A 60,948-nucleotide genomic window follows, 5' to 3' on the forward strand; every position below is an offset into this window, starting at 1 on the left:
CAGGAGACAGCCCTGCAGCAGTTGCTGGAAAAATTCCTGGCGGCTGAAGGTGGCCATTGCGAACCCCCACGGATGGATGGACAGATGGATAGACCTGTCAAAGTGGGGACACACAGGGAGCCAGGATGTCCATGGGGCAGACCATGCTCAAGGGATGAACTTGAACACTCAGATTTCAGTTTGGGGCTGTCCATCCGGAGACATGGTCCTGGGGGGCTGGGGGAGGGTGTGAATGTCAGGTACATCCGACAGAGCCACCAACTGTGTGTGTGTGAATGGGCGTCCAGGGTGAACACACACAGCCCATGACCTGTAGTGAATGAAGGACCCGTGTCTCTTGTATGCTGTGAACAGTCCGGGTCCGATGTAATTGAATGGTGTATATTCTAGGCCCACATATCAAATGGGGGCCCCCCCGGGGTTCCAAGGTAAAGTCACTCTGTGTGGAGGGCAAAGAGGGAGATCCTGTGACACTTGGGGGCCGTGTGCATCTCTTCTTCTATGGATGTGGGGGGTGTCCTGTATCCCCCGCGCGCCCCATCTCACCCCCACCTGGCCTCTTGTAGCCGCCAACAAAGCTCTGCCCAGGCCCGGGAGCTGCAGGGAGGTGAAGTTGGCAGTCAGGGATGTAGCAATTGGAGCAGTGGGAAAGGTGATGGAGAGGGGGCCCCAGGACACGCGCTGCAGACCCGCGCGGAGAGGCCGGCTCAGGATGGGAGCAGGGCAGCCGCACGCGCACTGCTGGCGACTTACCTGGCAGGAAGGAAGCTGCGGTCCTGGGGGCCGGGGACGCACCGCCACCGCCACCGTCGCCGCCTCCTCCGGGCAGCCTCCCCCGCAGGCCGCAAGGCCGGGACCAGCTGCGGCTCCCTGGGCGGCGCGGAGAGCGGGCCCTTTAAATCCCGGGGAGGCCCGGCCGGCCAGCTCGGCCAATGAGAGGGCAGGAGAGGGGCGGGGACGGAGGAGGAGGGGAGCCGGAGGAGCGAGGGAAGGAGGAGCGGGAGGTTGAGAGGAGCGGGGCGCGGGAGGACGTCGGCGCGCGGAACGTTCGCGCCCGCACCTATCCGGCCTCTTGGGGCTGTTCCAGCCCCTTGAAGGTTCGCGTCGGGAGGTCTTCTGGCGGCCCGGAAACAAACTTTCCAATCGTCAAATTCCTAATCCTTCAAGAAGCTGAGACGCGGAGGGATGGGGGAGGGAGAAGGCAAGCCCGCTCCCGAGACCCGGCCCAACTGCCCACCCGCGCAAGTCTTCTGGCCACTTTTGTCCCCCCTCTACCCCCGTTTCACAGATGGGAGAATAAATCGAGATCACTCCTTCCCTAACCGGTGAGGGAACTAAAGGAATCTCCAGCCCTACCCACCCTCAGAGACGGGTCGGAAGCATAATTACTGTGTCACCTAGGAGCACGAATTAGGCGCCTGTGCTTCCCCTAGGGATTCCTCGTGAGCACTTGCCTTGTCGTTGAGACTGATATGCCCGCATAACTCCCTACTGGACTCACTCCTGCCCTGAGGGTGACCCCAGCAACTAATAGTGAGGGTTCCCTGTGCACTAGGAGGCTAGTACAGAGCATCAATCCGGGAGCATGTTTAAAAAGCGCTTACGGTGCCCCCAACAATGATTTCTTTTGGGTTCCATCTGCACCAACATGGAGGAGTTAGGCAGCACCTGGTGTATACCTCCCTAACCCTGCAGTGTCTGGACTCTCCACTCTGTCCCTAGGCTGATGAGGGGTTTATAATGACAAAGGGGGCATTTTCTGGGCGCTTACTGCAAGTTTAGCAGAAGTTGGAAGAGAGAAGGAACCCCAGGTCAAGCTGGATCCCACCGTGACCCGAATAATTTAAGGAAAACAGGGTCTAATCAGATTGATGAAACACACTGGGCTTCAAACAAAAGAATGGGATTACCTGTTCTTTCCTTGGAAATCTCAATGGCAGTTGAAGAGAAATGGATGCTTCATCTCTTTAAAAAAATGTTAACAGGGATTCCTGGGTGGCTCAGTCGTTAAGCTGCTGCCTTTGGTGCAGGTCATGATCCCGGGGTGCTGGATCAAGTCCCCCATTGGGCTCCTTGCTCCCCAGGGAGCCTGCTTGTGCGCGCGCTCTCTCTCTCTCTGGCAAATAAATAAAAAAAAAATATTTTTAAAAAATGTTAAGGTGGGGCCGCCTGGGTGGCTCAGTTGGTTAAGTGTCTGCCTTCAGCTCAAGTCAGAATCCCCGGGGTCCTGGGATGGAGCCCCATATCAGGGAGCCTGCTTCTCCCTCTCCCACTCCCCCTGCTTGTGCTGTCTGTCTGTCTCTCTCTGTCAAATAAATAAATAAGATCTTTAAAAAAATTAGAACGACAATTAGATACCATTCCACATCTACTAGATGTGGTGTTTCATATTTTTATCACTGGAGCTTTGTAGAGGGTGGGGGTATCTGTCAAATGTTTTAGCCTTTGTGGTCACTCCAGATTATGGTTTCTGGGCATTTTAAATGGTCTCCCTGTAATTAAAGAGATGCAAATTAAGGCAATGAGATCGCATTTTTCACTTATTAGATTGGCAAAAAAATGCTTAGTCTCTGTATTAGTCTCTGTCTCAGTCTCTGTCTCTGCCTCTATCTCTTTTTAATCTCTGTATTTTTTCTAAACTATTTTATATATATATATATATTTTAAAGATTTTATTTATTTATTTGACAGAGAGAGATCACAAGTAGACGGAGAGGCAGGCAGAGAGAGAGAGAGAGGGAAGCAGGCTCCCTGCCGAGCAGAGAGCTGGATTCAGGACTCGATCCCAGGACCCTGAGATCATAACCCGAGCCAAAGGCAGCAGCTCAACCCACTGAGCCACCCAGGCACCCTATTTTATATATATTTTTAAGATTTCATTTATTTGTCAGGGAGAGAGCGGGAGAGAGAGCGAGCGCACAAGCAGGGGGAGCGGCTGGCTGAGGGAGAAGCAGGCTGCCCACTAAGCAAGAAGGCCCATGTGGAACTCGATCCCAGCACCCTTGGGATCATGACCTGAGCCAAAGGCAGACATATAACTGATCAAACCACCCAGGCATCCCTTTTCTAAACTATCTGATACTAGTTGCAGTTTTGATACCCTTTCAACTGAATATTTACTAAGAACCAGGACATTTTCTTCCATTCTTACCAGCGGAGTCTGAATGTTCCAGTTTATCCACATCCTTACCAACACTTTGTTATTTGACTTTTTGATTATAGTTGTCATAGGCAGTGTATCAATAATGTCCTTTTTAAAAAAATATTTTATTTATTTATTTGACAGAGATCACAAGTAGGCAGAGAGGCAGGCGGCGGGGGGTGGGGTGTGTGGGGGTGGGTGGGAGGCAGGCGGCGGGGGGTGGGGTGGGGTGTGGGGGGGTGGGTGGGAAGCAGGCTCCCCGCCAAGCAGAGAGCTCTTTGTGGGGCTCGATCCTGGGAGAACGTTGAGACCACGACCTGAGCCGAAGGCAGAGGCTTAACCCACTGAGCCACCCAGATGCCCCAATAATGTCCTTTTTAAAAAGATTTTATTTATTTATTTGAGAGAGAGTGAGAGGGAGATGAGGGAGCGCACAGAGGGAGAAGCAGGCTTTCTACTGAGCAGGGAGCCCCATGCGGGCTCGATCCCAGGACTCTGGGATCAGGACCTGAGCCAAAGGCAGACATTAACCGACTGAGCCACTCAGGAGCCCCAGTAATGTCCTTTTTTTTTTAAGATTTTATTTATTTATTTGACAGACAGAGATCACAAGTAGACAGAGGCAGGCAGAGAGAGAGAGGAGGAAGCAGGCTCCCTGCTGAGCAGAAGGCCTGATGCGGGCTCCATCCCAGAACTCTGGGATCATGACCTGAGCCGAAGGCAGAGGCTTTAACCCACTGAGCCACCCAGGCGCCCCAGTAATGTCCTTTAAAAAAAAAAAAAAGTATAGTTGACATACAATGTTACAGTTAATCTCAGGTGTACACACAGTGATTGGACTATTCTTTAAGTGTAGTTATCATCCGTCACCATGCAATGTTATTACATTACTATTGACTATATCCCCTATACCATACCTTTCATCCCTGTGACTTATTTATTTTATAGCTGGAAGTTTGTACCTCTTCATCCCCTTCACCTATTTCACCGGTGTCCTTTTATAGTTAAAGGAAATCCCAGGTCACAAGATACATTCTGTTATCTGGTCTTTTTAATCTCTTTCAATCTGGAACAATGTCTCGGTCTTCTCTTAACTTGCATGATCTTAATGTTTTTGCAGAGCATGGGGCAGGCAGTTCCTTGGAAGAATGTCCTTCAATTTGGGTTTATCTGATGTTTCCTCAGGATTTGATTTGCATTATGCATTTTTGGCAGGAATTCCACAGAAGTGACTGTATTCTCAGCATATCTGGAAGCTCAAAGTATTGGTTAATGGCAAAATGGTTGGTGTTAGCTTTGATCATTTGATTAAGGTGGTGCCTTCCAGGTTTCTCCACTGTAAAGGTACTATTTCCCCTTTGTAATTAAATGAGTATCTTGTGGGGCGCCTGGGTGGCTCAGTCGGTTAAGCGGCTGCCTTCAGCTCAGGTTGTGATCCCAGAATCCTGGGCTTGAATCCCGAATTGGGCTCCCCACTCAGTGGGAAGTCGGCTTCTCCCTCTCACTCTGCTGCTCCCCCTGCTTGTACTCTCTCACTCACCCTCTCCGTCTCTTAAATAAATAAATAAAATCTTAAAATAAATAAATGAGTATCTTATATGAAAGACCTAAATGTGAGACAGGAATCCATCAAAATCCAAGAGGAGAACAGAGGCAGCAACATCTGTGACCTCAACTGCAGCAACTTCTAGCTAAACGCAACTCCAAAAGCCAGGGAAACAAAGGCATAAATGAACTACTGGGACTTCATCAAGATAAAAAGGTTTTGCAAAGGAAGCAGTCAACAAAACCAAAAGACAACCAACAGAATGGGAGAAGATATTTGCAAATGTCTTATCAGATAAAGGGCTCCTATCCAAAATCTATAAAGAACTTATCAAACTCAACACCCAAAAAACGAATAATCCAATCAAGAAATGGGCGGAAGACAGGAACAGACATTTCTCCAAAGAAGACGTACAAACAGGGACACCTGAGTCAGTCAGTTAAGCCTCTGCCTTTGGCTCAGGTCATGATCCCAGAGTCCTGGGATAGAGTCCCACATTGGTCCGTCTGCTCAGCGGGGAGCCTGCTTCCTCCTCTCTCTCTACTGCCTCTCTACCTACTTGGGATCTCTCTCTGTCTGTCAAATAAATAAATAAATAAATAAATAAATAAAGAAAGAAAGAAGACGTACAAACAGCCAGCAGACACTTGAAAAACTGCTCCACATCACCTGGTATCAGGGAAACACAAATCGAAACCACAATAAGATACCACCTCACACCGGTCAGAATGGCTAAAATTAACAAGTCAGGAAACAACAGATGTTGGCGAGGATGCAGAAAAAGGGGAACCCTCTTACACTGTTGGCAGTCACTGTGGAAAACAGTATGGAGATTCCTCAAAAACTTAAAAATAGAGCTACCCTATGACCCAGGAATTGCACTACTAGGTATTTGCCCCAAAGATACAAACACAGTGATTTGAAGAGGCACCTGCACCCCAGTGTTTATAGCAGCAATGTCCACAATAGCCAAACTATGAAAAGAGCCCAGATGTCCATTGACAGGTGAATGGATAAAAAAGATGTGGGGGTGCCTGGGTGGCTCAGTCAGTTAAGCAGCTGTCTTTGGTTCAGGTCATAATTCAGGGTCCTGGGATCCAGCCCTTCTTCTTCTTCTCCTTCTCCCTCTCTCCCCAGCTTTGTACTCTTGCTCTCTCAAATAAATAAATAAAATCTTAAAAAAAAGAAGATGTGATACACACACACACACACACATACACACACACAGAATATTACTCAGCCATCAAAAAATGAATTCTTGCCATTTGCAACAACATGGATGGGACTAGAGGGGATTATGCTAAATGAAATAAGTTAGAGAAAGACAAGTATCATATGATTTCACTCATATGTGGAATTTATGAAACAAAATAGAAAGGGGTGCCTGGGTGACTTAGTTGGTTAAGTGTCTGCCTTTGGCTCTGGTCATGATCCCGGGGTCCTGGGATCAAGCCCCACATCAGGCTCTCTGCTCAGTGGGAGACTGCTTCTCCTCCTCTCTCTGCCTTTCTCCCCAGCTTGTACTCTTTCTCTTTCAAATAAATAAAATCTTAAAAAAGGAAACAAAATAGAGGATCATAGGGGAAGGTAGGGAAAAATAAAACAAGATGAAATCAGAGAGGGAGACAAACTTTAAGAGACTCAACTCTAGGAAACAAACAGGGTTGCTGGAGGGGAGGAGTTTTGGGGGATGAGGTAACTGCGTGATGGACATTAAGGAGGGCATGGGATGTAATGAACACTGGGTGTTATATAAGATTGATGAATCACTGAACTCTATTTCTGAAATGAATAATACACTACATGTTAATTTAAAAATTAAAAAAATAATGAAGAACATTAAAAATGAGTATTTTGTAGGGACATACTTTGAGATTAGGTAACTCTTCTACCATTCCTCAAATTTTCACTTACTAATTTATTTTTTTTTATTATTTAAGATTTTATTTATTTATTTGACAGAGAGAGACACAGTGAGAGAGGGAACACAACCAGGGGAGTGGGAGAGGGAGAAGCAGGCTTCCCTCTGAGTGGGGAACCTGATGGGGGACTCTATTCCAGGACTCTGGGATCATGACCTGAGCCAAAGGCAGACACTTAAGGACTGAACCACCCAGGCATCCCTCCACGAACTAATTTAGCATCCCTTGGTGATTCTTACCTGAAACAATTACCACTAAGATGATGGCCAAATGATGATTTTCTCTTACATGTATAGCTGGGATTTTATGGTAAGGAAGAATTTTCTCTTCCTCCCCATGTCTTTATTTATTCATTTGTTTATTTGTATTAGTATGGGACCCACGGGTTCTTCTTTTAATTTAAAGGTTAAAGTCCGTTCCTATCTTTATAAAAGTAGCTTAATTCAGATATAATTTATAGACTATAAAACTCATCCATGTTAGTTGTACAATGCAATGGTAGTTACTATATTTAGAAACTTGTGCAAAGATCACCACAACCTATTTTTAGGACATTTCAGTCATCCCAAAAAGAAACTTTGTGCCCACACGGAGCCTGATGTGGGGCTCAATCCCACAACCCAGAGATCACGACCTGAGCCAAAACCAAGAGCTGGATGCTCAACGGACTGTGCCACCCAGGTGCCCCAGAAGTTTTTAATGTTGACATAGCCAAATTGCTTATTTTATCTTTCATTGCCTGTGTTTTTGGTATCATATCCAAGAAATCATTACCAAACCCAATGTCATGTTTTCTTCTAAGAAGGCCTTTATATCAATTTTGAGTTAATTTTTGCATATGGTGTGAGGTACGATTCCACCTTCATTTTTTTGCATGTAGGTATCCAGTTTGTCCAGCACCATTTGCTGAAAAGAACTCTCATTATTTATTTTAATGCTCAAACTGTTCTAGATTTGGCCACTGAGAGTCTCCTCCACTTGGTTCCTGTGTCCTTTTGACATATCTCCATCATTTAAAAAAAATATTGTATTTATTTATGAGAGAGAGAACACAAGCAGGGGGAGGAGCAGGCAGAGGGAGAAGCAGGCTTCCTGCTGAGCAAGGAGCCCAACACGGGACTAGATCCCAGGACCCTGGGATTGTGACCTGAACCAAAGGCTGACGCTTAACTGACTGGGCCATACAGGTGTCCCATCTCCATCATTTTTTAGTACATCTTTCCTTTAGATCACATCAGGATGTTTCAGGCTCATCTTGTATGTTCACAGTCATGGCCCTGGGGTCAGCCATTTCCCTCCAAGAAGCCTTGTTTCTCCTTTTAATGGAGAATGGCATTTAGGAAATCAAGATCTGGGCACTAGAAGCAGTCATTGCTTCTAACAGTGTTTCTGATTCTAGGCCCTCTCAAAGCACAAAGGTAAGATATAAATATAGATGCATATATGTAGTAAATCCATATACACATATGTAAGTCCATACATGCATCTATCTTTCTGCTTATATATTAAAATCTATGAGTTCCTACTGACATCTACAATACCAATCCAACACCACAATGTTCATCCTAGACTTTTCCTTTTCTGTATTTTTAACTCCCTTCTCCAGCAGTGAGAATCCTGATTCTCCTTATCCACAAGAATTTACTTATCTCAATTCCAAGATACACATTCAGTAGTTTCAGATTCACTAACTGATATTATTGTGGAAAACAAGTCTACCAACTAGGGGTCAATACTTGTCACAGTCCCTTCTGTCTTTAGCCTGGATACCATGTTTAAAAGTTACCCTGGGTAGTTCTTCCTGCTCTCCTTCTGTGAGGCTGTGTTTGAAATACAGTCAAGGTTATTTGTTTCTGTTTGTATTCCTTCTTTAGGGTCCTCCCCATCCCTGTTCATTTTACTTATTTATTTATTTTAATTTTTTAAAAGAGTTATTTATTTATTTGGGGGAAGGAGGGACAGAGGGAGAGAGAGTCTCAAGCAGACTCTGGGCTGAGGGCGGACCCACCATGGGGTTCAGTCTCATGACCCTGAGATCACGACCTGAGCCAAAACCAAGAGTTGGATGCTTAACCAACTGTGCCACCCAGGTGCCCCTAATTTATTTATTTATTTATTTAAAGATGTTATTTATTTATTTGACAGAGAGAGAGAGGGAACACAAGCCGGGGGAGTGAGAGAAGGAAAAGAAGGCTTCCCACTGGGCAGGGAGCCCAATGCGGGGCTTAATCCCGGGACCCTGGGATCATGACCTGAGCCGAAGGCAGAGGCTTAATGACTGAGCCACCCAGGCACCCCTAATTTTATTTCTTTTCTTTTTATTTTTTTTAAGATTTTATTTATTTATTTGACAGACAGAGACCACAAGTAGGCAGAGAAGCAGGCAGAGAGAGAGGAGGAAGCAGGCTCCCCGCTGAGCAGAGAGCCCGATGAGGGGCTTGATCCCAGGACCCTGAGATCATGACCTGAGCCGAAGGCAGAGGCTTTAACCCACTGAGCCACCCAGGTGCCCCATATTTCTTTCTTTTTTTTTTTTTTTAAAGATTTTGTTTTTTATTTATTTGACAGCCAGAGATCACAAGTAGGCAGAGAGGCAGGCAGAGAGAGGGGAAAGGAAGCAGGCTCCCTGCTGAGCAGAGAGCCCGATGTGGGACTCGATCCCAGAACCCTGGGATCATGACCTGAGCCGAAGGCAGTGGCTTAACCCACTGAGCCACCCAGGTGCCCCCATATTTCTTTTTTTAAGTATGTAAAACATTAATGTGGTTTCCAAAGTCAGAACTATACCTACAAGTATACTCAGAGAGGTATCCCTTCTTCATTCTATTCTTTCTCACCAGGTCCCTCCTAGCCCCTCTAGGCAATCAACTTTAACAGTTTATCCTTCCTATGTTTCTTTCTGTAAAGATATGCAAATATACGTGTTTCCTTAAATCCTCTAGTTTCTTACAATGAAGGGTTGCATACAGTAGATACTCTTCCCTTTTAAAAAAAATTTATTTATTTATTTATAACTAAGCTCTATACCCAATGTGAGGCTTTGAATTCATGACCCTGAGACCAAGAATCCCATGTTTTGGGACGCCTGGGTGGCTCAGTTGTTTAAGCAGTTGCCTTCGGCTCAGGTCATGATCCCAGGGTCCTGGGATCGAGCCCCGCATTGTGCCCCTTGCTCAGCAGAGAGCCTGCTTCTCCCTCTCCCTCTGCCTGCCCTTCTGACTACTTGTGCTCTCTATCTTTGTGTCAAAGAATAAATAAAATCTTTAAAAAAAAAAAAAGGATCCCACGTTCTACAGACTGAACCAGCCACACGCCCCACTTTTCTTTCTTTCTTTTACTTTTCTCTTTTTTTTTAACTGAAGCATAGTTGACATGCAATTTTATATTAGTTTCAGGTGTACAACATACCTGACAATGCTTTTTTTAAAAGATTATTTATTTATTTATTTATTTGACAGAGATCACAAGTAGGCAGAGAGGCAGGCAGGGCGGGGCGGGGTGGGGGAGCAGGCTCCCCGCTGAGCAGAGAGCCCAGTGCAGGCTGATCCCAGGACCCTGAGATCAGGACCTGAGCTGAAGGTGGAGGCTTAACCCACTGAGCCACCCAGGCGTCCCCATACCTGACAATTCTATACATTGTGCAACGCTCACCACAATGAGTGAACACAACATCTGTCACCTTACAAAGTTAGTACAATATTATTGACTATGTTCCCTACACTGCACTTTTCATCCTTGTGACTTCTTTATTTCATAACTGGAAGTTTGTACCTCTTAATCCCTTTCACCTATTTCACCCATCTCCCACCCCCCAACCCCTCGGGCAACCACCACTTTGTTCTTTGTATTTATGACTCTATTTCTGTGTTTGTTTGTTTACTCTGTTTTTCATATTCCACGTATAAGTGAAATCATATAGTATTTGTCTTTTTCTGTGGGACACATTTCACTTAGCATGATACCCTCTAGGTCCAGATGCTTCTGTGCACTTTCCTTTTTTCACTTAACATATGTCCTGGAATCACTCCTCATCAGTTCATAGCATTGATCTTTCTAGAGCTGTGTAGGACTCTGCTGAGTGAATGAATGAATGAATGGGCCACAGTATCTTTGAGTACACTGCCTATGTATAGGAACTGATATTGTTGCCAGTATTTTGCGGTTCTTAATCGTGCTTCAGTGCCTATATATTTTCACAGTGTTGGAGATGTATCTTCGGGGCAAATTTTGGGAAGTGGATTGTTGGGGCAAAAGAGAAACAAGTATGTATTTCCCTCCATTTGGGTTGTAAAAAGGACATTTAAAAAAGCACAGAGAATGGACCCCTGGGTGGCTCAGTTGGTTAAGCATCTGCCTTTGGCTCAGGTCACCATCCCTGGATCCTGGGATCAAGCCCCACATCTGGCTCCCTGCTCAGTGGGGAGTGTGCTTCTCCATTTGCCTACCTCTCTCACTCTCTGACAAATAAAAATACAAGTCTTTAAAAAAGCACAGAGAAGAGGGGCACCTGGGTGGCTCAGTCAGTTAAGCGTCCAACTCTTGGTATCATCTCAGGACATGATCTCATGGTCGTGGGATTGGGCCCCAAATTGGGCTCTGGCTCCGTGTGGAGTCAGCTTCAGATTCTCATTCCCTTCCTTTCTACCCCTCCCCCTGCTAGCTCATTCTCTCTCTCTCTCAAATAAATAAATAAAATCTTAAAAAAAAAACACAGAGAAGAAAAGGTACTACTCACAAGAGAAACCAAACAGACTTTCTTGCTGCCATTCAATAGTCTATGTTGGTTTTAAGACTGAGGGATTGAACTTCTCAAAAAAGTGGCTTTTCCAGAGTGATTTAATTTCAGCAACATTGTTGAAGCCTCTGTGGGTGGCTATGCCCTTCCCCACACAGTGTGATGCTGTCACAGAAGCCACCCATTTCACAGAGGCGACCACTGAGGTCACATGTGGTAAGCCATCAGTGAACAGGTATCTTCGATCCAAAGTCTGACTGGACTATAGGTGATTTTAGAGATTAAGCATTTGTTTCTTTGGGAGATCCCAGAAAAATCTGATCAAAGCTCTCACCTTACAAACACACCCAGGAAGAGGGGGAAAAAACCCACATGCAGGAGCTGACCTCGCACTCACAGCCAGCCTTGGGTGTCCTCCTGTTGAACATGAACAATTTCCCAGAACGTTGGCCTCAGAGAAGGCCACTCCGCAACCACAACCAGTCAAGACAAAAAACGAGACTGCTCCATAATCACATCTGAACACAGACAGAACACGAGCACTGTCCAAGCCACAGAAGTGACCAGATAGTTCCCCTCACCTGGCTAATAGGCTGCTTCTTCACCAGTTTATTTAAAAAAAAAAAGATTTATTTATGTATTTGAGAGAGTAAGAGAGCGCATGCGCATGTGAGTGCAGGCTGGGGGGTCAGTGAGGGGCAGAGGGATAGAGATACTCAAGCAGACTCCCAAAGCCTGCACTGGAGCTCCGTCTGTCAACCCTGAGATCATGACCTGAGCTGAAACCAAGAGTTGGATGCTAAACCAACTGGGCCACTCAGGCTCCTCTTTACCAGTTTCAACTTTAGCCTCACTCTAGTCTTCTCTCTTTCTAGATAAGATTTATGAAGATACCCAATCAAAAGGACGCCTATGTGGCTCAGTCGGTTAAGCATCTGCCTTCGGCTCAGGTCATGATACCAGTATCCTGGGATCGAGTCCTATATCAGGGTCCCTGCTCAGCGGGGAGCCTGCTTCTTCCTCTGGCTCCGCTCCCCCTGTTTGTACTCTCTTTCTTGTAAGTAAATAAAATCTTAAAAAAAAAAAAGGATTATCGAACATAGAACGCCCTTCTTCCAATCCAGAGCAAAGCACTGCTTCCTCAATCCTGCCACCAAATCACCTAACACCAGCCCGAATCCTAGAAGAATCCTCTCTAACACCTAAGACTGAGACACCCCCTCGTTGCCCACAGTGTGCTCTGTCTCTTATTGCAACAAGCAAGCAACCCAACTTGTTGAACCACAGATGTATTCCTTGGGGGGTCTTTGGTTGGCAGGCTTTCGTGGCAGTTACGGAGTTTGCTGCAAGTTCAAGACCTCTTGGGAAACTCTAGTGCACACATTCCTAATTAAGTGGCCTTGAGCCTAGAGCATCAGTAATGCCATTTAACAGATGGAAAAATTGAGGTCTAGACAGACAGTGACTTCCTCAAAGCCCCACCCTGGGCCGGTAGCTGGGTGGAAACTGACAACCATGATGGCTGACCCCAAGGTGAGGTCTGTCCAGCAGACACAGGGCCTATCCCCCAGCCCATTCTGGCCTAGCCAAGCTCCAACATGTGGTCCCCCGTGCCTGGGCCGCAGAACTCTCGGCAGGACACACACGTGCTCATCTCTGAAGCATGGCTTCTTTTCCTCTTTGCCTTATTTTCTTTCTGTAGAGCAGTAAGATTCCAGGTTGAGGCGAGGGATATGGGAACCCCCACACCTGAGTTGCCCTCAAGAGGTTCAGGCAGTGAGGCCTCAGCCCAAAGAGGCTCCATCTTCTGTGTCCCAGTGTTGGGTCCCTCACAGAACCTGTCATCAGGAGCGCGCCTAATTCCTGTCTCTGTTTCCCTTTGCACACACCTTCCCACCTGTGCCCATGCCATGCCCCCGCTCAGGGTGCCCTCTGCTTCTCATCCTTGAGCTCTGGCAATTTCCCTTCAAGATCCAGCTTGGTGGGGTGCCTGGGTGGCTCAGTCCGTTAAGCATCTGCCTTTGGCTCAGGTCATGATCCCAGGGTCCTGGGATCGAGTCCCACATCAGGCTCCCTGTCCAGCGGGAAGCTTGCTTCTCCCTCTTCCTCTGCCACTCCCCCTGCTCCTATGCTCTGTCTCTCTCTTGTTCTCTCTCACTCTTGCTCTCTCAAATAAATAAAATCTTTTAAAAAAAAAAAAGATCCAGCTCAGTATTACCTCTGAGGTGGGAGCTGTTGGCTTTCCCCGCTCCTGCCTCTGTGACTCCCACCCCCTGACAGACCCTCTCTTCAAAAGCCTCATCACGCAGAAATGCCTGTTAATTCTCCCACAAGGCAGGACCCACCCCTCTGTCCGGTCTGGAACCCTAGCACCTGGGCTGGGCCAGGCTGGGCTTCCGGGCCACGTCCAGCAAGTGCTGACTCCAGAACTTCATCAAAGTAGGTTAAGTGAGGGAGGGGTGGTTGCTGCTGGCAGTCTGTGAGTACTCGGGATGGGGCCCCCAAATCCATCTCTGGATTGGGGGGTCACTGACGCTCCTCCCCACCCTTCAGCCTATTGCCCTCACCTTCCTGCACCCCACCACCTGCAAGCTTCCTTCCAGAGCCAGCTAAGGCCTCTCTGCAGCGCATGTCCCCTGCCCCAGGTCCCTCTGGCACCCCAAGATTGGACTGCACCAACCTCACATCAAGCCGTTAAAGCTGTGGGCCTTTCCTGGCTGGGCCTGAACCCTGGAAGTCTATCTGCTGCACGGGGTTTTGCTCAGCCCTGGGGCCGCGTTCCCTGCCAAGGGTGTCATCCCGGGGGCACATCCTCCCCTGTCCTGGCAGGCGCTCCCTGTGGAAGACAGCGCCATCCAGCAGAAGCTGTGATGCCTGGGGCTTCTAAGAGGCCTAGGATGGGTCTTTTAGATAAAACTTCAGCTATCCTGGGGGGAAAACCAGGAGCTGCTTCCCTCAAGGAAATTCTTCAAGCCCCAGCTGGGGGAGGCCTCTACCTTCTGGTTAGGGACGCTCAGCAACACAGCTACCCTGGCCACTGCGTTCCGACCCCTTCGCATCCCCATGCCTCTTGCAAGTCCCCCAGCTCTGTGGAGTGTGGGGTCCACTGGAAGGCTCATGCCTAATGCCTCAGACTGTCCTGGGTCCCTGGAGCATGAACCCAGAGCATGTGGCATGGACCAGAGGTTTTTTTTTTTTTTTTTTTTAAGATTGTATTTATTTACTTGTCAGTGAAAGAGAGAGGGCGTGCACAAGCAGGGGGAGCAGCAGGCAGAGGGAGAAGCGCGTCCCCGCTGATCAAGGAGCCCAGTGCGGAGCTAGATCCCCGCACCCTGGGCTCATGACTGAAGCTGAAGGCAGACATTTAAACCACTGAGCACCCAGGTTTCCCAGGATCAGAGTTCTTAATTGCATCTGCAGACCAAACAGCCATCTGTGCATCTATCCGTCCCTCTGTCAGGCCATTCCAGGGATCGTTCCCTTAACGGCCTCCTTCCTGAGGTTTGGAGTCTTTTGTTTCTTTGAATTGTGGGTTGGCAGGCATGTCTCATCGAGACCTGGAGCAAGAGCGGGCCAGCCACTCCCAGGTCTCTGGCCACATTCTCTGCAGGCTGGCTCTTTGGCATGGATGTCGCCCCTGGCTTCCCCTGGGGGCCGGAAATTAAAGGTCCCTGCTCAGCTCTCCCATGTCAGCTTCTGCCTCTCAGCCCTCCATCCACCCTATGTTTCAAACACACTCAGCTCTCTTACACCTCCCAGAATCCACCCGTGTTCTTCCCACTTCTCGGAATGCCCTTCCTCCTCCTCCTCCTCCTCCTCTCTCTGAACACCCACGGCTCCATCAACATTCAGCTAAAATGTCATTGTCACGATTTAAATGCTCCTCGGGATTTCCACAGCATTGATCGGAGACTCCAGAAGTGAGATATGCCTAAGGATGTCTCTCCAGCTACACTGGGAGGCTTAAAAGGAGGGGGAGAGGACATGATTCATCTCCGTGTTCCCAATACATGGCCCAAGACGGAGCCACAGCTGTCACTGGTTATTATGCAGGTGGACAGATGCGTGGATGGTTGGGTAGGTGTATGGGTGGGTGGGTGGATGGGCAGATGAATGGAAAGAAGAACGGGTAGGTGGGTCACTGGTGGGTGGCTATATGCGTGCAAGGCTAGATGAGTGGCTGGGCAACGGGTGAGGGGGTGGACGGATGGAAGAGTAGACCGTGGCTGTTTCAATGTTCTAACCCGTCCTACCTGCTTCTTGGAACCTCCCGCTCTGGCCCTCCCATATAGAACTCATCTGTAATCATCCAGAACCCACCTTCTCCCTTTTGAGAAAGCGCCTTCCTCCATGTTAGAAATTGATGCCTGATGAAACACACCTATCTAACAGCTCCTTCAAAGGAAGGAGGCAGAAGAGCCCAGAACTCTGAACTGCCTGGGAGTACCATCCATCTTGGATGGAGACATAAGATGGGAAGGAGGTTTCTCTTTTCTCCCAGGCCACCTTTCTGCGGCTTTGTCCCCTGCATCCTTGGAGATCCCCCCACAAGAGATCTCTCCTGTTCTTTGGCTACTACACTGCCCTAAATTCTACCGTAAGACCGAATCCTTTCCTGTGCTTTGGACGGGCTCTGCCACAAAACACTGTGGAAGATGTTGACATTTGGCTATAAACGACCTTTTCATCTGTCACAGGACACAGAATTTCTGGTGAGATGAGATGGCTTTCCTGCATAGATCCGAGGATCTAAAAAGCTGGGCAGAGAGGGACCAAGGCCTCCAGGGATCCCATTTAAGGTTTTGGTGGTGGCCTGTGGCCACAGGCAGGCATTCTTTTTTTTTTTTTTTTAAGATTTTATTTTATTTATTTGACAGAGAGAGTAAGAGAACACAAGCAGGGGGAGCAGAGGGGGGTGAGAAGCAAACTCCCCGCTGAGCAGGGATCCCAATGCTGGGCTAGATCCCAGGACCCTGGGATCATGACCTGAGCGAAAGGCAGATGCCTAACCATCTGAGCCACCCAGGCGCGGGGCATTCTTTCGGTCAAACTCAGCACTACTTCACTCTTCCACTAAATAGCCCCCACATCATGTCTTTGGACAATACCCCCTCACCCCACTCCCAGCGGTGTGGTTCTTAATGGGGTTAATTCCCTCTGGCCCCACCCTGCCCAAAGCTCTGGGAGTAGACCCGGGACTAGCCTGGTCAGAGCAATCTGTCCTCCCCTCCCGGCTGCCGAGTCAGGGAGGGGCGTATGACCCCTGCCGGACCATGACTAAAGCTGGGACTTTAGGGAATGAAGTCTCTCGGTCCTGCTCAGGTGGAGGCCCGGTGACCACCATAAGAGGGGAGCCCACTGAGGACGAAGCTAGCAAACACAGAACCCACCCACTCCCCTGGGAGGGAGAGCCAGCGTGCATGCCCCGCGCCCCACCCCCTCGTCCAGGTCTCTTCACTTGAGTAAGTCCCTTTGCCTTCGGCTGATTTGGCTTGTGTCTCTGACACAACCCAGATCCCTGAAGAATACCTCCACCTTGGACCCCCTCAGGCCACTGAGTCTGTCCCCTGGCCTCTGTTTAAGTTCCCCTGGCAGACTCAGGAGTGGCCTGAACCAAATTTTCCTCCTCACTAGCCAAGAAACTTGGCCACCTGGGCTCGCAGCCAACTCTCCCAATCAACCTGCTGGGCGACTTCCTGTGGCGTGCGTAGGAGGGCCTCTCCCTTTCTTGTCTGCTCTGCTTTGTCAACTGGAAAGCAAGTCCCAGCCTGGGAGAGCCTCGGCTTCTTGCTATTATGCTCTTGGCGACCTTCCGTTTCTCTCTTAGCGGCGGGTGCCTAGGTCCTCAGCGAGGCCCCGCTCCAACGTGCCCATTGCACAGATGGAGAAACCAAGGTGACTTGCCCCAGGGCGCCCCACCGTTGACTGGCAGGTATTCCCCTTTCCTTGCTCTCTTCCCCTCTGTGTCCTCCGGTCCCGGGATCTCCTTGGGCAGTGGCATGGGGGGGGCCAGTGAGAGCCAACCGGGCGTGTCCTTGCTGGCCAGGGCTCTGACTCACTGATCCACCCACCCAGGGAGCCCTTACTGGGGATCTGAGCCAAGGATGGGGGGAGCGAGGTCCTGCTAGGCCAGAATCTGGAAGGCCGTCTCAAAGCATCTTTTAGAAAATGTCTACCCCTGGAAGTTGTGCCAAGCCCACGACACCGAATGCCTGACCATGGAGACTTACCCAGCAACTGACTTTGCATCAGACAATTCTGAAGCTCCCTATCTCCACAGTGCTAGAAGGCAGGAACCATAATTACCTGCATTTTATCGATAAGGAAGCTGAAGGCCCTTAGTCTAAACAACCCACCCAAGAATAAAGCATCCCCCCCTGGGGGTTATCACCAGCACAACAGCCCAGAATGGCAAGGGTGGGGGGAGCATTTCAGTACCTGTGTCCTCAATAAACCCACCCAAACGGCCTGGGGTTGGAGAGCTGGCTTGGTCTTAGATCTGCATCAGGGCCCAACACAGAGGGTGGGAAACAATGGGCTGGGGGCAGGGAGAGGCCCTCACCCCAGAGGGTCATTCCACATCCCCACAGCAAGGGATGTGTCACAGTCCCGTTCCACACCCTAGGGGAAGCACGCCCCACCCCCACCCCCACTCAGGGAGCGGGGCAGAGCTCAGAATGGCTTGGATCCAGCTCTGTCTCCCAGCTCTCACCCCCTCACCCCCTCAAGGGTCACTTCAGGCAAGTGCCTCCCCCGCCCCCACCGCCTCGGTGACCTCATCTGTGCTAGGAGCTGTTAGATGCAATGAAAGGAGAGTTTCCCAAATGGTAATATCGTGACTCAGGCAAATATAAAGTCAACCCATGTCAAAGATTTTAGGCGGGTCTTCCATGAAGGGGACAACTGGGGAGAAGTTACCCCCAGCTCAAAGGAGAGTCTGTGAAACAGACATATATAGGCTACCGGGGACAAGGGAGTGAGTTTGCGGTCCCTATGCTTCCCCCTGGTGGGTTAGGGTGGGGTGGGGTGGGGGCCCCAGGGCTGGTGGCATAGGTGAAATTTGCCAAGAGATGCTTTTAGTATAGAACCTGTCGTTATACTGGGACTCATCTTTTCTTGAGGGCTGCTGTCAGCGGTGATTCGGCAGGACAAAACCATTTGCATGTTTACGAGCAGATACTATCGGCTGGCACATGTCAACTCCTGTCTTTATAGAGTTTTGCAATGGCCCAGTCAGAGACAAGGTTGCTGCCCCCCGTAGATCAGATAAACCACAAAGGTCTGCTCACTGACACCAGCTTTCCGCTGAAAGGACGCCTGGGAATAATTCTGTCCATTGAAAAGCCTTTCGAGGTTTTTCCTGACAACCGAAGGGGCTGGACCAGACAAAGGCTGAAATGCTTTCCAGCTCAGCGGCATCCCAGGGTGAAGGCCTTTCTAGCCCCGGGGAGTGGCGTTCCCATTTGGGACACTGCCTTTAAAGCCCTGGACACTGAGGGGTGCCACTAGCTCACCTAGTGCCTTTGTGAACCTCAGACAAGGACGCTCCTAGCTCTGGATGGACCTAGGCCCAAGCGGGGACCCAGGGATGCAAAAGGAGCCCAGGCTGCGTTTCAGTCCCCACTTTCCTCCTTGACCAGGTGTCTTTTTCCTGCATAACTGCTCACCGTGCCCTGCTGCCATCTGACATTCCCCGGTGACCCCCTGGAGGGTCTAGAAGAAAGCCGTGGGCTTGCGGTTGAGATGGGAGCAAAGAAAGGTCCTGACACCACGCCCAAGGGGCTTTTCATAGGGGAAGCTGGCAGGGCTGGGGGGCTGACACTGGAAAGGCGGAAAGGGAAAGTGTGGGGGTATGTAGGCCTCCCCTGATAGATTCGGGTGGGCTGGTGGGGAACCAGCACTAGTGGCTTAGGCAGGGACGCCTTCCTAGCCCAGGGGTGCAGCACCTCCTGGCCTGGCCTCCCTGCTGCTTCCCCAGCCTTGACCTTGGGGGCAGAGCGTAAGAACTCAGAGAGGACAGAGGGGTAGGATGGTAGTCCAGTCCTGGGAAGCGCCTGCCTGCTCACTGTCCGTGGGCTACTCTTTCAGGCTAAATTCTTCCCTGGGCCTGGGCTGCAGACAGGCAAGCTATTTGGCAGTGAAGAATACTGAGGTTCAGAAAGGGCAGGTGGCTTACCCTAGGCTCCAGGGGCCGTGGAACCCTTACCTGCTTCCTAAGTGTAAGCTGCTTCTTGCAGGGAATAAAAGACAGCTCCCCCCACCTGCCAATCCTCCTTCATCCCTGGGCCCCTCCTAGGCCCGGGCACTTGGTTTTCAAGCCACCTGAGAGCCAGGAGCAGCTTCCCGCCTAAACAAATAATGCCATTCCACTCCCAGGCCGTAGCCTGACTGTTTCCCGTGCTTTGACTTCTCTCTCCCTACTCCCAACCCCGAACATCCAGGCCCTCCCCATTGCCATGGGCGCTGCTTTTCCTGCACCTTCCTACCCCATCCTCTAGGAAGCCTTATCTGAGTCTCTTTTCCCTGCTCTGAGCGGCTTCCTGGTGCTTCTCTTTCCTACCTGGTGGCTTATAAGCATTGACCATCTTTCCCGGAGTCTGGCGTCTGGTCACCTTGTCTCTGGGTTGCCACAGAGCCCAGCATAGCGCTTTACTTGGGAGCATGGGGCGGAACGAAGGAAGGGGCATTTTCCAAGCTCCAAGTTTTTTTGTATTTGTTTTTTAAAGATTTTATTTATTTGACACAGAGAGAGAGAGAGAGAGAGAGAGAGAGAGAGAGAGAGAGAGAGTACAAGCAGGGGGAGACACAGGCAGAGGAAGAGGGAGAAGCAGGCTCCCGACCACGTGGGCTCCATCCCAGGACCCTGGGCTCCTGACCTGAGCCAAAGGCAGATGCTTAACAGACTGAGCCACCCAGGCGCCCCCAAGTGACCAGGTTTAGGAAAAGCAAAATGATGCTGAAGTTCATTCCCCTGGCTCCACCAAAAACTGGATTCTCATAGAAAGCACATTCCTTGGTTTCCCTTACAATCCCCGCCAGGTGTAGGCAGAAGTGAAGCTGCAGACCCACCCTCCCCACATGGTCACGTGTGGATGCACAGACGGCATACATGGGCCCACAGATAGCGCGCTCCAAGCCATAGGCACATCTGAACACGTGAGCGTACACACACACGAGCCCCTAGGGATCCACATACACACATGCCCCCAGCCAAACCTATGGCTGCACCTGGAACCTTGCATACACACACACACACACAACACACACACACATACACATTTATACAGGGTCCATGTGCACAACACCCCAGGCCCAGGCCCGTGGACAAATACACACCCATGCACACACCTGTTTATGGGCACCCAGGGGTACACATATATAGATGCCCAGGCCTGAGCCCATGAACACACCAGCACTCGTGCACGCACCTATTCACAGGTGCCCAGAGGCACACGTGCACAGACATCACGGTCCAGGCTCCTAGATACTTATGGTATCCTTGCACATACATGTGCACTGATGAACACCAAAGGATACATGAGCACGGACACCCAGACCCAGGTCAACAAAAATACATGGAGTGGCACCACGCACATACCGATGCACAGGCTTCCAGGGGTCCGTGTGTATCCACCTCCACTCCCATCCCGGTGTGCACATCTGTTCACTCACACTTGCACATGCTTGGGCACCCGGGGAGTATACGTGCACAGAGCCTCAACACATAAGCCTGGGCCAGTGGGCTCTCCCGCACCTGTGTGCTCAGACACAGTGGTGCACAGGCACCCTGGGCTGCACACATACACACCCAGACACAAACACTCAGACTTGTGACTGCGGCCACAGGGGTCTGAGCTGGAATCTCACACATGAGCACACCTTCATGAGTCTGCACGATTACTTTTCACAAACACCCTCGCCGGGGTCCAGGCCCCTTTGCGCCTGCTGGGCTACCCTGCACCCGAGCATCTCCAGGAGAATGCACACTTGGACTTGCGTAGCACACGTACACCTCTGCATCCAACCTAGCAAAGCTGGACCACACACACATACTACATATGCATGCACGTAGGAATGCATCATAAATATGCACACGCAGGCAAAAGCACAGCACATAACTTTGCACACACTGAGATGCACACGCATGCACACCCATGGCCACGCAGGCATGCACACACCCAATTACCCTTTGAGCCTCTCATCCACCACCCCTGCCTGGCTGGTAATTGCTCCCAGATCCTGCATCTGGCAGAAGTTTCACACGAGATGTGGGCTGTGACCCATGAGTCACTCCAGCTTTCCCCAGCCCCTGTCATCATCTAGAGAGACACAGACATCCGTTCCTTCCCCAGGGCTGCCATCAGGCCTGGGATTACACCATTACAGCTCCTCCCCTGAAGCAAAGCATCGACAGCCTGAAAACGGCATATGTGTTCCGTGGGGGAACAGTCTGGCATGAACCAGGCGTGGGTGGGCTTTCAAGGCAGACTTGGGGCAGTTCTGAAATCTCCCAAACAATTCTTACTCATATTGTGGTGTGGACACAGCTCCCGGAAGCTGACTGCTGGGAGTGTGGTGGACTGCACCACGGGGGTGGGGGATGGGGTTCCCCGGGGCTGCGTGGCCCCTCTCTCAGCTGCAGTGCACCTTCACCTGGACAAGGAGGATGCACCAAATTTTTCTTCTTTCGATGACCCCTGCTGCCTTCACCTGTGGCCAAGATGAGTCTCCTGAAGTCGGATCTGAAACTGACAAGCAATGCGTTGGTTTCCTTGGGCTGCCATCACAACAGACATTTATAACCTCACAGTCTGGAGGCTGAAAGTCCAAGATCAAGGTGCCATAGGGGTTGGTGTCTGATAAAGTTCTCTTTGTGGCTCACAGATGGGCACCTTATTGCTGTGGGCCACCTTGGCCTTTCCCCTGTCCACGCATGGGCAGAAAGAATGCGCTGGTATCTCTCCCACTTCCTTCATAGGGACACCTGTCCTATAAGATGAGGGCCTACCCTGATGACCTCATTTAATCTTTATTACCACTTTAAAGGGCTTATCTCTTTTATTTGGGTCCCAACATATGATTTTTTTTGATAGAGGGGACACAATTCAGGTCCTAATAGTCAACAAAACACTACCTAGTCGGACCATGGCCCCTCCTTTTCTTCGAGTGCATTCCTGACACAGGTCTGTGCAGAAACCACATGGAGAGGAGGCATAACAAGAGGAACGATCACTGCCCTCCTTTTTTGAAAAAGTTTTTATTTTATTATTTTTAAGATTTATTTATTTACTTGAGAGAGAGAGAGAGACAGGGAGAGCGAGCAGAGGGAGATGGAGATAGTCGGGAGTTCAACACAGGGCTCAATCCCAGGACCTTAGATTATGACTGGAGCCAAAATCTAGAGTCAGACACTTAACGGACTGAGCCACCCAGGCATCCAAATAAAATCTTTTCTTTTTTTTTTTTTAATAAAGAAAGAAAGCTACTTGAGTTGTTTTCAGTTTAGAGTGATTACAGCTAAAGCTCCTATAAATATTAGCGTACGGTCTTTTGTGTGGTCATACATTTTCATTTCTCTTGGATAAATGACATCTAGGAGTGGGATTGCTGGATCACGTGGCAAATGTATATTTCGCTTTTTGAGAAACTGCCAAGCTGTTTTGCGAAGCGACTCTATCATTGAACATTTGCAGCAGCATTGTTATAAGACTTCCGTCCTTCCCTAAGATGTAGTATGGTCAATCTTTTTCAGTTTAGTCAAATAAGTGTACGACGGTATCTCACTATGGTTTTATTTTTTAACTTTTTATTTTTTATTTTTTTTTAAAGATTTTATTTATTTATTTGACAGAGAGAAATCACAAGTAGGCAGAGAGGCAGGCAGAGAGAGAGGAGGAAGCAGGCTCCCTGCTGAGCAGAAAGCCCGATGCGGGGCTTGAACCCAGGACCTGGGATCATGACCTGAGCCGAAGGCAGTGGCTTAACCCACTGAGCCACCCAGGCGCCCCTAACTTTTTATTTTTTAAAAGATTTTATTTATTTGAGAGAGAGAGAGAAGAGAGAGCACAAGCAGGGGGGAAAGGGAGAAGAAGGCTCTCCGCTGAGCAGGGAGCTCGATGTGGGGCTCGATTCCAGGACCCTGGGCTCATGACCTGAGCCAAAGGCAGACGCTTAACCGACTGAGCCACCCAGGTGCCCCTCGTTGTTGTTTTATTTCACATTTCCCTAATGGCTAATGATGTAGGGCATCTTTTCACATGTTAATGCCATCTGTATTTCCTCTCTGGTTTCAGGGTCTGGTCAAATCTTTGGACGTTTGAAAAATTGGGTTGTTGGTTTTTTTATTGAATGGTGGGAATTCCTTTTTTTATTATTATTTTTTTTAAAGATTTTATTTATTTATTTATTTGACAGAGAGAGATCACAAGTAGACGGAGAGGAAGGCAGAGAGAGAGAGAGAGAGGGAAGCAGGCCTCTCGCTGAGCAGAGAGCCCGATGCGGGACCCGATCCCAGGACCCCGAGATCATGACCCGAGCCGAAGGCAGCGGCCCAACCCACTGAGCCACCCAGGCGCCCCTCCTTTTTTTATTATATATTTTTTAAATTGAAGTAGAGTTGACACACAGTGAGACATTAATTTCAGGTAGACAGTGTAGTGATAGTGTTATTCCGTGCTCACCACCAGTGAGCTACCGTCCATCACCATACGCTGCTATTATAATACCACTGTCTATACTCCCGATGCTGTGTCTCTCATCCCTGTAACTTATTCATTCTATAACTGGAAGCCTGTACCTCCCATTCCCCTTCACCCATTTTGCCCATCCTCCCACTGCTACCCTTGGGGCAACCAACAAGTTTGTTTTCTGCTTCTGCTTTCTGTTTGTTTGTTCATTTGTTTTAAGTTTCCATATGTAAGTGAAATCATGTGGTATTTGTCTTTCTCTGTCTGACTTATTTCACTTAGCACAATACCCTCTAGGTCCAGCCATATTGTTACAGATAGCAAGCTCTCATTCTTCTCTTGGCTGCCCAGTAGTCCATATGTACTACATCTTCTTTATCCATTAATCTATGGAGGGACATGTGGGTTGCTTCCCTGTCTTGGCTATTGTAAATAATGCTGCGGTAAACATAGGGAGTGCATATATCTTTTCAAAGTTGGGTTTTTGTTTTCTTTGGGGAATCACTAGAATGTATGGTATTTCTAGTTTTAATTTTTAAAAAAGATTTAATTTATTTATTTGACAGAAAGAGACAGCAAGAGAGGGAATACAAGCCGGGGGAGTGGGAGAGGGAGAAGCAGGCTTCCCGCTGAGCAGGGAGCCCAACGCAGGGCTAGGTCCCAGGATACTGGGATCATGACCTGAGCCAAAGGCTGATGCTTAATGACTGAGCCACCCAGGTGCCCCTCTAGCTTTAATTTCTTTTTTAAATTTTTATTTATTTATTTGAGAGAGAGAGAGAGTGAGAGAGAGCATGAGAGGGGAGAAGGTCAGAAAGAGAAGCAGACTCCCTATGGAGCTAGGGGCCCGATGCGGGACTCGATTCTAAGACTCTGGGATCATGACCTGAGCCGAAGGCAGACACTTAACCAACTGAGCCACCCAGGCGCCCTCTAGCTTTAATTTTTTGAGGAAACTCCATACTGTTTTCCACAGTGGTTGCACTGATTTACAGAATTGTGGGAATTCTTTATATATTCTGAATACTGATCCTTTGTCAAATAATGCATTTTTTAAAAGATTTTATTTATTTATTTGATAGACAGCGATCACAAGCAGGCATAGAGGCAAGCAGAGAGAGAGAGGGGGAAGCAGGCTCCCAGCTGAGCAGAGAGCCCAACTTGGGGCTCTAACCCAGGACCCTGGGATCATGACCCAAACTGTAGGCAGAGGCTTTAACCCACTGAGCCACCCAGGCGCCCCAAAATAATGCATTTTGAAATTCTCCCCATCTGTAGTTTATCCTTTCACCTTTTTTTGAAGATTTTATTTATTTATTTGAGAAGAGTGCATGCACAATCAGAGGGAGCGGCAGAGGGAGAGGGAGAGAAGAGGGAGAAGCAGGCTCCCTGCTCAATGTGGGGCTTAATCCCAGGACTCTGGGATCATGACCTGAGCCGAAGGCAGACACCCAACCAACTGAGCCATTCAGGCACCCCTCCTTTCACTTTTTAAAAAACTATTTATTTATGAGAGAGAGAGAGAGAGAGAGCGAGAGAACTATCAGGGGGAGGGGCAGAGGGAGAGAAGCAGACTCTCTGCTGAGTGTGGACCCCCAACACAGGGATCCTCTCACAACCCTGAGATCATGACCTGAGCTGAAATCAAGAGTCAGACATGAGGTGCCTGGGTGGCTCAAGTCTGTTAAGTGTATGCCTTTGGCTTGGGTCCTGATCTCAGGGTCCCGGGATTGAGCCCCGCATTGGGCTCCTTACTTAGCAGGAGCCCTGCTTCTCCCTCTCCCTCTGCCTTCTGCTCCCCCTGCTTGTGCTCTCTTTCACTCTGTCAAATAAATAAATAAAATCTTAAAAAAAAAAAAACCCTACGAGAGTCAGACGCTTAACTGACTGAGCCACCCAGGCACCCCTATCCTTTCACTTTTGCATTATACTTTTATATCTATTATTTTATGTCATTTATTCTTTTGTTAAATATTTACTAAGAACCTCCTATGTGCCAGGAACTGCTCTGGGTACTAAAAACACGGGAGGAAACACAACGGACACAGACACCTGCTTCCAGGGACCTCTCACACTCGGTATTGTTCAATAGACAGTGGAAAACACTAAATTAACGTATTGGTTATTCCATGTGTCCTGCAGTCCATTCGCCCTCCTTCCCTGTCCGGCTCTGTGTCCAGAAGGCTGACTGTGTGAAGGTCATCAGCTGGCCTACAAGAAGCAGTTTGAGGCACCTGGACAGTGTGAGGACAGAAAACGCCAGGTGTTTAGTGGCCAGGGCTGGGCTCCAGCTTCCCCTGGGTTTCAGGAACCCTGTTTCCTTTCCTGCCCTTTCAAGCCTAGGAATGGGGACAGCAACCCCCCCCCCCCGCCCGAAGCTAGTCCTGGGGTAGCTCAGAAGCGTTCTCGGTTTACTGAACCCTCCCTGTGTCTCTGTAATTGTCCCTTCATTAAGGTCTCTTCAAAATTCCACCTGTGTGTGCCCTGTGTACCTTGCCTGCCTGGCGGCCCCGCTCAGGGCTGACTCAACAAAGAAACGTATTATTAGGAAGTGTGAAATGCTACGAAGGAAACAAGGCAGGATGCAGGGGTAGAGAGGGAGGGGTGCTGTCTTGGGTAGTCAGGGAAGGCTGCTTGAGATGATGGTTAAGCAGAGAAAAGAAGAAAGTGAAGAGGGCAGCTATGTAACCATAAACTTCAATTTATCTTGGAAAGGGTGTTCAAGCAGGGGCGGCAACAACAGATGCAAAGGTCCTGAGGTGGAATAATGCTTGGTGTATTTGAGGAACATCAAGGTGGCTGGTGTGGTTGGAGAGAATTGGTGAGTAGAGACCCTGGAAAGAGAGGCAGGGCAGGGATTATCATACTCATTGGCCAAAGGAGGAAACCTGGGACCCACGGAAAGGCAGAGCTGGCCTAAGGTCCCACACTGAGGGCATCTTCACTCAATCCCCATGGTTTCCTAACCCCACTATATACCCCAGAGAAAGAGCACAGTCTCTTGGGGAAACCTGTCAAGTGATTATAGTATTGACCTCTGGGGCCACTGCCCCCCACAGATCAGCCTCATCTCTAATCGGATTCAAGGGCCTCAGTCTGTTCTCACAGCAGCAGCCAGAGGATTCTGTCACAATCCAAGTCAGCCCTCAGCCTTCCTCTGCTCTGATCTCTGCCGTGGTTCCATTTCTCAGAGAAAAAGCCAAAGTCCTTCTTGTGGCCTGCAAAGCCCTACCGGACCAGGCCCTTGTCACCTCTCTGACTTCACCTCCTGCCAAAGGCCCCCTCGCTCATTCTGCTCCCACCATACTGGTCTCCTCACTGTCCCACCTCAGGGCCTTTGCACTGGCTTTCCCCTTTGTCTGGATCACTCTTCCTCCAGCCATAACTCCTTCTGGGGTCACACTGATTTGTGTATGGATCCTCCCAGGGTCACACAGTCTGGGGTGTGGACCCTCCTGGGATCAAACAGTTGGGGGTGTAGACACTCAGGAAGTCATTAGATTTGGGTGGAAGTAATCCCAAGGACTTACTGATTAGGGGTGGGCCTTTGAGGATCCCAGAGATGAGTTTTGGACACCTCTGGGGTCACACAGTAGGATGTGGAGTTTTTAGGGCTCACGCAGACTGGGGTGTGGACATGGTTGAGGTCACATGGAAGGAGGTGTGGCCAGTCTGAAGTATCGTGGACTGACATGTGTCCTACGGATGGTATGTGGACACTTTTGGTGTCACACAGGCTGGTGTATAGACAACACTGGGGTCACACAGACTGGAGTTTGAACACTTCTTGGATCACCTCGTCTGGGATATGGGCACTCCTGGGGCCCCACGGACTGTGACCTGGTACCAGCCTCAGTCACAAATTCTGGGGTCTGGACACACCTGGGGTCACAGACTAGGCCAAGACCATTGCTGAAGATGCACGGGGAAGTAGATGCTGGTCAAATGGCTGTGGCACGGATACTCCTGGATCATCACGGGCCCCCCCATGGACACCCATATGGTCGACCAACTTGTGGTGTGGACTCTGCTGGGATCACACCAACCAGAGCAGAGATGCCTCTCGAGACACAGAGATGTGGGGAGTGGGTGGCCCCGTGTTCACTCTCCTCTGGTCACACTGAATGGGAGCTCCTCTCCCCTGTGGCCGCAGATACTGGGGTGTGGTTTCTTTGGTCACACAGACTGAGCCGTTGTCACTTGCGGACTCACGCTGACTGTGGGGACGCTCCTGGGGTCCCGTGGACTGGGCCGTGGAGGTTTCCTGTAGTCAGACACTGGGATGTGGATGCAGCCAGGACTCATCTGCAGCCTAGAGACAAGGAAGAGAATGTGTTTGTACTGGAGTGTAGACACTCCCTTGCTCACATTGTCGGGGGTGTAGACACTCCCAGAATCCTACAGAATGGAGTTTGGCTACCCCTAGGGTCACACGGTCTGGGAAATGGACCCTCCCATGGCCACGCAGGCAATAGAGTGAATAAACGTGAGGCCACAGAGACTGAGGTGTGGAAACTCCCTGAGAGTTGCAGACCAGGCAGTGACACCCCAGTGGTCAGAGCTCAGGGCATGGAGACTTCTTTGCTCATACAGCCTAGGGTGTAAAAACCCTGGGAATCACACAGCTAAAGGCATGCCACTCTGGGGACACAAAAACTGGGTGGTGGCTTCTCTTGTGGTCACACAGAAAGTTGATCATCCTGGGATTGCACAAACGGGCTATTGTGTGGAGACTTCTGGAGAAAGAGGCTGGCTGTGGGCCCTCCTGGGGTTACACAGACTGGGGTGTGGACACTTCCGGCATTTCAAGGTCTGAGGAATGATCACTCCTAGGGGACACTGACTGGGGGAGGTGGAAAGCTAATGGTGACAGACTGGGGCGTGAACAGTTCTGCACTAACACAGTTGAGGGGTGTGTTCCCGAGGACAGACGCGGGGGGTCTGGAGATTCCTGGGGTCACACAGAGTGGGGGGACACTCCTGTGGTGACAAAGGCTGACATGTGGCCATTGGTGAGGCCGCAGGAGTGTGGGCACTGCCTCAGGCTAACATTCTCGGTGGTGGGCACTTCCTGTGGTCAAACAGGCTAGAGTTTTCACGACTCTGTGGTGACAAGCTTTGCGGTCTATATACTGAGAGGCTCACAGAGACTGTTTTTGAACACTCCAGGTGTCACAGACTGGAGTGAGTATACTCCTGTGGTGACGTGAACTGTGTTGTAGACAACCCCTGGGGTGACCAGGACTGAGGTGTGATAACCCCTGAGATCACACAGACGGGTGAAGGGACACCCATTGTGTCACGCAGTCTAAGGAACTGACAAACCAGTGGTCAAATTGAAAGGGGCGTGTATGCTTTAGGGACAACACAGCCTGGGTTATGGAAAAGCCTAGGGTCACAGCCTGGAAAATAAACTGCCATCACAGACTGGTGTGGAAATGCTCAGATTAAGGTAAATGCTCAGCTGGGGACACATGGTTCGGGGTACGCATGCCTCTATGGACACACTGACATTGGTGTGGAAAATTCTGGGGTCATCTAGAGGGGTATGGATGCTCCTGGAGTTGCAAGACTAGGGTATCCACACTCAGGGCCAGACAGGGTGCTCCCGTCATCGGAGACTGAGCCTGGGTTAGGCTGGTCCTTCCTGGGCCACCCATTTGGGGGTGTGGACATCACTGGGTCACACGGTCTGGGGATTGGGCACCTACCTGCTCCCCTCGCAGGGACTTGTGTGTATGTCGGATATCATACACACCCTACTGATGGGGGTGGGCACAGTTAGGGACACGAAGCCTGAGATGCGGATTCTTGCTGGGTCCCAAAGTCTGGTGTGTTTATACCCCTGGAAAATTAGGTGGCTATTCCTAGGGCCTCAGACTGTAGTGTGGACAGCTTGAATTCGCATAGTGATGGGTGTGGCTACCCTCGTGGTCACATAGGCCTTTGTGGGGATCCTCCCATTATATATTTCTGAGGTTGCACTGTTTGGGCGAGAAGACTCCTGGTTTAACGTTTTGTAGTGTGCAACCCCCAGCATCGGGCATCATAGACTCAGTACAGACACTTCTAGGTTCACAGGGTTAGATGCAGAAACATCTAGGTCACCAGCTGGGATGTGGGTAATCCTGAGGTCACTGAACGGAGGTGTAGACAGAAAATGTGTCTCTAAAGATACAGGAGGGACACCTGGGTGGCTCAGTTCGTTAAGTGTCTGCCTTTGGCTCAGGTCATGATCCCAGGGTCCTGGGATCCAGCCCTGCATTGGGCCCCCTGCTCAGCATGGAGCCTGCTTCTCCGCCTGCTGCTCCCCCTGCTTGTGCTCTCTCTCAAAGTGAATAAATAAAATCTTTAATTAAAAAAAGGTACAAATGTCGAGTTATAAATAAGTTCAGGGCTGTAATGTACTGCATAGTGACTATGATGATCAATATCGTATATTTGAAAGGTTCTAAGAGAGTAGATCTTAGGGCGCCTAGGTGGCTCAGTCAGTTGGGTGTCCGTCTTTGGCTTGGGTCACGGTCTCCGGGTCTCAGGATTGAGCTCTGCATCAGGCTCCCAGCTCAGCAGGGAGTCTGCTTCTTCCTCTGCCCCTCCCCACACCCCTACCCCCCTACTCTTTCTCTCTCAAATGGATAAAATCTTAAAAAAAGAGAGTAGATCTTAAAAGTTCCCATAACAAGAAAAAAGTTTTAACTGAGGTGAATTAGGTCGTATACTTTAAAATTTATAAAAAGTTAAAGGTCTTATGTTAGTGACAAATATTACTATATATATTAAAGTGAACCAACACTGGGATACAGTAATATACGGACTTCTTTATTAGTACATCCAATTATAAGGTCTTCCATAATTCAAAGTAGTGACAAATGTAAACAGCATTTCAAGATCGGTGGGAGGCTAGCGGGCACTGCTCTTACTACTGAGGTTTGTTGCCAGCATTCGTATTGGGGGGTAATGCTAAATTTCAGTTCTACCAGTGAAATTTCAGTTCTCTTAGTGAAAACAAAGGTGTAATATTTCCCTCCATCAGGTTCACAGATACCCCTGATTTCTATCCAGGTTAATAACTCCTGTTTTGGGGGTAAACTCTGGACATAATCAGGACACCTCTGGAAAGACAGAGAGAGGAGGCAAGGCCTCACTCAAGAATCCCCTCTTGCAGTGTAGACAGGCATTCTGTGCTGTTGCTTTCCTTGCCGTGCTCCTGGTGGTTGCTGCATCACTCGGGGCCTGGGTGTTCGGGACCCGCTGATGAGACAGCTGAAAACCAGTTCACCAATGCAGGTTCTCAATTTTCCTGACAGCAAACAGCTTCCGAGATATACGACTGCCAGCTACCTAAAATCAAGGACAAGGAAGGTTTTTTATTTTTATTTTTAAAAAATTTTTAAAAGATTTTATTTGACAGACAGAGATCACAAGTAGGCAGAGGGGCAGGCAGAGAGAGAGGTGGAGAAGCAGGCTCCCTGCTGAGCAGAGAACCCGATGCAAGGTTCGATCCCAGGACCCTGAGATCATGACCTGAGCCAAAGGCAGAGGCTTTAACCCACTGAGCCACCCAGGCGCCCCAGGAAAATTAAAAAAAAAAAAAAAACCACATTTCCCCACTTTCTTTTACGTGATCACTGTTCGCTCAGGTACTGACATTTTTAAAAAAAATATTTTATTGGGGCGCCTGGGTGGCTCAGTGGGTTAAGCCGCTGCCTTCGGCTCAGGTTATGATCCCAGAGTCCTGGGATCGAGTCCCGCGTCGGGCTCGCTGCTCAGCAGGAAGCCTGCTTCCCTTCCTCTCTCTCTGCCTGCCTCTGCCTACTTGTGATCTCTCTCTGTCAAATAAATAAATAAAATCTTAAAAAAAAATATTTTATTTATTTCAGAGAAAGAGAGAGAGAGAAAGAGAAAGAGAGAGAGTGAGCGAGCGAGCACAAGCAGGGGGAGTAGCAGAGGCAGAGAAAGAAGCAGGCTCCCCACTGAGCAGGGAGCCCGATGTGGAGCTCGGTCATGACCAGAGCCGAAGGCAGGCGCTTAACCGACTGAGCCACCCACGCACCCCAGTACTAACACTTTTGTGACTTTTCTCCCCTACTTCTATTGTGAACTGTAACATACAGAAAAACACACAACACTTATATGTTTTATTTATGTTAAGGAGTGACAAGGTGTTATTTTTTAACAACTGTAGGATGTTCATTCTCGTTGCTGTGTAATTCTCCACTGCGAATATACCAGGATTTAATGATCCATTCTGCAGTGAACTGATGTGTGGGCTCTATCCAGTCTGGGGTACAAACAGTGCCGAGGAGGAATTCTAGTACATATTTCTTAGGAGTGGAACTGGCATGCGTGCAGCTTTACACAATGCCTACCAATTTCCCACAGTGGCCACACCAGTTTCTGCAGCCATCAGTGTACAGTGGGGTTCCTATTGCTGTACACCCTTCCGGACACGTATACTGCCCATCATCTTAGTGTCAGCCTGCGTTTCCCTGAGAAGCAGCTTTTCATGTGCCTGGTAGCCATTCTCTTATTTTCTTTTCCCTACTGATTTATAGGAGCTTTTTAATATCAAGGATACTATATATAGGGACTGCAAATAATCTTTTCCCATTGTGATTCGCCGTTTCATTTTTTAAAGAGGTATCGTTTTTACTTCTTTTTTTTTAAATGGAGGACTTGGTCTAAAAACCCTGGTAAGCCATTGTCAGAAAGGGACCACCTTCTCTGATGTGACTTCCTGAGGATGAAAAGTCCTTTAGCACAGACAGGCTGAGCCCGCTCTGCTCTAGGCAAACTGGCCCCTCGCGGCCCCCTCACACACCAGGCACGGTTCTGCCTCAGGGGCTTTGCATTTGCTATTCCCTCTGCATGGAATGCTCTTCCGCTAGATGAACACACGCATGTCCTCCCTCATCTCCTTCACGTCTTTGCTCAAACATTACCTCAGTAAGCCCTTCCTTGAGAACCCTTTTGAAAACTGCAACCTGCCGCCTCTGGAATTCCTGATTCTCTTTACCCGATTTTTAAAAAAGATTTTATTATTTATTTATTTATTTGACAGAGAGTGAGCGAGCGAGAGAGCACAAGCAGGGGGAGCAGCAGGCAGAGGGAGAGAGAGAAGCAGGCTCCCAGATGAGCAGAGAGCCCGATGTGGGACTCGATCCCAGGACCCTGGGATCATGACCTGAGTCGAAGGCAGCGGCTTAACCAACTGAGCCACCCAGGCGCCTTCTCTTTACCCTATTTTATTAAAAAAATGTTCATATCCCTCATTACCTTTATATATATATATATATATATACACACACGTGTTATAATCCAAGCTATACATGGTGAAATGCAAGCTATAAATGTGTATGTGTGTGGTCTATCTGTGGATGCTATGTGTAGAAACTCCTGCATTCACAAGCTGTTTGTTTCTTACCTCTTTCTCAGCCTAGAAAGGGCCAGGATATTTGACTGCTTTGCTCCCTGCTCTATCTCCCAACCTAGAACAATGCCCAGCACACAGTACGTGCTTAATAAACATTTACTGAGGTGCGCCTGGGTGGCTCAGTGAGTTAAAGCCTCTGCCTTCGGCTCAGGTCATGATCCCAGGGTCCTGGGATTGGGTCCCATATCAGGCTCTCTGCTCAGTGGGAAGCTTGATTCCTCCTCTCTCTCTCTCTGCCTGCCTCTCTGCTTACTTGTGATCTCTCATTGTCAAATAAATAAATAAAATCTTAAAAAAATGTTTATTACTGAGTGCCTCAATACATAAAATGCTTCAAGCAGGTCCTGGCACATGACATCAGGTACTTAGTATTGGTTGGCTAACTGAAATCCTATCAGTTGATGTAAAAATTTCAAAGGTGGAATTTTTCTGAGCTTTTCCTTAAAGGTGCTCTTTACTCAAACTGTTAGATAAAAAGGCAATTTACCTGAATGTATTAAGGTGAACAATTCATTTCATTGTCTTCCACCTACCCAAGAAAAAGAAAAATGACTCAGATACTTGCCGAAGCTTTTCCATTCATTATACTTGGTCTTACCCATTGAGTTTTATAGCTACTGGGAGGCAGAGAGGAGTGTCTGGGCCCCAGAAACCTTGTGATATGGGAGCAGAAAGAGGTACACTGAGAGGGGTTCAGGTGGGCTCCGAGAGAGGGCACCATGGGCCCTGGGCCACACGTTTCCAGACCTCAGAGGCCAGCAGGGTGCGGCGTTGTGGAAGAGCCAGGGGCTGGGACAACGTTTCCACTGTGCTGATGGGGCAGTCCTGGGGACGGATCTCCTTGGCCAGCCGCCCTTTCTTCTTCAATGTGCAGGCCTCCTGGTATGGTGGCGAGATGGGGGGCTGCGTGGGTGGAGTATACTTGTACTCTGAGCCGTCCTCTAGCTGCAGGGACACATGGTGGGGTGACAGTGAAGACCTGGGAACCTGAAACAGCCCCCCCATCTACCTACTGTTGGCTGGGCACTCACGTCCAGTGGGTAACTGCGGTCTGAATCATAGGCGCTCAGGTCCCCACAGGTCACAAATGGCACAATGATGCGAGTGGGACCATCCAATTGGTTGAAATCTGGATCTGACCAGCAGGGAGAAATTAGACAGGACAGGGTAGGATGCCTGGGACCAGTCAGGACTCCTTCTACAACAAGGGTACGGAGTCTTCCCTATGTATCTACCAGCTCCTCCACTGAAATCCTTCATTTGGTGCAGGTCATCTCCTGAGGGAGGCCCTCCACAACCATCTGTTCTAGAACATTCCACTCCCCTGCTTTTCTCACACGGCGCCTTATGTTCACCTGTCATTCTACCATATGCTGCCTGAACCCTGTCTCCCTCAAGCGTGCTCACCTTAAGAGCAGGCTCTGTGCCTTTTCCCACGAGGGACAAGGCTAAAGACTCTCTTGGGGCAAAATTCCCACGTAGGGGTGGAATATCCACCTGGGGGCATGACTGAGTCTTCCTAGGCTAGAATCTACGGTAGAATCTCCCCAGGGGCAGGACTCAGGATTCGAGAGTAACCATTAGAGGACCTAATGGATGGGGATAAAGCTCTTCCTGGGAGGAAACATCCATTCGGGCCATAATCTCCACCAGAAGGCGGGGCTGAGGATCATTTTGGGAAGAGAAGTTCCATAAAGGTAAGTTTCTACCAAGGGTTGGGGCCGAGGGCCCTCTGGAGACATACATTCCAGAAGGGTGCAAAGCCTTCTGGGGAGGGGCTCAGGGCCCTGGCTCTCACCGTAAGAGTGGTCCAGCAGGGGTTTGGTCAGGTCCGGAAGGAAGCCTTCAGGGGGGTCATAACCCTGACAGACAGCGAAGGCCTCTGTGGGGGGGAAGGTGGAGTGAGGGGCGACTACTATCTCTGCCGGGCACAGGACGTGTCCGTGAGATTCGCACTCGCCAGCCTGGTCCTTCTGCCCCACTGACCTATGCTGGAGTTGCGGCTGCTCCTGGGCTTGGCACAGAGCACGCTGGAGAAGAAGACACGCAGCTGGCTATAGATCAGGGTGACATCCCGGCCCCGGAAGATCTGTAGGGCGAGGAGACACAGATGAAAGCAGGTGAGCGGCCCTGGAGGACCCTTCTTTACCCCTTGCCAGGTTTTCCAAGGCTTACCTTGGCTACAAAGCAGCCTCCTGGCTTCAAGACGTGTGTAGCAATGTTGAGAGCCTGTGGGCAGGACAAATGGCTAAGGCTGAGGCAGAGACAGGCACGAGGGGTCCAAACTGAGGCAGGGTCAGCCAAAGTTACTCACGGCTAGGAGGAGCTGGGCCTGCATATACTCATCAACATCATGGAGGCCAGTTACTGCGGCAAGAGGAACAGCGTTAGGGGGGCCATCCGGGGCTGGCTATCTCCTTGTCCCAGACAGGTCGAGATGCTACAAACATTTCCCCGGCTCTCTGACTACGAAGGTTCTGCGTGCAAATTACTATCCACTAGCTGGAGGCATGTTCTGGGCTCCTAATCCTCAGGCACTCAGTTTAATTTTCAAAACAACCTTACACACAAGCATCATTATCATCATTTCTTACCTCCAGCCCAGACTGCTCCTCTGAGCACCTGACTCACAGATCAGACCCTGACATCTCAGACTCGACGTGTTCAAGACCAGACTCCTGACCCTCCTGCTCAAATCTCTCTCCTTATACCATCTTCCCCATCCCATCTGATCCTTCCAGCTGTTCCAGCCAAAAATCTTCGTACTGTTGACACCCTCCATCCTCTCCTCACATTTACGTTCAAGCATTATTAAGTCCTGTCTTTGCAAAAGATCTCCTGGATCAATCCTCTTCTCATCTTCGCCACTGCCACCCCAGATATCACTTGCCCAGGCTACTGCTATGGGCTCCTCTCCCTGCCTCCCATGCCTCACACAGCTCACAGAAGCCGGAGGGATACGGTCACAAGCTGAGTCAGGCATGGCCCTCCTCTGCTCACAATCCTCTCATGGTTTTCTCTGAGCGCTCATCTCAGGGAAAAAGCCACAGTGCTCAGTGTGGCCCATAAGGACCCACACAAGGATCGGAACCCACCCCTCCCCGTCGGCCAGCTTTCTGACCTCCCCTCTACCACTCTCCTCCTTATTCACTCTGCTCTAACCACACCAATATCCTCGCGGTTCCTCACACATGCCGAACACCCTCCCACCTCAGGGCCTTTGCACTGGCCGGTCTCTTGACCTGGATTCTGTTCTCCAGATATGTTCCTGGCCTATTCCCTCACCTCTTTCAGGTCTTTATGCTAAACTCATGGGGGCCTTCCTGTCCACTTTACTTAAAATTCCAACAGGTACTCCCCATCTCCTTTTCCTTTCCACTGATCTTCCTCATGGTACCTATCATCTCTTCACATACTATGTGACTCCATCGTTTGTTTCTTTTCCTTCTGCTTCTACTAGAACGTCAGGTCTAGGAGGTCAGATTAGTAGAATTTTATTCACAAGTGTTTTCCCAACATGTAGAACAGTGCCCGACACACAACAGGTGCTCAATAAATGTGCTCCGAGTGAACAGCTAACTGAAAAATATGAGCAGCACCACAGAAACGGACAGTTGCAGATGAGAGATGAGCAACGGGAAGGGCAGATAACAGCCAAAACCAAAATGGGAGGCTATGGAGATGGAGGAGACAGAGGCAGAGACCAGGAAGCGGGGGTAGAAATAAATTGCTAGATGTGGGGGACAGCTGAGAACAGAGGGAGGCAGGGAGTAGCTGAAGTGGTGGAAGAAGCCAACAGAGGGTGCCTGGGTGGCAAAGTCGGTTCAGTGGCCGACTCTTGATTTCAGCTTGGGTCATGATCTCAGGGTCATGAGATCTGGGCGTGGAGCCTGCTTAAGATTCTCCCTTTCCCTCTGCCCCCACCTCTCTAAAAAGAAAGAAGGAAAGAAAGATGCCAACAGATGTGGGAGCCACAGAGAAGGACACACATAGGACTCCCGCCTGGCCTCCCGACCCCTGCTGTTTACCATCAGGAGCCCCGTCGCACACCACTAGATCCGCTGGGCAGCCCTCAAAGTGCTGGATGATCTCCTTGGCAGTGGACAACTATGGAAGAGAGGGAAGACGAGTGGTCCCGGGCCCCCCGTCTGCAGCCCTATAACCCCACCTGCCCACGGCCCTAGCCAGCAACCCTGGGTCAGCCAAACCCTCGGGCTCTGCCGCTCTCAGACCAGGCTCCATCTCTGGGGACCCAGTCCCACCATTTCTGGCTGTCTCTGAGATGATGACCAGCTGGCTCTGTTTCTCCACTGTTACACTCTCTCAGGTTCTCCAGGTTACTCTCTCTTTCTCCCTCTGTCTTTTCTCTTCTATTCTCTGTAGCTGCCAGCTTTGGAGGGGCTCTCGCCCAGGATACACCCCAATACCCCCAGCCATGCTCTTACCTGGGTGATGTCCCCTTGGATCTGTAACACACCTGGTAATGGAGCCATAGCCTGAAGGTCCACAGCTACCACATGGCCCGAACCCTGGCCCCTGTGGACAACATGGCCCATGTCAGCCCAGTTGTCACTCCTGGCCTGCCCTCCTGACTGCCCCATGTGGGACCCCACACTCACCCGATTTTTTGGCTCAGCACCTGGCTCCAGCTGCCTGGGGCTGCACACAGGTCAACTGCCCGTGTCACGCCTGAGCACACACAGAAAGGTGTAGTGGTCAGTTGCACCCACCTCCCAACCCCGAGCCCAGCAAAATTCACCCCTCTCCCATCGGGGGAGCACCCACATCTATCTGTGTCTGACTCCTTTCAAGTTACCTGCCCCTGTTCCGCCTGGCCCCTGCCCCACAGACCCTCCAAGTCGGCCCACCTACCACAGGAAGCTCTGCCAACATGGCCCACTTGTCTCTTCCCTTTGCCCACCCCATGCCCCAGGGACTCGCCCATCAGGTGGGGACCTTGGAAAAGGTGGAATTCTTCATCAAGTTGCAGCAGTTTGAAGGCACTGCGGGCACGCCAGCCATTCTCCTTGGCCAGGCGGTAGTAGACATCCCGCTTGTCCTTTGATGTCCGTCCCATCTCACACGCTGTTTGCCCAGGGACCTGCCAACAGGAAGCTGATGCTGCCGTGTATCAGTGACTGGATGAGTGGGACTACCACCTACGACTGCAGGGCAATGAGAATCACACAAACCCCCCAGGACCCCCATGACAGCTCACTCAGCATATGGGGAAAGTGGAGCCCAGTCCCTGACCCCACTGACCTCACAAGGCTGGAGGGACTCTGTCACTGAGCTCTGAGGCTTCATTGCTCACCCCACAGATACTCCATGCCAACACTTACAGAGGATTCATTACTGCCCCTGTGGACCTCCCGCTGCTGCCATCCATAAAGCCCCATGACACTCACTTTGAATGCTTCTCCACCCACCTCACCCCCAATAACCTCTCACTGACCATCTCCCCAGCTGTCTTCACAGCCCCTAAATTCATACACCCCTATCAGCCTTGCTCTAACCCCCATTATCCTAACGCTACCTCATGGTACTCCTCACCCCCTTAATCTCTCCCCTCCCCGTTCCCCATTAATAAATGATCAGGCCCCCAGTAACTCCTTTCTTACCACATCCTTACCAACCCCCATCAATGTGTAGAGAGGATCATGGCTTATTAGCTCCCCATTAAGCTCTCAATTACTGTGATTTGTCAGCTCCCATTAACTCAGCCCTCCAACTGACCCCTTACTGATCTCACCATTAGCCCCCTGCAACCCCTTTGTTACCACGCGTTAATCCCTGATGCTCACACATCAGTTCCCCATTCTCCCTCAGTGCCCACCTTGCCCCCTCAATAATCACCTGATGATCACACCCCAGCAGCTTTCATTACCCTCTCTTTGCTCACTCTGTTCCCATTAATTCCTCAAGTATCATGCCATGATCCCCCAAACCCTATGACTACAACACACCTACCTCTCATTCACTCTTCTTTGATTACTTCTCCCCTTAGTTCCTTTGATTATGACTTCCACTGGCCTCGATTACTCCCTCCATAGCTTCACCATCATCCTTTCAACTACTGTTGTCCTGCTGCTCTTGGTTAACTTGTTTAACATCATACCTCAGCAGTCCCCCAGGGATCACACCCCCCCACCCGCCTCTCATCACCTTCTTTCTAGTTGCCCACTCTACCACCCCTTCATTCATCAATGAACACACCCCCGGCCCCCAGGAACATGTTGACTAAGACACTCCTATTAGCTCCCACCGATTCCCCGATGCCCGGGTAATCGGGCATATCGGGCGTTCCCCGATAGAACGCCCGTCAGACCTCCAGTACTTTCATGCGACCCACCCCCTGTCTCATTAACAGCCCCCTGGCCACGCTCCTGGCCTCGCATCATTACCTCAAAGCCCCTGTCCCCACTGGGACCATCAGACCCCATTCAAGGAGGCTCCATCGATATCTGGACCCCTGCACCGCTCCCCCAACCCAGTCCACCCTGCACAGCGGTTCCCTTCCACACAAACCTTGGGTCTGGAGCCCAAACGGCACCAGACGCCCAGACTGCAAGGCTGCAGCACGGAAGGTGAACTTCCCTCCTTCCCTCGCCGGCGGGACAGCGCAAGGCGTGCCTCAACCGTCTCGGCCTAGACCCGCGTCCTCCGCGCCCCAGAGCCTACCTCAGCTTTCGGAATGGGGAGAAGGGGCACGAAGAGACCGGTCCGTGAGCAGCCCGAGACTCGGCGAGAGCGCAGACCCGCCAGAAACTGTAAGGCTTCAGTTTGAGTTCTCAGTCGGTCCGAAAACCTGTCGCGCATGCCTACGGGCTCCCGCGGCGTGGTGAGCCTGTCATCGTGGAGCACGAAGTCTCCGGTACCGCGCGGACCCGACCTGAACGTACAACGTGTGCTGCCGTCATCTTGTGTCGACGCAGCTCGTCTCGCGGACTGCCGTTCCCAGCATGCAACGGGGCCGACCGGAGCTGCCGAAGTCGCGCCCTGTGAGGCTGAAACGTCGCGAGGCGTCAGTACCCACTTTTCTTTTGTTCCAAGGTGTGGGCCGGCGTGTTCACTGGGGACTACATTTCCCAAGACGCAACGGGCACAGCCGAACCCATTCATTTTAGGCGTGCCGCGAAGTCAAATTACAACTAGAGTCGGAAACGTGAGAGTTAGGAAAGTACGTTAATTAAGTGCGCTAGAGCACGGAAGCCGGTCTGTGGCAAGATTCATATCCACTTCAGCCAACTGATAGCGCTGCGTGAGTTGTACCCTTTCAGAACTTCAGTTTCTCTCTCTGAAAAATGAGGATAAAAAAGTAGTCTAGCTTCACGGAGTTACGGAGAGGATTTGAATAGGTGTAGTTCAGCACAGTGTCTGTCCTTTTGTAATTCTGTGTTCTTCAAACATTTTTAACTTCGACCCACTAAATAGACTGCATCGCGACCCGGTGCACAAGTAAATACGTAATGGAAACATTCATTAAAGCGTTTACCATGCACCAAGCACCTGTTCTAACAACCGGTTCTTTAGGTGGGGGGTGTGGGTAGGAAACCCTGATTTGTCACATTTGCCAGTTTTCCGTAGTTTCTATACCATCATCTTGTCAGATTTTAAATTACCAATGTGTAGTCACGGAACACAGAGTTAGGAAGAGATGCAGTAGTGCGCCATTATGCAATATTTCTACCATACCATTCAAAGGGGTAAATGACCTCAGGAGCATAGAGAATGGCGAAATGTAGTAAAATAATCAGGAAGTGACGAGATGTGAGTATCGCCTTTTAAATAATCTAATTTATTTAATTGTAAGCTTATATTATTTCATTTTAAATAATAGCTGGGTAACAGCTGGTTTGCAAAATTCCTGAAAATTGAACAAGCAGTCTGCAAACCTGTGTGAGGCTCCAGTGCACTGCTGGATTCTTTCCTTGAACTCATTTTAATCCTAATAACAGCCATGTGAAGTAGTTATTGCAACTACCCCCAGTTTATAGATACACAGGGAGGCTATATATTACGTTAAGTGTATAAACATGTATGCTGCTTAATATGTATGTGATTATAGAGAAATATAGTGATGTATAATATTCACTAGTGTATAGGTGATATATTAGTAAGAGATGAAATAAATGTAAATATAAGAAAAAATATATTTATGCGTTTTGTATAGTGTATATATACAATACACATATTTATGCACATATTTAAATGTATGTACTGATGTATATAAATATACTGATATCTATACACATTTACTTATTAAAACAACTGTACTAAATTAAATGTATCATTATATGTGTAAATATATAATGTTATGTCAGGTGGTGATAAAGGCTATGAAGACTAATAAAGTAGGGTGAAAGGGATGGAGAGTAACAGAGGGGTTGAGTTGCTCTTTTATTTTATTTTTTATTTTTAAAAAAGATTTTATTTACTTATTTGAGAGAGAGAGAGCATGCAGCACACGAGCAGGGGGAGGGGAAAGGGGAGTGGGAGAAGCAGACTGCCCCAGGGAACCCTAGGCGGGGCTCAATCCCAGGACCCCGGGATCATGACCCCAGCCGAAGGCAGGTGTTTAACCGACTGAGCCACCCAGGTGCCCCTGAGTTGCTCTTTTAGACAGCATATAATCCGGGAAGACTTTTCTGAGGAGGTGGCATTTGAGCTGAGACCTAAAGGGAAACGCACTCTAGGAGTAGAGAGGAGGAAGAGCATTCCAGGCAGAGGCAACACCAGGGGCAAAGACCCTGAAGTGAGAACAAGCTTGGTGAGTATTCAAAGAACCAAGGACTGATTCATTGAGAAATACCTAGCTTCACTAGGCAGGAATTTTGTTCTGTCTTGTTCGCAGCTGCCTCCCGGCCCTACAAGAGGGCCGGGCAGACAGGTGGCGTTCAGCAGACCTTTGTTGAACCTGCTCTTTTGTTGCTTGATTCCTTTATTCTTTCCTCCGTGGTGCATTCTGCATTTATGCGGGGGTACTGGATGGTGTAGACAGATGGGCAGAGACAGGAAGAGAAGCACTTCCCCGAGGAGTCCTCTAGAGCTGGGAGGAAGCAAGAGCCGGTCAGCAGCGCTCCAGAGCCTTGTGGGGGCGGTGGGAACACAGCTCCCCCACGGAGGTGAGCAAGTGTGAGAAAGCAAGGGTTCAAGCCACCTGGCCGCTGCTCCACAGTGAGGAGGGGGTGCCAGGCATTGGGGGGCCCATGTTCACCCTGTGGGATGCTTCCCACGTCCTGTTTTCTTGCCTCTCACAAAGAGGATGTTTAATTTTTTTGCAAAGCAACTTGCTTCCTCCAGCAGAGCTGGGGGAATTGGGGGAAAGGATCCAGGCTCTGAACTCCCCAGGCTTTTCCCGAAGTAGGGTGTCGGCCTGCAGCTCACACCCGGCACCCCACTGAGTGTAAAGGTGTCCTCCCCTCAGCCTCCTGAAGAGGTCAAGGAGCGGGGAGCTGCCAGGCCAGCTCTGTACCTCGGAGGGCATCTTACTGGGGGAGGGAAAGACGGGGGTGGTCCAGGTGCAGGGGACCAGACGCAGACTCAAAAAGCCTTGCTGCCCAGGAGCTGCTTTGAGGGACGGAAGAGTCTCTCAGTGGGGAGCCTGCATGAAAGGAGAGATTAGAATCCTAAATGCAGCCCAGTGGGGGGTTGCTTTCGCAGGCAGCGAAGAATCCATCAATTCCTTTCCCAAGTCTGTTATTGAGCAATTATGGTGGGTCAGGCATTGTTCTAAGTGCTTTACCTGTATTCTTTCGTTCAGTCTTCCTAGGGGCCCTAAGAGTTCGATGTTATTCTGCCCCGCCGCGGGGCAGGGCATGGGGGAAGCGTCGACCCCGAAGTTTCAGAACTTGCTCCAGACCACACAGCTCGGAAGTGGCAGAGCCGGGAAAGCTCACGCTGTTAACTGCTTTGCTCTGTGGCTCCCTCCCCTGAAGGCGGCTGAGCAGTGACCTGTTTTAATGAAAAGCAGGGATCTGCTTCTAAGAACCGACGGGAACCCAACCTGACTTCTAATAGACTCGATCAGAATCCCAAATGTCACACAAGGGTCTGCTTTACCGAACCCACGAAAGCCTCAAATGACCCCACGAAAGAACCTTACTTCGATGAACTAACAAAGCATTCTTATCCCTGGCACAGACTCAAGGCCTCGGTCAAGCTTAAAGACATCTGTTCCTTCTAAAGCAAGCTGCCCTCCCTCCGCCGCCAGATTTCACTTTCCCTTTGTTTTCCCTCTTACCAGTGTCTGTTGAACACTTGCCATTTGCCCTGAAACTTAGGGAAACTATGGGGCGCAGGGCTGGATGAAGGTTCGTCCCTCCCCTGAAAGAGGTCACTTGGCAGAAATAAAAAGAAAAATGATGATAATATGACACCGGATAAGGGGCATTTATTGAGCACCTGCTGTGTGCCTGGTGGCCTGGCCCCCGGGGAATGTTGCAGGGCCTAAGAAGGCCCTGGGAGGGCAGGCGCTGAATGATCTTGATGGGAGCAGGAAGCTGCTGCTGAGATGGGGTGGGTGGGGGCATCTGTTTTCTTGTCCAAGGTACACTAGATCTTTGGACAGGACGCTTTGACTTTTCTTGAAACCTAGACACCTGCTTAACCACCTCTCCCCCTCGCCACCCTCCCCAACTCCCAACCCACATTCCATAGCCATGAAGGCCAAGGCCTCTGCCGACAGGTGCCTCTTTCCCTGGCTGGCCTGGGTCACAGATGTGTAATGGCTCTGGGGGAGGAGGAATATGAGAGGAGAGAGATATCAGAACAGGTCAAGATAGACAAGGGAAGTGTGTGTGTGTGTGTGTGTGCGCGCGCGCGCCCTATGGGTATTTCTCTTGGGGCCACTGCATGGTCCTATCATGGTTCCTTTGAGATGTATTTTCTGGATATTTTCTTTGTCACAATAGTTAAATGTCCTCTCTGCACCCCTGCTTTTCCTGTCCATGCACCTGCATTAATGGTTTGTTTAGGACACGCTCCCTACATGTTTCTTCTGACTTGATTGGCCCATGGCTCTGCGTGTGGCTGCGTGTATGGATGAGACGGCATGTGTGACTGTGACTGCAGCTTCTCTGGACAGTCATGTCTGCCTGTGAATGTCCCTCTTTGTGACGGGAGAGCCCTACGTGGTCACATGGGGTCACAAGTTCACACATGAGTTCGCAGGAACAGAGGTACCATTATGGGGTCTGAATCTGGACATGGCCTTCAGGATTGTCTGAAGCGGGAACCATCTGTACGAGAAACCCTGTCCTCCATCCCTGCCGCCCCACTCCTCCCGCAGATGTTGCCAGCTGTATGAAAGCCTATCTGTGTGCTCCGTGTGCGTGACGTGCCTATTGGCTCCCCGGGGTAGGGCCGTTGAGTCCGTGAATCTGGAGTGGCTGGAGATCGGTGTGGGCCTGTCCTGCGTCTGTGTTCTCTGGCTGCGAGGCTCAGGCTGTGGGCAATGATACCTTGTCGTGGGAGGTCATTTGGTGCAGCTGTGAGTATGGGACCCATATACACCAAGGCCTGGGCCCTCCAGGTGCAGTCTCTGTCCGGCCGTATTCTCTAGTGCGTGGCTGTGAGTCTGGATGCAGGTCAGTACTTCTGTGGGTGGCAGTGAGTGGGCCTCCGGATTCTGAGCCCTGGATGGGGTTGTGGTCCCTCAGCGCGGGAGGCTCTCTCTCCTGCTGTGGGGAAGTTAACGCCCCGTCCCTTACCCTCCTCTGACAGACTGCGGGTAGGGTGGGGGCATCTAGGCTAGCTTTGAAGCCCCAGCCAGCCCCTGGCCTTTCCGGGAATTCTCTGTTCCCTGTGGGGGGTGGGCAGGAGGGTGAAGAGGCCCCGACAGAGAGGCCTCTCGTCCACCAGGACCTCCAGCAGCCTGGTTGAAGTTGGGCCTGGACCCCAAGTCCAATCCGCCTGACTTTGCAGGAGACACATGGCTTGCCTGGGACAGACATGCCCGTCACATGCTTGAATGGGAGTGAACAGACGGACCCACATATAAGGCAGACACACAGACAGTGGGGCTCCTCAGTTAGGGTGTGGACACGCCCCACCCAATGCCTGGGCTGGGGTCCAGGACTTTAGGGCGTGCCCTGTTTGCGACACACTCCCCACCCAACCACAGATGCCCCCCCCCGCCACTCTCTGGGGACCCCCCCCAAGATCTAGGGTCCATTTTTTTTGGCTAGGCTAGGCTATCTTTCCATCTGTCTGAGGTCCGTCCATAGTGGCCTGGCTGTGTTTATCCCTGTATCTGTCCCCTGCTGCTCCTGGGCCTGTCCATCCATCTGCCTGAATCAGCCTCTCTTCCTCTCTCTCTCTCTCTGCCTATTGTCCTCTGTCCCTCTAGGTGTCTCCCTACCTCAGCCTCTTTCTCTGTCCCCTTGTCTCTCTGGGCTGGTGTGTCCGTTCCCAGCCTCTGGGGATGTGTCTGGCTGTGTCCACCTACCTGCCAGTTGTCTCTTCTGCTTACTATTGGGCCTGCCTGTTGCCTTCCTCCAGATCCTTACATGGACCTACCTCCTGTCTCTGAGTCTGTTCGTACCTCTCTTTCTCCCTACGACTGCCCCTCTGCCTGTTTACTGCTCCTGCACCACACGGCTGTCTTTTCAGTTCTCCTGTCGTCTGTCTTCGTGTTGTTTCTCCTGCCCGCCTATCCCTATTTTGTGATTTTTTTCTCTTCCGATCTCCGTCTCCGCTCTCTGCATCTTTTCCCTCCATCTGTCCCTCCCCGCTGGGTGTCCGATCTCTGCGTCAGCGGCCTCTGCCTGCCTGTCCCTCTCTCTAGGTGTGGATCTATTCCGTCAGTCTTTCAGTCCACCTCTCCCCCCACTCAAGGCCGCCCCCCCACACACACCTGGGTCTCTCTCCACGTGGGTCCAGGTGAAGGAGAGAAGCGCCCGCCTCCCCCACCCCCTTTCCTCCGCCCAGAGCCAGAGGGAGGGAAACTGAATTAAAATTAAAAGTTCTTCCCAGAAAAAAAAAAATAATAATCCGCGGGCCAGATGCGGCTCGGGCTGCGCTGATTAGCCACCTAGCAAGCGCGGCGGAGCTGATTGGCTGCAGGGCGGGGCGGGGGCAGGGTCGCGGCGGGGGAGCCGCGCTGGCCGTGGGGTCCCAGAGCCCTAGTGAGTTACTGCCGCTTCAGGAGCTGAGAGGAGCAGGGAGGTGAGGAGGGGGCGCTGGCCGGGGTGGGGCTCCGGAGACCCCGAGGCACGAGGGGGGGATCCCGGGAGAGGTTTCCTGGGGGAACCTCCGAGGGGAGGCGTTCCCTGGAGACCTTTTTAGCGCTAGCGGGGAATTGAATGGGAAGCGGGGGTCTTTTTGGTGCCTTGCTCCCAGGAAGTGAATTCAGAAGTGGTTGAGAGTCTGCAGAGAGTGCTCGCGACTGAGGATGGGGCTCCTTGAGAGGCGTCCCCTTCCCAGGACGGGGATTCGGGGCTTGGGGAGGGGGTTTTCCCCGGAGCAACTTTTAGCTATGATGGGGACCTTGCATGGGGGTTTCTGAGACACTGCACTCCCAGGAAGTGAGCTCTGGACTGGGGGTTTCCTCGGAGACACTCCATGCAGAAGACGGGGCTCCAGGCTCGCTTGGGGATTGCGGACGGCCCCCATCCCCAAGAAACGCATCCGGCTTTGGGAGGGGGTTTTGATGAAGGTCTCAGAGACAGCACATTATCAGAAGGGGAAATTCGGGCTCAGGGCAGGTTCTTGAGACACCCCAAGACCAGGAAGGGTCTCCAGTCTGCAAGTGTCTCTAAGTTACTTCTGCCAGGAGAAGGAATGTTTGAGACTTGATGGGGGCCCCAGAAAAATACTTCTCTAATTCCTAAACGGGGGATTAAATGGGGGATCCCTGGGTCATTTGTATCCCTGGAAGGAGGCTCCGTTTGGAGAATTGTCTTCGGCTTCTAGTGAGGATATTTAGAGTTGTGACAGAGAGCAGTTTGCAGCCTGGGCGGGGGTGGGGGGGTGTGGGGGGTGGGGGTGTGTGAGCTAGGGTCTTAAAGCCCGCTCCCCGCCCCCCTCCAGCTCCTTCAACAGGTTGCATCAGCTCTGGGCTCAGGCTGGGGGCCCAGGCTGGGAGGAGGGGTGTAGGGGGCATTAGGAGGGGTGGGGCAGCCATCCGACACGTGTCCCTGTAAGGAGTGAGACGCTTGGCCAAGCGGTGAGGGTGGAGGGAGTGGGGGGGTGCGGGGGGGGGGCGCAGCTAGGAAAGAGGCAACAAGAGAGACTGAGTGAGTATGGGGTCTGGGAGGAGAGGCTATCCCAGCTTCAGATGGCCATCTCGTCTGCTGTGGGGTCTCTCTCTCTCTTTCTCAATCTCTCTCCCCCCTCCCCCTCTATTTGTCTCTCGCTGTCCTCTTTTTCTGCTTGTCTGAGTAACTGTTGGCATCTCTCCCCCTCCGATTCCCTTCTCTGCCTCCCATCTCTTCCTCTATCGCTCTCACTGTTGTCTTCACGTCTCTCCATTTATCTCCCTGTCTCTCATCCTCTGCTCCCATTCCCCATGCTTCATCTCCATTTCTCTGGTTCTCCATCTGTCTCTCTCTGATCCTCTACCTTCTTCATCCAGCTCTCCCCACTTTGTAGCCCCCCCACCCGCCCCGCTCCATCTCTGATCCCCCGCCCCCCTTTCTCTGCCCACAGCATGGAACTGCAGGATCCCAAGATGAACGGAGCCCTCCCTGCGGATGCTCTGGGGTGAGTCCGGGGCTCAAGAGGGACGAAGACAGGGGTCAGGATTACCCTCTCACCAGCCCCGATTTCTGTCCAGCTACAGGCAGGAACGGGAAGGCTTCCTGCCCAGCCATCCTCCTGCTCCTGGGAGGAAGCCAGTCGAGTTCATGGATGTGAGTGACCTCACACAATCTGCCCCAGCTTCACCTTGCCCAACTCATCTCTTTCCCTACTGTTCCCTTTTCCTTGGGCTTCCCTGCCTAGCAATTTCCTGCCCCAGCCTCTCCCCTCCCTAGCTGTTTTGCCTCTGATGGCTGCTCCGCCCTCCCCTGTTCCTCTCCACTTCCAGCTGCTCCCCTCCGAAGTTTCTCCCAGCTCTTCCTTTCCAGCTCTTGCTTTTCCAGCTTCTCCCTGACTTCAACTCCTTTTCCTTCCTAGCCTCCGTCCTGTGGCCCTTCTTGGGCTTCTCCCCACCCCAGTCACTTCTCCCCTGGTCTTTCCTGGGCCCCAGTCCTGGTCTCCTTACCTGGTCTCCCTCCCCACGTGTTCCCCGGGCCTTGCCCCTTCCCCCGCAGTTTGAGGGGAAGACATCGTTTGGAATGTCAGTGTTCAATCTCAGCAACGCCATCATGGGCAGTGGCGTCCTGGGGCTGGCCTATGCCATGGCCCACACCGGGGTCATCTTCTTCTTGTGAGTCCTGGGCAGCCTGTGGGGGTCGGAGCAGGGGTGCTGTGTGGGGCAAGCCGGAGGCCTGGGGGCCAAGTCTGAGCTGTGAGATCTGTCATAGGGCCCTGCTGTTATGCATCGCACTTCTGTCTTCATACTCCATCCATCTCCTGCTGACCTGTGCTGGTGTTGTAGGTAAGGCCTGGAGCTCGACCCGTGGCTTAGACTCCAGACTCTGGACCTACCTCTCTGACCTGAGACCCTAGACCTCAACCCGAGCCCTAGATTTTGAACATACCCCACTGAGCATACCATACCCCTGATCTTGGACCCAGAACCCCAGACCCCATCCTCAACTCCCTGGACTCCAGCTCTCAGACAGCACGTCGGCCCCCAGAACTTAGCTGGGCTCCCAGATCTCCCACCTCCCAATCCTTACCCCTCAGTCTGGCACCAGACCTCATTTCTCAGACTCTCCCCACAACCAGATTACTACACTTTGCTTCTAAGCCCCACTCCCCAGTCTCCAGCTCCCCCTAACTGTGGAAGCCAGCCCCACGACCCCAAGATACCCACTACCTACTACCCACCTCCAGCCCCCAACCTTCTCCCTGGTCACAGAGCCCACCTCCCGGGCTCTACCTCAAGCCCACCCCAAACTGTTTACCCCTCACCTCCAGCTTCCATCAGTCAGACCCAATTACCCCCAGCAAGAACTCCTCAGCTCCCTGAGCCTCGGGCCACCCCCCTCCACACCTCCTCACCCTGGCCTGACCTCCTGGACCCACAACCCATTCCCTCCTGTCTCCCTCCCTACCCCAGGCATCCGAGCCTATGAGCAGCTGGGACAGAGGGCGCTGGGGCCTGCAGGGAAGGTAGTGGTAGCGGCGGTCATCTGTCTGCACAATGTTGGGGGTGAGGATTCTGGGAGGTAGGGGATCAGCTCGGGGGAAGAGGGTGGGGTGGGGTGGGCTTCCTCAGGTTGGGCTCGGGGGATGAGGGGAATCCTTCTGCTTATACCTCCCCCCACCTGCACCAGCCATGTCCAGTTACCTGTTCATCATCAAATCCGAACTCCCCCTGGTTATCGGCACCTTCTTGGACATGGACCCCGACGGGTGAGTGAGCAACCCCCCTTGGCCGGCGGGCCATTGACCCTACCTGTGTGGTCTGGCTGCTGTCTTCACCTCTGTGCCCAGCTGACTCCCAGGGCTTCTGACTCCCAGGGCAGGCCGGGGTGATTCTTCCGTTTTGTGAGGCCAACAGCACGCGTGACCATTGCTCTGACCATCCAGCGGACCACGGGGTGGGGGTGCAGATCTCGGTGACTGTTGATCTGGCTGATTCTGTCTGGTAGCCGATTCCGTATGTCCAGTCGCCTCCGAGGCTGACCGTGTGACTATCCATATCAAGCACACCGAAGCTCTGTGGGTTTGGTTCTGAACTGTTGCAGCAGCAGATTCCCTACTGCTGTGTCCTGTGCGCTGTGATTCCAACCATGGGTGTCTGACATTCACTTACTCTGGCTTTTCCCCTGTCCAGTGGATTCTGTTGGATTCCGGGTCCGTCAGGCTGGCGAAATCTGCCTGGCTGGAAGTGTGAGCGTGTGGTGTACTGTGGGGCCAACTCTGTCTATGTGATTGACTCCAACTGTATGCACCCATAGGCTCCCATCTCTGTTTAATTTAGCAGTCATTTTTTTTCTGGCAAGTTCCCTCTGGCTCTGTGCATGCGTGCGTGTGTGTGTGTGTGTGTCCTCTGGACTATGGTTCTAACTACATGTGTTTGACCACCGTTCTGAGTACTCATCTAGTCGACGGTATGTTTGATTTTCGATCCATCTGCTGGCTGACTCTGTTGGGCTGTTTGTATATGACGGCTGACTATGTATCCTCTTAGATCTTCGGTTTGACTCTGAAACCGTTTAGGTAGCTGACAATCTGTGTGACTAGGTGTTTCTGATTATTATAATTAGCTCCCAGCAGCTATATGGCCAAAGGTGCTTTGTCGGTTCATTTCTGTGTCACTCTGTATATGAGATGCTGTGTGAATGCCTGGAACATAGTAGGCAATTCGTACAATTCTTTGTGAACAAATGAGTGGTTTTCAGCCAGTTCTGAATTAATTGTCTTGCCTAAGCACCCGCCTCCAATATCTGTACAGATCCTACTTTTTCTCTTTTTTTTAAAAGATTTTATTTATATATTTGATAGAGACACAGTGAGAGAGGGAATACAAGCAGAGAGAGTGGGGAGAGGGAGAAGCAGGCTCCCCTGTGGAGCAGGGATGTGGGGCTCCATCCCGGGACTCTGAGATCATGACCTGAGCTGAAGGCAGACGCTTAACGACTGAGCCACCCGGGTGCCACCCCCATAACTTTTTCTTTGAGCTTGGTTCCAACAAGAGCTGGCTGATTTTGCCTCTATTTTGGTCTTTGGCTGGGTGGTCAAGTTGGCCCAGCAACTCTTATGGCTCAACACACCTCGAGCTGTTCAAATAACCACCTGTGTCTTTTTTTTTTTTAAGATTTTATTTATTTATTTGACAGACAGAGATCACAAGTAGGCAGAGAGGCAGGCAGAGAGAGAGGAGGAAGCAGGTTCCCTCCCGAGCAGAGAGCCTGATGCGGAGCTCGATCCCAGGACCCTGGGATCATGACCTGAGCCGAAGGCAGAGGCTTTAACCCACTGAGCCACCCAGGAGCCGCACCTGTGTGTCTTTCTGACCTCTTGTCTGACTTTGCACCATTGCTGGATTGTCAGACTGTTGTTTGACCCATCAGACGCACCAGGGTCAAGGCTCACTCTGTGTGTGGTGCCGTGTGTTGGACTGCGGGAGTCTCGCTGGATTAGGGTACCGTCTGCCCATCTGGTTCTATGTCCACTCGACAGCACAGTTTTGTCCGGCTGTGTGTGTGTGCGTGTGTGTTCTTAGCTGTGTCCCTTTGACAGGTTTCGACTAAGAGTCTGATTATCTGTCTGGCTTTTTCTGTGGATCCCGTTGTACCATTTGTCACCATGACGGCCTGAATGACCTCTCACGTCTGTGGTGTCAGCTCAGCTCCCCTGACTGCGGGCAGAAATCCGTCTGTTCGGCTATCTTCTATGAGTGTCTGCCTGATAGTTTCTTTGGCAGGCAACTAGTCACTGTGTTCACCTGTCTCCCTAGGGGCTGGTTCTTGAAGGGAAACCTCCTCATCATCATTGTCAGTGTGTTAATCATCCTGCCACTGGCCCTCATGAGACACTTGGGTAAGAGGCTTCCTGTGTTGGTCATTGGATAGTGGAGTAAGAGAAGGGGAGTCAGATGGAGAAAAATCCCCATTTTCCAGGGCTGTGAAATATCAGGGGAGAGCTTATGGGAGGTGGGCTTTAACAGATGAATAGGAGTTTGCTATGGAGGGCAGGCTGGTCCAGGTAAAAGTAAAAGCTTGTGCAAAAGGGTGGCCTAATTAGGGGGAGATAGCCTGAAAGGCCAAGCTAGGGCTTGATATTTGCTATGTGTGGGGGGGGGGTCCCTTGATTTCTAAGACTCTGTTTGTTACCCCTTGCAGGCTACCTGGGGTATACCAGTGGTCTCTCTTTGACCTGTATGCTGTTTTTCCTCATTTCGGTGAGTCCAAGGGAGAAGGACATGCAAAAAGTGAAGAAGTAGTTTGGAACATTGCGACACAGCCTTCTCCATGATCTCGCTTCCCCACCCTCCCCCAGGTCATCTACAAGAAGTTCCAGCTTGGCTGTGCTGTAGGTCTCAATGAAACGGCAGTGGAGAGCAAGAGCCCCCCAGGCCTTCCCATCCAGGGTCTCAACAGGAGCTGTGAGGCCCAGATGTTCACTGTTGACTCCCAGGTGGGGGCGCAGGCCTGTGTATGGAGCTTCTGCCACACCGAGGCGCTCTGGTCCTGCCCTCCAGTGCACTCAGCTCAGAATGGGGCCAGGCATTGGCCATTCAGGGTTTCCACGTGTCTGATACAGCGGGCAACGATGGGGCCAGGAGGGTGGGGGTGGGGGGGAGAGACCCCTGGAGGTTCTAATCTCTGGTGTGGGCCATTCCCCTAGATGTTCTACACGGTGCCCATCATGGCTTTTGCCTTCGTCTGCCATCCTGAGGTGCTCCCCATCTACACAGAGCTCTGTCGGTGAGTGGGCCGGCAAGTGAGCAGAGGTGGTGTGGTAGTCCTCACGTCCCACAGTCCCTAGGGTAGTCCTGGTGTTGTAGCTTGATTGGGCTAGATCATGCGGGGGAAGGGTTTGAGGTGGCCTTGGGGGTGGGGTACAGGGCAGTGACTTTCTACTGATGAGGGCTTAAAGATTCTACTTTTAACATCCTGTACAAGCATGAAAGGGCAGAGTGGGGAGGCAGAAATGTTCTGATGAAGGGGGTAGCAGGCGTGGTTGGGGAAGGGGAGGTGGGGATCGTCAGAGAGAGTAGGGTACAGGTGGACAAAATGAGGGGCAGGGAGGATATGTTGGAGGGACGTGTGGATGATCAGATGGGGGGCCACAGCATGGAGGTCAGATGCGAGGGAGAGGCAGAGATGGTCAGAGGGGATAGACAAAGATGGTCGCATGGTGTGAGATGGATGGACAGAGGGAGGCTTGGCTAGCCACACAGGCGAGGTAGAGACAGGCCTCCCAGTGTGTACCAGCTGAACATCTGCTCTGGAAGAAGGAGACTCTGGAGGGTATGGGCTTCTTCTGAGGGGCACCAAGTCCGGGGGTCTGGGTATGACCCTTCCATAACCTCTATGACTCAGGCCCTCCAAGCACAGAATGCAAGCGGTGGCCAATGTGTCCATTGGGGCCATGTTCTGCATGTATGGGCTCACGGCGACCTTCGGATACCTCACCTTCTACAGTGAGTGGGGCTGCGGCCAGGGTGGGATGAGCTGGAGCAGGGACTGGGTAGACCGCTGGGGCAGGAGCCCTGGTGGTTTGCCTCCATGCCCTGGACCCATCAGTTTCCAAAGAGAGGGTGCGTGTTACACATTGTAGATTTCGTTGCCTAGCATGTACGTATGGGGACGTGTGTGTGGGGGGGGGCGTGTGTGTTTCCGGGATGCTGGTCCTGGTGCTCCCACCACATCCTGCATCCCGTGCCCCATGTCCATGGCCCAGATAGCGTGGAGGCGGAGATGCTGCACATGTACAGCCAGCAAGACCTGCTCATCCTCTGTGTGCGCCTGGCGGTACTGCTTGCGGTGACTCTCACTGTGCCGGTCGTGCTGTTCCCTGTACGTGGGGTCAAGGGGCAGGGGTGCATGGAGCGGAGCTATGTGCGTGGATGGGTGGAGGGTGGAGGCATGGATGTTTGGCTGGGGGGCGGAGATGGGAGTGGATGGATGGATGGAGGAGACAGGGGTGGCCAGATAGGGAAGGCAGAGTTGTCGGATGGACAGAGGAGGCAAAAATAGATGGTCAGACAGAAAGGGAACATTGGTGGCAGGACAGAGAGAACCAAGAGGGGGAGGTGGGGTAGTCTGTCAGAGGGAGGAGGCACCAGATGTCTGGCTAGACAGAAGAGGGAGGCTGGAATAGTCAGGCTAGAGGCAGAGAGAGATGGACAGTCAGAATAAAGAGACAGGGATGGACGGCATCCCTTAGGAAAGGTAGAGGCAGAAATAGCGAGGCATGAGAACAACCAGGCTCTCAGATGGGAAGGTGGGATGACTAGACAGAGGAAGCAGGTAGAGGTGGTCAGAGGGAGAGAGAGGCAGGGATCTCAGACGGAGTGGAAGGACAGGAGGGTGGTTAGAGGGAGGCAGAGATTCCAGAGAGCGGGTACAGGCATCGAGGGGTGATCGGACCAAAGGGAGAGGCATGGATTGTCAGAAGGGTGGCAGGATGCTCTATCGGAAAGATGCTCAGACCAGGTGGACATGGAGATAGTCAGATGGAGGGGGGATCAGGGACCTCACACGGGGTGGAGGCACAGACAGATGCTCAGAGGGTAGAGTTCTATCCAGATGACCCCACGGAGGGGGGGGCAGCAGAACTTGAGCCCTGACTGGTGTCCCACCCCACTCTGACTGCAGATCCGCCGGGCCCTGCAGCAGCTGCTCTTCCCAAGCAGGGACTTCAGCTGGCCACGACATGTGGCCATAGCCCTGATCCTGCTTGTCTTGGTCAATGTTCTTGTCATTTGCGTGCCGACCATCCGGGATATCTTTGGGGTTATTGGTCAGTATCTGCAACCCCAGTCCCAGACCCCACCTCATATGGGCCTTCTACTCCAAACTTCCATTAACTTCTGTTCCTCTTGCTTGGCCTCCAGGGTCCACCTCGGCCCCCAGCCTCATCTTCATCCTGCCTAGCATCTTCTACCTCCGCATCGTGCCATCTGAAGTGGAGCCCCTCTGCTCCTGGCCCAAGATCCAGGTGAGCATTCTAGGGGAGGGCCGGGGGCAAGAGGGAGCACTCTGAGGAGGGAGCTGCCCAGGATGGCCAGAGAACAAAGGAACATTTTCAGGAGGGGGCTGGGGGAGAGGAGGGAAGATGGTCTGGACGAAGGAAGGAGGTTGTCTTGGGAAGGGGCTGAGTGGACCGAGCACCAGTAGTGTCTGCTGAGACAGAGGAGGCATTCCACAGACGGATGGAAGGAGGGCCAGTAGAAGAGGGTTGGGAGCACTTTCAAGGAGGATGAAGGAGAATGCTCTCTGAAGTGTTCTGGAAAGATGGAGAATTCTTAGGAAGGGGCTGGTGTTAAGGAAGGGGAGGGAGCAGGAGGGTCAGGAATGAATGGGGTACTCTGGAGGGGATGGAGGGCTTGAGGAATATTTCCAGGAGGAGCTCTGGTGTGGAGGGCCAAGCAGCCCCATCTTCTCTTTCTCTCTCGTTCACAGGCTCTGTGTTTTGGTCTCCTGGGGGTCCTCTTCATGGCAATCAGTCTAGGCTTTATGTTTGCCAACTGGGCCACGGGCCAGAGCCATGTGTCTGGACACTGACCTTGCCCTGCTCCACCCTGGGCCCCTGTGCGCATGCTCCCATGTATGTGGAGGACGATGGGGCCCCTCTCCAGGGTCCCTCAAGTCTGGCTCATGGAGGTGGCTGGTTCCCATTAACAGGGCTCTTGGAGGTGGTGGGGGCCACGGAGGTTGCAGAGTGGTCCGCTTCCTTCCTCCCCAGGGATGCTGAGCTCGGATCATGGCCCTAAACCCAACCCAACCCCAGGGGGAGGAGGAGACTGGGTCCTTGGGGGAATCCCTGCCCCACCCCGCCCAGTCCTTTCTGCCTCTCCTGGCAGAAGCTGTTTGTCAGGATCACCCTCAAGCTAAAGGGGAAGAATAAAGATGCTGAATTGCAACTCCCGCCTCCGCCTTCTGATCTCTTTCTAAGTCTTCCTGGGACGCCTGGCTCCCTGGCTTGGTTCAGACAAGCCCTGAGGGTAAACAAGCCCTGAGCGTAGGGTTGAACTGGCTCTCGAACATTCACTCACTTGTCCACTCCTTCGGTAACTTGCTACCCAACTCGTACTTTTGTTCATTTTCTCACTCCAGAAACCTCTACTGAGAGCCTCCCGGGTGCCAGGCATTGTTTTGGGTTCTGGGGTTTCGATAGTGCATCAAGCGGACCATTATCTCTGTAGTTGGTGTTCTAGCACCAAAGTAGGCAAACCATGACTCCCAGGCCAAATGCAGCAGCCTCTTTGTAGGGCCACTGAGCCAAGAATAGCTTGCACACTTCTTCTAAATGATTGGGAAAAAAAAATTCGAAGAAGAATAATTTGTGACAGTTGAAAATGATGAAATTTAAGTTGCAGCATCTGCAGATCTTTTATGGGAATGCAGTAATGCCTGTTCACTTACATATACACATTGTTTATGGTTCTTCCGTGCTAGAACAGCAGGGCTGAGGAATTGCAACAGAGACCACGTGGTCCACCAAGCCTCAGCTCTTTACGATCTGGCCCTTTTCAGAAAAAAAAAAAAAAATTGCTGATCTCTGATGTAGCAGAAAAGAGGAAAAGAGATCAATCATTTCTGATAAAGATGAGCACTGTGAGGGGCTCCTGGCTGGCTCAGTTGGAGCCGGAGCACAGGAATCTTAATCCTGGGGTCGTGAGCTTGAGCTTCTTGGAAAAGAAGTGGAATCGTAAAAGTGAAATCTCTCTTTTTTTTTTTAAAGATTTTATTTATTTATTTGACAGAGACAGAGATTACAAGCAGGCAGAGAGGCAGGCAGAGAGCGGGGGAAGCACGCTCTTTGCTGAGCAGAGAGCCCGATGCAGGGCTCGATTCCAGGACCCTGAGATCATGACCTGAGCCGAAGGCAGAGGTTTAACCCACTGAGCCACCCAGGCGCCCCTTAAAAGTAAAATCTTAAAAAAAAGGAAGTAATGTTGAGTGTGGTGCTGGGGAGGTGGGGAGCCACTGACAGGGTTGTCAGGGAGGACTCATTGACAAAAAACTAGGAGCCACGTCCTAGATTGGGCGGAAGGAGCGAGTCCTGTGGTTATTTAGATAAAATGTTGCAGGCAGAGGCAGCAGCAAGTGCAAAGACCCTGAGGCAGGAGCCAGCATGGCCGTTTTGCTGTCCCGCTGGCAATGTATATGAGTGCCGATTTCACAGCAGCCTGGCTCATGAGACGTGGATTCTTGCCAACCTACCAGGTGAAAATAGTATTGCTGTTAAAATTCACCATGTGTTTCTTTTTTTTTTTTTTTTTTTTAAAGATTTTATTTATTTGTCAGAGAGAGAGAGGAGAGCGAGCGAGCACAGGCAGACAGAATGGCAGGCAGAGGCAGAGGGAGAAGCAGGCTCCCTGACGAGCAAGGAGCCCGATGTGGGACTCGATCCCAGGACGCTGGGATCATGACCTGAGCCGAAGGCAGCTGCTTAACCAACTGAGCCACCCAGGCGTCCCTCACCATGTGTTTCTTTATGAAAGACGTTTTTGGGAGTTTGAGAGACTTTTATTTATCTTCCCAGATAACTTTTAATGCACATGCAGGCCACTACAGATAATCTTTCTTCTCTCCACATTTAGACACAGGACAGCTGGTTGTGGTTGATTCATACTGTAGACTCCTTATTTCACGCTTCTTCATGCCTTACTGCCTGTAACTCAGCTCAACGCTCAATTTAAGCTCAATAAGCCTGCTTTTAAAGAACATGGCTAACTTGTAATTCCAGTACCACTTATAAATGCAGATGTACGTATTTAACACCCACAAGAAGAGATCATCCTCTCAACGAGGTTTCTTTTTTTTTAATTAAAAAAAATTTTTTTTGTTAACATATAATGTATTATTAGCCCCACGGGTACAGGTCTGTGAATCACCAGGTTTACACACTTCACATCAACGAGGTTTCTGGCAGAGCAAAGTCTAATTTCATCTTTTTAAAAAATGGGTTATTTTATTTATTTATTTTTAAAGATTTTACTTATTTATTTGACAGAGAGAGATCACAAGCAGGCAGAGAGGCAGGCAGAGAGACAGGAGGAAGCAGGCTCCCTGCTGAGCAGAGAGCCCGATGCGGGACTCGATCCCAGGACTCCGAGATCATGACCTGAGCCGAAGGCAGCGGCTTAACCCACTGAGCCACCCAGGCGCCCCCAAAAATGGGTTATTTTATTTTATTTTTAAAGATTTTATTTATTTATTTGACAGAGATCACAAGTAGACGGAGAGGCAGGCAGAGAGAGAGAGAGAGAGAGAGAGAGAGAGAGAGAGGGAAGCAGGCTCCCCGCCGAACAGAGAGCCCGATGCAGGACTCGATCCCACGAACCTGAGATCATGACCTGAGCCGAAGGCAGCGGCTTAACCCACTGAGCCACCCAGGCGCCCCCCAAAATGGGTTATTTTAAATAATTGTTTACCATGCCCAAGTTTAAAAATTTTACATATTCGGGACTCCTGGGTGGCTCAGTAGTTTAAGGTTAAGCGTCTGCCTTCAGCTCCAGTCATGATCCCAGGGTCCTGGGATGGAGCCCCACGTCAGGCTCCTTGCTTGGTGGAATCTGCTTCTCCCTCTGCCTGCTGCTCCCCCTCTAATTTTTGTATAAGGTATGAAGTTTAGGGGGATGCTTTCTTTTTTTTTTCTTTGCCTATAAATATTGAGTCGCTCCAGCACCATTTCTGAAGACAATTCTTCCTCTACTGAATTGCTGTTGTATTATTTTCTTTTTCTTTTTTTAAGTAAGCTCTATACCCAACATGGCACCCCAACTCAGGACCCCAAGATTAAGAGTTGCATTTTCTGCCAGCTGAGCTAGCCAGGCACTCCTTCCTTTTGTATTCTGTAAAAATTCAGTGTGAAACTATTTCTGGGCTTTCTATTTTGTTCCATTGATCTATGTGTTTTATTATTTCCCCAATATCAATATCCCCAATATCCCCAATATTGATTCCTGTAGCTATATAAGTATTGTAATTTGGTAGGTAATTCCTCCCTTTTTTTTTCATAATTGTTTTAGCTATTCTAGTTTGTTTGCCCTTCCATATGAATTTTAGAATAATCTTATTTACAATATTGCTGGGTTTGGGGACACCTGGCTGGCTCAGGTGGTAGAGCAGATGACTTTTTCTTTATTGAGGTATAATTGACATATAACATCAGTTTTGAATGTACAACATAATGATTCAGTATTTGTATATATTGTGAAATTATCACCACAATAAGTCTAGTTAAACATCTGTCATCAAACACAGTTACAAAAATTTTTTCTTATGATGACAACTTTTTTTAAAAAAAGATTTTATTTACTTATTTGACACAGAGAGAGACAGCGAGAGAGGTAACACAAGCAGGAGGAGTGGAGAAAGGAAGAAGCAGGCTTCTCGCTGAGCAGGGAGCCTGATGTTGGACTCGATCCCAGGACCCTGGGATTGTGACCAGAGCTGAAGGCAGATGCTTAACTGACTGAGCAACCCTGGTGTCCCAATAATAGTGTGTTTTGCTGTAATGAATACTGAAATGTACTTTAAAATCATGGTAAGTGGGCCGGAAGAGTGTGGTAGGCAGAATAAGTGCCCCACACCGACCGTGTTCTCAATCCTAATCCCTGGAACCAGTGAATATGTTGTTACATGGGGAGGGAATGGAAGTTGCAGGTGGACTTAAGTTGCTAGACCTTAAAATAGCTTCTCCTGGGTTATCTGGGTAGGTCCAATGTAATCACAACCCCTTGTAAGTGGAAGAGGGTCTGAAAAAGAGATGTGAGGATGGGAGCAGGGTCAGAGAGATGTTATGTGTTTGCTTTGAGGATGGAAGAAAGGGGGCCCTAACCAAGGAATGTGGGCGGCTTCTAGAGACCAACAGGCGATGAAATCGTTTTCTCTTGAGCTTCCAGGAAGGAACACAGCTTGCAAACACCTTGATCTTAATCCAGTGAGACGCGTGGGTGGCTCAGTGGGTTAAGCCTCTGCCTTCAGCTCAGGTCGTGATCTCGGGGTCCTGGGAACGAGCCCCTCATCTGGCTCTCTGCTCGGCAGGGAGCTTGCTTCCCCCTCTCTCTGCCTGCCTCTCTGCCTACTTGTGATCTCTGTCTGTTGAATAAATAAATAAATAAATCTTAAAAAAAAATAATCCAGTGAGACGCGTTTTGGATTTCTGACCTACAGAACTGTAAGATAATAAATTTGTGGGTTTTTAAAAAAATTTTTGTAATTTATTTAAGTAATGTCTGTACTGAACGTGGGGCTTGAACTCATGACCCCAAGATCAAGAGTAATGTGTTCTTCCAACAGAGCCAGTCAGGTGCCCCCAAATCTGTGTTCTTTTAAGCCACCAAGAATGTGGTAATTTGTCATAAGAGTGATAGAAAACGAATACACCCAGAAACAGATTAGTGAAACAGAAGGATGAGAAACATGCCTATCTATACACATTCATTTCCAAGTGGGCAAAGATGGTTATCTACCAAATGATGGTTTGACAAGTGTCTATCCACTTGGAAAAAATAAAGATTAAATTCTTACCTTATTCTATGTAAGATAATAAAGTCAAGAAAAATTAGAGGTTTAAATGTAAAAATGTAAATTCATAAAGCACTAGAAGAAAATTTAGGAAATATGATGAATCTTGAGGTGGCAGAGGCATTTCTTTGCATTACACCAAGGCTGTGAGCAATAAATCTGATATATTTAAAAGATATAAACTGAAAAACTCCTCTGAGTCAAAAACCATCATAACCAAC

The 60,948-nt window shown here is 50.7% G+C and overlaps 3 protein-coding genes across 16 annotated transcripts in view; 1 reads left to right on the forward strand and 2 right to left on the reverse strand.

Moving 5' to 3' along the window:
• Positions 1-890, reverse strand: part of PORCN (porcupine O-acyltransferase) — an 11,495-nt gene extending 10,605 nt beyond the window's left edge. For 3 of the 6 annotated variants that reach the window (XM_047715389.1, XM_047715387.1, XM_047715386.1), the window contains exons 1-2: positions 754-887; positions 1-94 (exon numbers count right to left, since the gene is read on the reverse strand). The exon at positions 1-94 is cut by the window's left edge and continues 79 nt beyond it. In XM_047715389.1, coding sequence (XP_047571345.1) covers positions 1-57 — 57 coding nt within the window. In that variant the 5' untranslated portion in view covers positions 58-94; positions 754-887. Of the gene's footprint in view, positions 95-753 lie in introns of all 6 variants that reach the window. The other 3 variants (XM_047715390.1, XM_047715385.1, XM_047715388.1) reach the window with 2 other exon arrangements.
• A 29,939-nt stretch (positions 891-30,829) lies between these two features.
• Positions 30,830-40,420, reverse strand: FTSJ1 (FtsJ RNA 2'-O-methyltransferase 1). 6 transcript variants are annotated; one of them, XM_047715393.1, is made up of 13 exons: positions 40,146-40,420; positions 38,421-38,565; positions 38,084-38,153; positions 37,910-38,000; positions 37,493-37,571; positions 35,779-35,831; positions 35,640-35,693; positions 35,451-35,553; positions 35,263-35,346; positions 34,496-34,593; positions 34,212-34,409; positions 33,952-33,993; positions 30,830-31,372 (listed from the first exon to the last, which is right to left on the reverse strand). In XM_047715393.1, exons 1-12 carry the CDS (start codon positions 40,281-40,283, stop codon positions 33,961-33,963), a joined length of 1,146 nt encoding a protein of 381 aa, XP_047571349.1. In that variant the 5' UTR covers positions 40,284-40,420; the 3' UTR covers positions 30,830-31,372; positions 33,952-33,960. The 6 variants fall into 6 exon arrangements, with proteins under 6 accessions (XP_047571349.1, XP_047571348.1, XP_047571350.1 ...); XM_047715392.1 differs by having other exon boundaries at positions 34,496-34,599; positions 40,146-40,419; XM_047715394.1 differs by having other exon boundaries at positions 34,496-34,599; positions 38,421-38,579; positions 40,146-40,284.
• A 1,630-nt stretch (positions 40,421-42,050) lies between these two features.
• On the forward strand, positions 42,051-56,117 carry SLC38A5 (solute carrier family 38 member 5). Of its 4 annotated transcripts, none has more exons than XM_047716715.1 (16): positions 42,051-42,234; positions 48,114-48,167; positions 48,241-48,316; positions 48,719-48,834; positions 48,932-49,005; positions 49,633-49,725; positions 49,850-49,928; positions 51,979-52,061; positions 52,364-52,422; positions 52,521-52,658; positions 52,869-52,948; positions 53,567-53,667; positions 53,928-54,043; positions 54,845-54,989; positions 55,084-55,187; positions 55,652-56,117. In XM_047716715.1, exons 2-16 carry the CDS (start codon positions 48,115-48,117, stop codon positions 55,751-55,753), a joined length of 1,419 nt encoding a protein of 472 aa, XP_047572671.1. In that variant the 5' UTR covers positions 42,051-42,234; position 48,114; the 3' UTR covers positions 55,754-56,117. The 4 variants fall into 4 exon arrangements, with proteins under 4 accessions (XP_047572671.1, XP_047572669.1, XP_047572672.1 ...); XM_047716713.1 differs by lacking the exon at positions 42,051-42,234 and adding an exon at positions 46,524-46,631; XM_047716716.1 differs by lacking the exon at positions 42,051-42,234 and adding an exon at positions 47,679-47,701.
• The last annotated feature ends 4,831 nt before the right edge of the window (positions 56,118-60,948 follow it).

The sequence above is a fragment of the Lutra lutra genome, chromosome X (assembly GCF_902655055.1).
Source record: "Lutra lutra chromosome X, mLutLut1.2, whole genome shotgun sequence".
Taxonomy (NCBI): Eukaryota; Metazoa; Chordata; class Mammalia; order Carnivora; family Mustelidae; genus Lutra; species Lutra lutra.

What these genes read in the sequence shown, in the direction of transcription:
- SLC38A5 (XM_047716715.1), top strand. Translation starts at nt 48,115, where the DNA reads ATGGAACTGCAGGATCCCAAGATGAACGGAGCCCTCCCTGCGGATGCT. An exon ending in AGCCAGTCGAGTTCATGGAT is followed by an intron (nt 48,317 to 48,718) that starts GTGAGTGACCTC and finishes CTTCCCCCGCAG; the next exon opens with TTTGAGGGGAAGACATCGTT. An exon ending in ACCGGGGTCATCTTCTTCTT is followed by an intron (nt 48,835 to 48,931) that starts GTGAGTCCTGGG and finishes GATCTGTCATAG; the next exon opens with GGCCCTGCTGTTATGCATCG.
- FTSJ1 (XM_047715392.1), bottom strand. Translation starts at nt 40,283, where the DNA reads ATGCGCGACAGGTTTTCGGACCGACTGAGAACTCAAACTGAAGCCTTA. An exon ending in AGAATTCCACCTTTTCCAAG is followed by an intron (nt 38,154 to 38,420) that starts GTCCCCACCTGA and finishes GTGTGTGCTCAG; the next exon opens with GCGTGACACGGGCAGTTGAC. An exon ending in CCTGCTGGACCACTCTTACG is followed by an intron (nt 34,600 to 35,262) that starts GTGAGAGCCAGG and finishes CCTGCTGGTCAG; the next exon opens with ATCCAGATTTCAACCAATTG.